This window comes from Humulus lupulus, chromosome 3 (genome assembly GCF_963169125.1).
Source record: "Humulus lupulus chromosome 3, drHumLupu1.1, whole genome shotgun sequence".
NCBI lineage: Eukaryota > Viridiplantae > Streptophyta > Magnoliopsida > Rosales > Cannabaceae > Humulus > Humulus lupulus.
The window spans coordinates 96,067,167-96,139,255 of NC_084795.1; positions in this window are offsets into that span (position 1 = coordinate 96,067,167).

Consider the following 72,089-nt stretch of genomic DNA (forward strand, 5'->3'; position numbering starts at 1 on the left):
AACAAGGGTAATAATGGATAATTACTTTCGGGTTGGCTTGAAAATCTCAAACATTCCAAGAAATTGCCTAAATCACTTTCCTAAGAATAACTCATCTAGGATTTCGTCTCAAATGGTAAATAAGCAAGTTCTAGATTCATTCATTCATCAAACCACAAGCCAACAATGCATACACTCATATTCAATTTGCAAATAATTTTTCCAATCATGGCTAAACATTAATTTTTTTTTCATGGATCGAAACAAACTACAAATGCAATCTAACCAAGAACACGAATTCAATCGATCAAAAATTTCAAAAATTTGCACAACATTTTCTCACATATCATAGGCTAGCATCGACAACTTGATTCACACAAACATAACACAACATTTAACTAAGATAAAACTCAAACAACAACAAACACAAACTAACAACACGACGAAAACAAACAAAATAGTAAGACTCCTCCCCTAAACTTGATTGACACATTGTCCCCAATGTGACATAAAAAAAAAGGAAAGAAAACTTACCAACGGTCCCGCTAAACATCATCAAAATGGAGGTGGTAGAGATGGTGATTGTAAAGTTTAGTTTGTCCCAGGTTCTGCAGCTCAAAATAAAGCTTTTTTTCCCCTTTTTTTTTTATGTATTTCATGATTCAAAAATTACAAACTAAACTTAAAATTACTTAAAATAAAATCTAAACCTAAGAAAAAAAATTAAAAAGTGTTTAATAGAAAATAAAAATTACAAACACATAAAAAGTTGGATTAAAAATAATATTTGGTTGCCTCCCAAAAGCACTTTATTTAACGTCAGAGCCTTCCACTGCTTGTGTAGCCTTCGAGCCTTCCAACTATAGAACTGTTTCAAACATTGACGAATTACTTGACTACCAATTTCAACATTGGTTTTTCTCTTGGTGGTTTCCAAATTACTACCTCCATTACATACCACATCCACTCTACAACAAGTTGGAATATCAGTTGCTTCAAAAACATTAAATGTTACCTCTTCGTTTTGCACTCGCAGCTTCAACTCCCCCTTTTCTTCATCATTTAGTGCTCTCCCTGTGCTAAGGACAGTCTTCCAAAAATAATGGGAATGTTTGCATCTTCCTCCATATATAGAATATTAAAATAAACAGGGAAGATAAATTTACCAACCTTAACTAAGGCATCCTCAACTACTCCACCAGGTTGCTTAACAGAGGGGTTTGCCATTTGAAGGACAAATTAGTGGGGTGAGCTTCTCCTGATTGCAACTTCTGAAAAATAGAAAAGGGTATTAAATTTACACTAGCCCCTAAATCACATAAGGCCTTGGTCATAACAATATCTCCTATTGAGCAAGGAATCGCGAAACTACCCGGATCTTTAAGCTTAGGAGGTAGTTTCTTATGCAAAATAGCACTGTAGTCCTCAATAAGCGTCACTATCTCATAATCTTCCAACTTCTTTTTCTTTGACAAGATTTCCTTCATAAACTTCACATAACTTGGCATTTGTTCAAGTGCCTTGGCAAAAGGTATGTTAATGTGAAGTTTTTGAAAAATTTATAGTAACTTCGAAAACTACTTGTTAAGTGTCTTATTTTGAAGTCGCTGAGGATATGGAATCTTGTTGTGGTGCTCATAACTCACTGGTGACTCCTTCTTCTCAAGGTCTTCAATAACCTCTTCTTCTACCTTACCCTCATTCTCAACATCAACTTTTAGTGCAGGCATAGACTTCTTGACTGTCACTTCCAACTTCTTCCCACTCCTCAAAGAGATTGCATTGCACTACTCTTTAGGATTCACATCTGTATTTCTTGGAAAATTTCCTTGAGGCCTCATTTGTAACATATTTGCCAATTGGCCAACTTGCATCTCAAGATTTCTGATGCATGAGCGAGTTTTTGTCATAAATTGAGATTGGGAGTTGGTCAGAGTTAACAGTGCAGCTTGTAACTCTTTTGTCTTCTCTTGAGCTACAGGTAGTACCAATGGTTGTAATGGTGCTTGAGGTTGAGCTTGAAGCATAGGCTTCTGAATTTGTTGAGGACCTTGATTATTTCTCCATGCAAAACCAGGATGATTTCTCTACCCTTGATTGAACGGGTTGGAGAATGGATTATTAGCTTGCCTATTACAATTTCCCAGCATATTCACCTGTTCCATGGGAATGGAGTTATTCATCTCAACTACCTTGCATTGCTCAAATGGGTGAGGACCACCAAAATTATGACATACCGCTTAGATTTGCATGATTTGAGTGGCCATAGAATTTTGTTGCAGATGCTTGTTCAATGATGGAACCTAAGCAGTGAGAGCGGTAATAGCATCCAACTCATGCATACCAGCTACCTTCTTATTTCTATCTCGTTCACTAGGCCACTGATAGTTATTGATGGCCATTTCTTCAAGCAATTCATAAGCCTCATTAACATTCTTGCTCATGAAAGCACCACCTGCTGTAGTGTCAATAATGGTGCAAGTCGTCCCACACAAACCATTGTAAAAATTATGGACTAGCATCCATTTTTCAATCCCATGATGAGGACACGTCCTCAAAAGCTCCTTAAGCCTCTCTTATGCATAATAAAGAGACTCTCCATCAATTTAAGAGAAGTTATTAATTTCCCCTCTTAACTTTGTAGCCTTTGATGGAGGGAAAAATTTAGCAAGAAATTTCAGAGCTAATGCCTCCCATGTAGTGATTGAATTGGCTTGAAGAAAGTTCAAGCAATTTTTAGCTCTATCTCACAGAGAGAAGGGAACAATCTTAGTCTAATAGCATCGTCGGTGACCCAATTATATTTAAAAGTTCCAAACAGCTCCAAGAAATTGGCTATGTGTGTATTGGGATCCTTAGTAGGGAGTCCACCAAACTGGACAGTAGACTGGACCATTTGTAGAATTGTCGGCTTAATTTCAAAATTATAGGCTGCAATTGTCGGCGGTTGGATGCATGATTATACTCCAGTAACAGCGGGGAGTACATTGTCTTTGAGTGTGTGAATTGTTGGCTCAGCAACGTCCCCATTCAACCCATTGCCCTAATAATGGGCCATCTCTACTAACCATTTCTGCTTTCTGTTCTGTCTGCAAGTCCTCTCAATTTTAGTATTAATGGGCTAAAGATTGTCAGTCCCTTGACGTCGCATATACCAATTGGCACCTGAAATTAAGAATCTCAAACACAACAGTTAGAGACAATTTACACAGAAAAACTAAATTAGAATAAAATTTAATTGTATTGATATTAATAAAACTAAATCCCTGCCAATGGCGCCAAAAAATTGTTCGCTAAAATTGATACGCAAGTATACGTAATCGACAAAAGTAATACAATGATGAATAAAGATCGTTCCTACGGATATTGATTTACTAATTACCAACAAATTAATTTTCTATTTCTATCTGGTCAACAATAAATTGGTTTCAGAAGTATTAAAATAACAAAAGCAATAAACATAAAATAACAATATGAAAGAAAGCAAATAATTGTAAAAACTTCAAAAATAAAGAACTAGGGATTTTAATTTCATCAACTATTCAATTTATTATTTTACTAATCAGACTTCACAACTCTTCTTCCTAAACTAATAGTGGATTAACAAAAACGATTCTTACTCTTTTTCAAGAAACAAAGAACTCAATTTACATGTGAATTTTCTACATTCCTCTGATAAACTCCAACACATAAAATGCATTGAACACAATAATCCTAAAACTACAAAATTCATATAGGTATTTTCATCCAATATGAAAATTGTGATTATTCAATCATAGCAAAATCGATTCTCACTTTTCAGATTTCGAATCAAAATCATAGATCATGAAAATTGTGATTATTCAATCATAGCAAAATTGATTCTCACTTTTTCAGATTTTGAATCAAAATCATAGATCATGCAAATGGTGATCAAGCACTCACAAGCATTAAGAACAGATCAAATAATTTAGAATAGAAGTGAAGAAAGAATCATGAAATCCCCATAAAAAATAACAAATATCCAAGTGATTACATTAAAATCCCTAGAAAATAAAACTACTTCATACCCATGGCAAGAATAACCATAGAATAAAAAATAAACATAAAGAAAAATAAAGTAGAAGAAAAAGAACTGTTGAGAACAAATGGAGATGCTCCATGGTGTTTTCTACACTTCAAAATTGATACTCTCCTTTTTTGTCTCCTTCCCTCTTTTCGAAATTAGGTTTAAAACCTAATTTTTTTCTTTTAGTAAGGAGGCGAGCCGCGGCGCTACAAAACCCATGCTGCAACGCGTGTTAAATTTCTGTGTACTTCAAGATTTCAATGTCGGAGCCCCATAAAACTATGTTGCATTCACACTAGGAAAACACCCTTTATGTAAAGGGTTTGGTTGCGGCGCCACCAATCTATGCCGCGACCCAAGTAACTTCTCCAATTTTAACCCTTTTTAACCCAAAAATTCACCAGAGCTTTAAAATTTCATGAGGAATCATCTTTTTACGGAATCAAAACCAAACAATTGATGTTTATCTATTTTCAACCAATTTCCTCCAATTTCTTATTTCCTTTATTTGAAAACTAAAACATTCAAACAAACAAAAACAAGCATAATACCACACTAAAAAAATAAAAACCATAATAAAATCTACCTAAAACACGACCTAAACACAACACAAAATTAGACTCATCATCCCCACGGAGTTAGAGATTGGCACAGTGTGAGGAGACCAAAAAGAGGCGAGGAAATGCTCCAATTTTTCCCTCAAGCAACCAGTAATTGTAGTTAAAGAGTTGGTCCATGAGCAGCCTTTTCTAGAGGAGGTGGAGGTGCAGGCTATTCAAGTTGATGAAACCAATGAATTAAAGCCACAAGTTCAGAAAGAGAGGGCTATTGAGCCCATGGAGGAAGACGAGGAAGTGTCCCTTGATGCCTCCATCCCTGAAAGGAAGACCAAGGTTGGGAAGAATCTTCAGCAGAAGTCCGAAAAGAATTGGTGAGCATTCTTTGGGAAAATGATGATGATTTTGCCTGGTCTCACTCCGACATGACGGGTACTGACTCAGGCATCATTTGTCATGACTTGAATGTCGATCACAACGTCACTTCAATTCAGTAAAAGCGGAGAATGTTTGACTAGACTAGGGTGAAAGCCTTAAAGGCAAAGTCTAACAAGCTACTCACAAATAGATTCACTCGAGATGCCCAATATCCCAAGTGGGTACCCAATCTGGTCCTCGTGCCCAAGACAAATGGCACATAGATGACCTGCATAGACTTCTCTGACGTCAATAAGGCTTTCCCTAAAGAATGTTTCCAGTCCCGAAAATATAACAGATGCTCGACGCCACCTTTGGGTACGAGCTCTTGTCATTTATGGACGTGTACTCAGGCTATAACCAGATTTCCATGCATGTCACAGTTCAAGAACACACCAGCTTCCAAACTGATAAATGAGTCTATTGCTATAAATTGATGCCCTTCAGGATGAAAAATGTTGGTGCCACCTACCAAAGGCTTGTGAACCGTATGTTCAAGGTAAAATTGGGATGAAACATGGAGGTATATGTAGACGACATGCTGGTGAAGTATAGAACATCACCCCCACCACATAAAGGACCTGGCGGAAGTGTTTTCAGTACTTCACAGGTTTGGGATGAAATTGAATCCCCAAAAGTGTACTTCGCAGGTTTTCCTCCGAGATGTTCCTAGGATTTATTGTCAGTACTCGAGGGATAGAGGAAAAACTTGAGAAGATCAAAGCCCTGGTCGATATTCCATCCCCCCAAAGCATAAGGATGTTTAGAGCCTCACCAGGAGGATAGCCGCCCTGAGTCGCTTTGTTTCCAAGGCAATTAACAAGTGCATCCTGTTCTTCAACATAGTCCGAGGAGGTCAGAGGTTTGAATGGACTGAGGAGTGCGAACAGGCATTCCAACAGCTGAAGGCGCACATGGAAAACCAACCTATCTTGTCAAAGCCTGTAGATGGAGAGCCTCTCCTACTCTACGTGGCTATCTCAGAAAATGCCATTAGTGTTACCTTAGTACCCAAGGAAGGCCACGTCGAACACCCCGTGTACTATGAGAGCAAAAGACTCCTCAATGCAGAGTCCAGATACCCGTTCATGGGGAAGCTGAACTTTTTCCTAATGGTAGCATCTCGTAAGCTAAGGCCCCATTTCCAGGCGCATCACATCAAGGTCATCACGACCCACCCCTTACAAAAAGTCCTCCAAAAGCCAGATTCATTCGGGAGATCGGTCGAACTTAGTCAGTTTGACATCACTTATCACTCGAGGAAAGCCCTAAAGGGGCAAGCACTGGCAGATTTCATCGTCGAGCGCACTAGAAACCATGAGAGACATCGAGATGCCTTGGTGGTTAGGCCCACATGGAAGCTATTCGTAGATGGATCATCAAAAGAAAATGGTTCCAGAGCATGCCTCTTTTTGGTATCCCCCGAGGGGCATAGGGTTCGCAGCACTCTGAGATTTAGGTTTGATGCCTTAAATAATGAAGCAGAGTATGAGGCGCTCATTGCCGAGCTCCGAGTAGCACTTGATCTCAAGACCAAGGGCCTCAAGATTTTTAGTGACTCTCAGCTTGTACTTAATCAGATACTCGAGGAGTACCAGACCCAGGGGACAAAAATGGCTGCTTACTTGGCAAAGACCCAAGCAATGCTACACAACATAAAAAAAGTCACCATTTGACAAGTGCCACGGGAACATAACTCTAACGTTGATTCCCTGGCTAAGCTTGCAACCACCAAGGATGTTGAGCTAATTAATGTAGTATTTAATATATATATATAGACTACTCTGGTACCAATTTTTGGTATTAAAAGAGCAAATCAAAGATACGCATTAGGGAATGTGGCCTTTTTAATAATTATTAATACCAGCCAAGATCATACACACATATATATATATATTAAATCACATACAATTAGATTAGACATTACCTCTTGTAGCCTATCATGTATCCTCGAATCGTTTTGTATAAAATCAACGATCTTCCTATCCAAGTTCTTAAAGCTCACACCTTGATCTTCCAGACCAATCCTCAAACACACAACGACATGTTTGGGCACGTAGGATTCAAACGATTGATTTACGACTCTCTAGATGTACTTAACACATGAGATCTAGAGAGGTTTGATAGAGAGAAGAGGAATTGAATAGTTTTCAGGTTTAGGAAAACTATCGCTTGTGTCTCAAAGAGAGATTCTAGCAGTCTATGAAAAACAATTGCTTGAAAAGTATCTCTTCTTTTCAAGTTTATAAAGATAATTAACTAATTTAATTATTATTTATTTTAATAAAATAAAATTGATCAATTTTAACCTTATTTAATTTAAATAATATATTAAAAAAAGAAAAATTAAATATAAACAATTAAACAAATAAATTATTTGAAATTCAAAATTCAAATGCCAAGGACAAGAAATCCATGTGTGTGGCCACACTCACTGTACAGAGAGTGTGTCGATGACACCATTAGGGTTATCCCTAATTTTCTCATTTTTTTATTTAATTAATATTAAGACAATATATTTATCCCAAAATAAATATCAGTTAATTAAAAATTAACTTAATATTAAAATATCAGTTTTAAATAAATAAATATCTTATTCTAAATAAGATAATAATTAATCTCTCTTTATATTTTAATCCAAACAAGATTAATATTTATTTTAACCTATAGTTTTTCAAAATAAAAACTATATAGTTAAATAATTGATTAATTCATAATTAATCAATTGCCCATAACTATCACATAATTATTTCCTTGCCCTAAAAAAGCAACTCATTTGCAATTAAGTCCTTCTCTCTAAAAATCTTCTTTTGACATCTTTACCCTTGATAGTGTAGGACCGAGGTGATCTGGGGACCATGGACCTATAATATGAAGCTCTGATAAACCAAATTATTAATTAAACTCTTTAATCTAATAATCATATTTATTAAGTACATGATTATTCCACTATAAATATGGAATTGCACTCTAAGTATTTATAGAATTTTATTTACACAATTCCTCTTATAGTTCATTGATATAATCAATTAATGTAGTTATGTCCTCCATTTATTGGTTCGTTAATTAGAGCTGATCAAGATTACTGTTTTACCCTTCTAATTACCTCTCGATCCTTAAGTACCATCAATTCACTAGTGAATAATTAATCTATAATCAAATTATAGATTTGAGCTCAATAACTATTCAGTTCCAGAATTAACCCTTAATGGAACCAATATTCGATCTGTTAGGAAAGTATGGATTCCATTATTGTAATTCATGTTCCAAGCCATTCATGATATTGAATCTCCAAAACAAAAGTCATTAGTCTCATTATACTAAGAAACCTTAATGAGTGAATCAAAAGATCCAATAAACACAAATAGCAGTTCATGAATACTCAAGATTTAGACTGATCTACAAATAATCATCAATTATGAGAAGAATCAAATCGTGACGTCAAACGCAAGTTTATAGAGATAATTTGTAATGTCCCAAAAATGTTATTAGGGTTTAGTGCCTTGACCAGCATGCCATAAGGGCATAATTGGATATATGTGTTATTTATTGATTAAATTCGTGACTAGCATGCCAGAAGGGCATAATTGGATATATGTGTTATTTATTGATTAAATTCGTGACTATGTGGCATGCATGATTTAAATGATAATATGAATATATTTATATGTATGTTTATGAGCATTAAATATGCACATGGACCCGTTCTTGTTTATAAGGGCATATCTGTAACTTTGGTCCGTTAAGGGCATGAATGTGATTATATGCGTTAAATGATTTAGACCACATCATTATGTGGATAAATTCACATTGTATGACTCGAGGCGATCCAAGTGAGCAAATTAGTGGAATAGTCACAATAGGACTTAATACCTGGCTCGGGGTGAGATTAGGGGTATTTTGGAAAATTTAATGTATATTTGGGACTTATCAGGTAACGAGTAAGTATTTAGGTGATTAGTTAGGCATGTCAGGGTTAATTGGCAATTTTAAGGACGACTCGAGGAATTAGCGGGAAACGGGGACAAATGACCATTGTGCCCTTAAGGGAAACTAATGGGTTGAGTTGTCTTGAGGGGTATTATGGTCTCTTGGTTAAAAGGGTATACTCAGCAAAGGTTTTAGGAAACAATCAGAATTACTAGAAATTTCTCACACTCCCAACACTCTCTCTCCCTCTCACTCACGTTCTCTCTATCTCTCCCTCTCTTGTGCCTAAGGAAGCTTGATGCTTTGGAGGAGAAAACTTTATGAATTAAGCATGAGGGTTGGGGAATTAAGGCTAGGACTTTAAGGTGTAGCTAAGGGACATCATCAGCATCATCAAGGTAAGGTTTCAGGTTTTAAACTATTGAATTTCAGATTGAGTATGATCATGTTGAGGGGTACTTGAGGGGACTTTGAATTTGGGCATTTAGGGATGATTGAACTAGTATTCTAGGCTTTAGGTGCTGTTTCTGAGGTGATATTTGGAATTCTGGATCTGACTTGGCTTGAATATGAATTTAGGTTGGATTTTAAGTTACTGAGTTTGGGAAAAAGGCAAAGAAAACTAGGGATTTATGGGTTTCACGGGGGCGCGCAACGACCCAGTTCATGGGCGTTGCGGCCCGCACGCCCCAGAAGGCCCTAAGGGGCTTGCTGACTTGTGGACGTATCACAACCCTAGGGGCAAGTCACGAACCATGCCTCCCCTAGAGCAAGAGGCTAGCACCTCTGACTTGAGGCATGCCGCAACCCTTAGGGCCAGGTCGCGGCCCACCTTGGCAGCCATAGGCTAGGTTGGTTTTTAGGCTCAGGGACTTAAACCTAAGCGCTCGACAAGAATTATACTACCCAATTTAGTAGAATTCAAGGTCCCAATAGTTAGTATTTGTTTCCAAAGCATTTAATTGGATTAGATTTTGATAGTTATCTATTGTCGCTTGTGACTAGGGTTACAGTTAAGGCTCAGGACTTAGGATCATGCTCGAGACCGCTCTGCATCCTTCGCTCGTGACTCGAGGTAAGAAAACTGCACCCAAGTTGTAAATGGGACTGAGATTCTCTGTAAATGAACATATGTGTTCTATAACTTGTTTATCTATTATGTGTGATGTTAAAATACGGCCTAAGGGAGTTGGGCTGATGTTTAGCGTACTGAACGCAGCTCGGCCTATGCGTGCCGAGACCAGCTAAATAACCAGAAGGCTTGGCCAAAGGGCGCTGACCATTATTTAACAATATTAAGGTTTATTTATATGTTTGGATTGAACTATTATCACTGCCTATTTTAGCACTTGTATTCTGTTGTTAATTGAAATTATTGATTTAAAGTTTGCTATGTATATTCTGTGTCTATGCTCGTTGATTATGGTTTTCTTGTCGAGCCTTGGTTCATGGGTGTTATATGGTGCAGGTAAAGGCAAGGTAATACTGGACCAACCATGAGTTGGAGAGCTTTGGAGGTGGAGTGTACATCGGCAGCTGCTCGACCGCCACGACCAATGGAATTAGAGGGACTAGAGCTCAAACTTGTGTTTTTCCATTTAGACTGGAACTTTTGAGGGATGTACCCGCCATGTAAATCTTATTTTTTCAATCCCATGTACCAAACTTTTATTTTAATGTAAATTAACCATTTTACAATCAAAATGTTTTAATTCTCACTTGTCACCTGACTTTAGAGGCACATTTATGTTCAAACGACTTGAATAGCAAGTCTTGCACTATTCTAAACACACAGTGTAACGGTCTTGGTTATCCAGGACGTTACATAATTAATTCTTATTGGTCATGTCATATATAATATCTATTATATACAGCACCTTTACTAAGATGTCTATCCATATCAATAATCCGAATCTAGATCACTTGCATCCCGTATTCTTAGTAAACCGCACTAGTAACCATTCATTAAAGATTCCATATTTTAATATGTTACTGACTATTTTATTCACTATATATGATCTTAAATCTCTCATACTAATACAAGATCATATTCTCATGAATGAATAAGGGATTTTCTTGACATTATCATATAATTAATTCAAACAATAATTATAACATTCAAATATAATTAAAATTTTCTTTTTATTTAATTCAATAAATGTCTTTGCATGCTTTTATTGCATTAATCCTAATAGGTGGTTGACTACTTCACAAAGTGGGTCGAGGCCAAGCCACTCGCTACAATCACTTCAAAGAAGGCACTGGACTTCGTCATTAAGAACATCGTTTGTTGCTATGGGTTCCTGAGCAAGATAGTCTTCGACAACGACCTGCAGTTTGACAACAAGGTGTTCACAGACTTCTATCACCGATGCATGGTTATGAAGAGCTTTTCCTCTATGGCCCGCTCGCAGGTGGACATGTAGGTGGAAGAAGTCAACAAGATGCTCAAAGGCACCTTGAAGAAAAGGTTGAACAGGGAAAAGGCGCTTGGCTCAAGAAGCTGCCTAAGGAATTGTAGAGTTACCGCACTACATCCAAGACCTCCAGTGGCTACTTGCCATTCTCTATGGCCTATGATTATGAGGCCATGCTCTTAGCATAGGATGCAATCTCCACGCACCGACGAGATACGTATGATTCGACCACAAATCACGCTTTACTTCGAGAGTCCCTTGACCTTGTGGAGGATTTCTGTGAAGCTTCTCAGCTTCGAGTAGTGTATTACCAGCAAAAAGCAACTTGATATTTCAACTCTAAGATGAAGGATAGAATGTCTGGGGTCGGAGATCTGGTGTTGCCAAGAGTCTTCTTAGCCACCCGAGACCCCAGTGCGGGAGTGCTGGGACCTAACTGGGAGGGCCCATACCAAGTTAAGAGTGTTGTATGTCCGAGGACATACAAATTAGCCCAACTGAATGGGGAATTCATACCCCACACCGGGAATGTTGAGCATCGTCTTGTCACAGAGAATGACCTACGAAACTAAACTTGTCAAAAGCGGAGTAAGCGTAGTATCAAAACCCCGAGAATAGAAAAACCTAGGAAACTAAGAAGCCTTGAGTATGCGACATAAGAAGCTGAACTTTTTCAGAACGGAGTAGGCTTAGCATCTAGAGACTAAAGACTAAGAATCCTAGTAGCACGAGAATGAACCTAGGTCACCTCCCATGGACATTGTTCCTGAGGAGCTCTTACCAAATCCCTAGATCTCGAGATGCGAAAAGAAGATTGATTCCTCAATACTCAGTCCTGAGGCATGGACTTAGGTCACCTCCCATGGACACTGGGCCCAAGGAGCCCTGACCAAGTCTCCAATAAGTCACAAGAAAAAATAGGATTGGAAATTCAATGACTTGGGAAGCTAAGCAAGTGGACAAGTGAAGCATCCTTAATGTCATGAGACCCCATAGCTAACTGGTCGGGAAAATACCCAATGCAAAAGTGATCCAAATAATGAGAGATTGGATTTAGCATATTCTCTTGAGGATAGTGCGCGCTCGAGCAGTAATAATCAAATCCCAATCCTCGAGATGTGAACAGAAGCCCAAGTCATTGGAACTCAGAGCTAGACCTTGAGTGCTAAAAGCTGAGTATCACATAAAACCTAGTCTAAGGGTGTGAACTCGATTTGGTCTAGAGTTCTAAGCATCGAGCAGTAAGGAAAAACCCTATAGTACAATAGACCTCCTAAAAGCCCGAGTCGTTGAAACTCGAAGGCATAGGATAGCCAAGTGCCCTCACTTGACACCGCATCAAAGTTACTCTTAGAACCATGAGCCTAAGAAGAAACTCTCAATGCACAAGTGTCAAGACACTGGCAGGAAGACCCTCAAGCTCTAAGTACCACAGGCTGGCCCCTTCCTGGGTCGTTGGAACTCGAGGACGTAGGACTGCGTCAAGTGTATCACCTTACCTGGCATTAAAGTTACTCTCGGGGACCGCGAGCCTACATAGCACACTAAATGCCTAAAAATTATCTAAGTACTATGAGAAGTCAATAAAGACTCGAGTCTTCGAGACTCGAGCAAAAGACCTAAGTAAGTCAATTGGGACTCTTGAGCATTATGTTATGTTGAGCTGAATTAACAAATTCCATGTTGCTTATTTACTAAGTGTCAATTCGATAATATTAGTGCAATCATGGCAATAAAATAGTGCAAGTTGCATAAATTTAAATGGAAAAATATTTACAACAAAGCTCATGGATTCGAGCATTAATTGTCTATACCCCAATAAACTATGGCATGTAGGCCTAAATAAGGGTTATGCCACGTACCCCTCTTGAACCTCCTCCATCAGGTCAATGATTGGCTCCACTTCTAGAGCCTTCCCGACCTTGCAGTTTGAGTTGCCCGTACACGCTCTTCGAATAGGAGTTTGTACTTCTCGGGTTCTCTTGTGAAGTCCAAGCTTATCTCCCGATTATGAAACCAGGCCACGTAAAAGGCATCCTTAGCAATTCTCTAAACTTCCTGCTTGAGTGTGTCCACTTGATGCTGAGAGGACTTGTTCATCTCCATTTCTTGGATGGCCTTCCTCTTGCCGAGCTTGGCTCTATCATTGGCTTACTAAAGCTGCTCATGCAGTTGGGAAATCTCCCGGACTCCTCGGGAAACCTCTACTGTTGTCTTCTTAGCCACCTTCTTGGACTTTCACAGCTCTTCGACGGTCTTGAGGGCGGCCTCCTGAAGGTCTTTTTGCTTGGCTTCCAAGGTGGCCTGAAGGAGAGTGAGATCTTCAGGATGGACTCGATTCTTTTCCTTGAGAATCGTTATCTTGTCGTGGGCTCGGTGGAGTTCATATGAATTCTCCATCATGATATCTCTTAATCATTGACAAGCCAAGGCAGACTGCATAAATAGAAAAATTAGTTCAAGTAGTGTGGTGGGTAAGTAAAGTACGATCCCGATAAGCGATGACTTACTCGAACAGTGGCATACCAGCATGAAGCAACGAGATTGGCCTCGTTTCTATCACCCAGCTGGGCAAAGCTGTGGGCATTCAACTCGTACATGGTGGAGCTAACCCCCTGGAGATGCTCGGCTGTGAGAGGGGCAACAACTTTGCCCTAGCTTGGCAGAGAAAAGAGTCTCCAACTCTGCCCGACCTATTGGAGGCACGTAGGTCCCTCTTTGGAAGGCTTCAGTTGGCTTAGGGCCTCCATAGTTTCATGAATTAGTCTATTACCCTCCACCATCCTCACATCAAAATGATGGAGCATCGCCTAGTATTGCTTTAGCAAGTCCCCCTCATACCTCTCATGGTATACCAAGATTCGGGGACGAGAATCCAACTCATGGTTGTCCAACCTTTGGCTCACCAGCCTTGGAGGAGGGAGAAACCTCAAATACTGGAGGAGGGGAAACCCTCTGCCACTTGGCTGGCGTAGGGGAGTCAAGATCATCCCGAGAACGCGATGGTTCTCCAGCAGCCAAGGAGCTAAGAGGCGTTCCAAGCCTTTGGGTTGATCGGGCAATATCAGCTAGCCCCATGTGATCTACAAGAATAAAGAAAATTTTAGCACAAATTCCAAAACAGTGACGTAAAACAGTGCTATAGGCTTCTCGAAAGCCAACCATAAGTTATGTCTTTGGTGCAAGTTGTAACATCCCAAAAATGCTATTAGGGTTTAGAGCCTTGATTAGCGTGCCGGGATGGCATAATTGGATATATGTGTGACTATGTGGCATGCATGATTTATATAATAATATGAATATATTTATATGCATGTTTATGCGCATTAAATATGCATGTGGGCCCGTTCTTGCTTATGAGGGCATATCTGTAATTTTGGCCTGTTGCAGGCATAAACGTGATTATATGTGTTAAATGATTAAGACCACATTATTAGGAGGATATATTTGCAATATACGGCTCGAGGCGATCCAAGTGAGCGAATTAGCGGAATAGTCACAACAAGGTATAATACCCGGCTCGGGGTGAGCTTAGGGGTATTTTGGGAAGTTTAATGTATATTTGAGATTTATTGAGTAATGAGAAAGTATTTGGTAGTTAGTTGGGCATGATAGGATTAATTCGGAATTTGTAGGATGATTCGAGGAATTAACAGGAAACAGGGAAAATGACCATTTTACCCATAAGAGCAATTAGAGGGTTGGGTTGTCTTGAGTGGTGTTTTGATCTTTTGGTTAAAAGGTATATTCAGCTAAGACTCTAGGAAACAATCAGAACTTAACAGAAACCTCTCAAGCACTCTCTCTCCCTCTCTTGTGCCTAGGGGAGTTTTGAACTTTGGAAGAGAAACATAAGGAATTAGGCTTCAGGGCTAGGGGAACTAAGGCTAGGATTTTGAGGTGCAGCTTAGGGACATCATCAGCATCATCAAGGTAAGGGTTAAATTTCAATTGTTGGGTGGAAATCTGCTGTTGTTGTGGGAGTTTATAACCTTTTAAGTTTAGTTGGGAAAAATGCTGAGAAACCAAGGGATTTCTGGGTTCACGAGGGCACGCCGCGATCTACTTCATGGGCGTCGCGACTTGCGTGCCCTAGAAGGCCCTGGGGGGCTTGCTGACTTGTGGGTGTGCCGCGACCTTAGGGGGCAAGTCGCAGTCCACCTCCCCCTAGAGAAAAAGGGTAGTATTTCTTTCCAAAGCATTTAATTGGATGTGATTTTGATAGTTATCCATTGACACTTGTGACTAGGGTTACCGTTAAGGCTCAAGATTGAGGATCGTGCTCGAGACCGCTTCATATCCTCTGCTCAGGACTCGAGGTAAGAAAACTGTACCAAGTAGTTGTGAATGGGACTAAGATTCCCTGTAAATGAACATGTGTTATGTAATTTACATATCTGTTATGTGTAATGTGAAAGTACGACGTAAGGGATTCTGGGCTGATGATAAGCGTACTGAACGCAGCTCGGCCTAGCGAGTCGGGATCAGCTTACTAACCAAAGGGCTCGGCCTAAGGGTGCTGACACATAAATATATGTATTAAAGATTGATTTATATGTTTGGAAGTATATGTTTACTGTTGCCTAATTTATTGCTTGTACTATTTTGTTTGTTGAACTAGTTGATTTAAAGTTTACTATGTACTTTCTGTGTTATCTATGCTTGTTGATTAAAGTTTTCTTGCTAAGCTTGGCTCACGGGTGCTATGTGGTGTGGGTAAAGGCAAGGGAAAGCTAGACCAACCATGAGTTAGAGAGCTTTGGGGGCAAAGTGTACATCAACTGCTGCTCGACCGCCATGGGCGAGGGAATTACAGGGACTAGAGCTCATACTTGTAATTTGCCAATTAGACTAGCTACTTTTGTGTTAACTTTTTAGGGTTATATCCACCATGTAAATTTATTTTTGGGATCCCATGTATCAAACTCTTATTTTAATAAAAATTGACCATTTTACAATCGAAATATTTTAACCCTAACCTGTCACTTGACTTTAGAAACACATTTTTGTTCAAACGACTTGATTAGCAAGCCTTGCACTATTCTAAACACACAGTGTAATGCTCTTGGTTATCCAGGGCATTACAACTTGGTATTAGTATCGTCTAGGTTTAAGGGTTCCTGAAGACTGGCTAGGCATGTACACTCGTTGCTAAAGACAAGCTCGACTCAGGGTTTGGGTAACCATATATGTTTGAATGTTTAAATGAACTATAAATGCTTTATCTAGACAATTAATAGGGATCCTGAGATATACTGATAGAGCCTGGCCCTTGACTGTTATGTCAATATGTTGAGGGGTGCTTATTATCATTGCTACTGTATGTGAATAATTGTTTAAATGCTTGATTGCATTATGATTGTGTGTTGTTGGTTGAGTTTCGGCCCTGGATCATGGAATGAGTATAAACCTGTTATTATTGCCTGACCAGCCAAGTCGTTGATTGCAAATAAACTTAGATAGTTATGCATCCAAGGCGATCAATTCGACTAGTCGGCATCGGGGTCGAGGCAAGATGATGAGTAGGGCAAGAACCCTCCGCCAGTTTCTGAGAATTGGCAACAGTTGCTTGTTGATAGCAAGCTACACTTCAGAGTCAGGAGGAAGAGATTCACCTTCTGAGGCAGCACGCTCTGACAGGGAGAGCTGCACCTAACTTTCCATCTATTGTGGCACCAGTTGTACACCCGCCTGAGATTCGAAACAGGTCGGAGCCACTTTATGAAAGATTTAGGAGACAACATCCTCCAATCTTTGAGGGAGCACCAGATCCACTTAAGGCTGAATAGTGGATGAGTATGATCACCTCCATCCTGGATTATATGAGGGTGGAAGGTAACAACACGGTGGCTTGTGCCACCTATATGCTTAGAGAGGATGCCCACATTTAGTGGGAGGTGGCATCCCAGACTCGAGACGATACTACTCTAAGTTGGAATGAGTTCAGAGATTTGTTCAACTAGAAATACTACAACATTGTCATCAAGGTGGCAAAGGTGAATGAGTTCACTGGGCTGGTGCAGGGCAGCATAAAAGTTACTGGGTATGCCCTGAAATTTGACAAGTTAGCAAAGTTTGCACCAGATCTAGTGCCTACAGATGCAGCTAGGCAAGATAGGTTTGTTCGAGGGCTTAATGCTATGATAGCCCAAGATGTGAGGATCACATTAGTGCCTGGGGAGACGACTTATGCCCAAGCTGTTGAGAAGGTCCTCGCTGCTGAGGAGGCACAGAACAAGATTTGGAGGGAGAATGCTGTGAGATGGGATGTTCGCAGGGTAGTGCCTCCATTTACATGGGTCGGTAGGGGTGGAGGACCCAATGATTAGAAGAGGAAGACCCCTGACACCTCGACCATTGTTGGTTTTGATACAAGGAGCCAGGGTGTTCAGTGTGGCCCCCAGGAAGGCGATGAGTTATGGAGGAGTTGTCCAGAGTGTGCTAGATGCAGGAAGCGCCATCTGGGCGAATGCTAAGCAAAGTTTTGTTACTTGTGCAAGGTGATTGGACACCTCAAGAAGGATTACCTGACGTTGAAGAAAAAGGAACAAGGGAAGGCAAACAGCCTGACTCCAGTTCGAGTGTTTGCCTTGACATAGGCAGAGGCTGAGGCTAGTCCCTCGATAGTGACAGGTTAACTTTCTAGCACCGGCTCTTCATATACTTTATTGATTGAATATGGTGCTACACATTCATTTGTTTCTAGTAAAGTTATTTATAGGTTGTGTAGACCTAGTGAGTATTATACTGCGGGGTTCGGGACGATATTGCCTACAGGGGAGATTGTAGTTTCTAGGAGATGGATTAGAGCACTGCCAGTGATGGTGGATAGTAGGGAACCATCAATAGATTTGATTGAGTTTGGTATGGATGATTTTGATATGATTTTGGGGATGGATTGGCTAGTCAGATACAGGGTTACTATAGATTGCAGGAAGAAGATGGTGACTTTCGAGACAGAGGGTGAGGACCCCTTTGTTTTTGTTGGTGATATGTACGAACCATGCATTCCTGTGATATTAACGTTGATGGCTAGGGACCTATTACAAGGAGGTTGTATAGGTTTTCTAGCTAGTGTGGTGGATACCACTAGAGTTACGCCAATGGGGCTGGGAGAGACTAGACTGTATGCGAGTTGTTGACCACGATTTTAGCCAACGACGAGTAGACGTCAAAACTACAGTAAGCCTTGAATAGAAAATAATGACACCAATAATTTTATAGTGGTTCAGCCCCAATTTGTTAGTAATAGCCTAATCCACTTGGAGTTTTGATATATGTGGCCTACACTTAAGATCAGATGGACCTAAGCCAACTGAGTTTCTCAAGTGTAAATAGAAAAATACAAAGTTTCTCTCTCTAAAGAATACAAGCTTTCTCTCTCTAAGCTCTCTTAGAAAATGCCCCAACAATGCCCCAAGTAATAGTCCCATGTTCTCAAAACCAGAGAGCTCTTTTTTCTTTCAAAAGACCAGCCCCCCATAATGATGCCATGAGCCATTTATTTATAGGCTCATGGATCGTACATCAGAAATATCCCTTTGACGAGAACCTTGGTTCTTCCAACCAACATTAATTAACTAAAATATAAATAAATTCAAATTACAACAATATAGCTATTATTCTGGGATATCTGAGAGATTCTCGCGGCAGTTGAGAATGATTCGAGTTGAAGCTGTTACTGAGATTTTACTGAAGAGTCACTAGATGGTAACTTCTGAGACTCTAATCCGTGGACCGACCAAATCCATTCCCGAAGTGACTGGTCGGCCAAGACAACTCACCAGTCGGCACAGGCAAGCACCTCTCGTCGGCATAGGCAAAGCACACCTCTAGCACACCTCTGGTCGGTATAGGCAAAGAATTCCTCTTGTACACCTCTGGTCGGTATAGGCAAAGCACTCCTATAGCACACCTCTGGTCGGCATAGGGAAAGCACGCATCTAGCACACATCTGGTCGGCATAGGGAAAGCACCTCTAGCACACATCTGACCGGCATGGAATACTATTGGTTCGGCATGGCACATCTCTGGTTGGGCGTGACACACCTCTGGTTGGGCATGACACATCTCTAGTCGGCTAAATTTACTTCCTGACCAGTAATATCACAACTCCACATGTCAACTCCCAACTTTTTCACTTCTTTAGTCAACACATTTACTAACTATTAATGTGTCATTTACTGACCATGTATTTCCACTTTTCCCATCCTATTCCCATGTCACTGAACTAAATTTTGGGATAACACGAGTTCTTGAATGTGTTCTTGAGGATTTACTGGGATTGTCGCCACTCTGAGAGATTCAGTTCGTCATTGAGTTAGTGTCGGGTACAGAGCCAATGTCGAGGGAACCATATTGGATGGCTTCGGTAGAGCTAAAAGAGTTGAAGATACAGTTGCAGGAACTATTGGATTTGGGATTCATCAGACCTAGGTACTCGCCATGGGGTGCTCCGGTCTTATTTGTGAAGAAGAAGGATGGGACTTTGAGAATGTGTATAGACTACAGGGAGTTGAACAAGTTGACTATGAAGAACAAGTACCCCCTACTAAGGATAGATGACCTGTTCGACTAGCTGCAGGGTAAGACGGTATTCTCGAAGATTGAACTTCGATCTGGTTATCACCAGCTGAGGATCAAGGATGAGGATATTCTGAAGACAGCCTTCCACGGGAGGTGTGGGCATTATGAGCTTTTGGTCATGTCGTTTGGATTGACCAATGCCCTGCAATATTTATGGATATAATGAACAAGGTGTTCAAGGATTTCTTAGATTAGTTTGTGATTGTCTTCATCGATGACATCCTGGTTTACTCTCTTTTAGAGGCAGAGGATGAGCAGAGTCTCTGACTGGTATTGTAGAGGTTGAGGGAGCATTGACTATATGCTAAATTTAAGAAGTGTGAGTTCTAGCTGCCGGAAGTGACATTCCTTGGACACATTGTTAGTGGGGATGGGATTAAGGTGGATCTGGCCAAGGTAGAAGCAATTATGGATTGGCCAAGGCCAAGGAATGCCTCGGAGGTTAAGAGTTTCCTTGGATTAGTGAGATATTACAAACAATTCATGGAAGGGTTTTCAAGGATTGCCACACCATTGACTGAGTTGACACAGAAGATAGAGTCGGCTATGCGAGATCAGTATCCTGAGTTATTCACATAAATTTCGAGGTTGAAATTCTCAGTAGGAGGGGATAGTTGTAATGTCCCAAAAATACTATTAGTGTTTAGTGCCTTGATTAGCGTGCTGGGAGGTCATAATTTGATATATGTGTGATTTATTGATTAAATGTGTGACTATGTGTCATGCATGGTTTATATGATAATATGAATATATTTATATGCATGTTTATGAATATAAAATATGCATGTGGGCCCATTCTTGTTTATAAGGGCATAAATGTGATTATATGTGTTAAATGATTGAGACCACATCATTATGTGGATAAATTCACAGTATACGGCTCGAGTCGATTCAAGTGAGTGGGTAAGTTGAATAGTCACAGCAAGGTTTAATACCCGGCTCGGGGTGAGCTTGGGGGTAGTTTGGGAACTTTAATGTATATTTGAGATTTATTGAGTAATGGGTATGTATTTGGTAGTTAGTTGGGCATGACAAGATTAATTGGGAATTCATAGGACGATTTGAGGAACTAACGGGAAACGGGGAAAATGATTGTTTTACCGGTAATAGCAAATAGAGGGTTGGGTTGTCTTGAGGGGTTTTTTGGTCTTTTGGTTAAATGGTATATTTAACTATGACTCTAGGAAACAATCAGAACTTAGCAAAAACCTTTCAAGCACTCTCTCTACCTCTCACTCACGTTCTCTCTCTCTCCCTCTCTTGTGCCTACGGGAGTTTTGAACTTTATAAGAGAAACTTAAGGAATTAGGCTTGAGGTCTGGGGAACTAAGGCTAGGATTTTTAGGTGCAGCTGAAGGACATCATCAACATCATCAAGGTAAGCGTTAAATTTCAGTTGTTGGGTGGAATTTTGTTGTAGTTGTGGGAGTTTATAAGCTTTCAAGTTCCAAAGGGGTTTTAATGAATTCTAGGTTTTGACAAGGATTTGGGTTAGAATTTTAGGGGATTAGGGTGATTTAAGTAGGCTATTGTGATATAATGGTCGAATTCTAGTTCTGGTGTAAGTTATGATAAATTTTTGATTAATTAAGTTGGGAAAAATGTTGAGAAACCCAAGGATTTCTGGGTTTATGGGGCGCACTGCGATCCAGTTCATGGGGGTCGCAGCCCGCGTGTCCCAGAAGGCCCTGGGGGCTTGCTAACTTGTAGGTGTGTTGTGACCTTAGGGGGCAAGTCGCGGCTCGCCTCCCCTCTGGAGCAAAAGGCTGGCGCCTCTGACTTGAGGTGGGCCATGACCCTTAGGGCTAGGTCACGGCCCCCCTAGGCAGCCATAGCCTAGGTTGGTTTTTTGGCTCGGGGATTTTAACCTAAGCGCTCGGGACAAATTCTACTACCTGATTTAGTAGAATTCGAGGTCTCGGAGGCTAGTATTTGTTTCCAAAGAATTTATTTAGATTAGATTTTGATAGTTATCCATTGACGCTTGTGACTAGGGTTACTGTTAAGGCATAAGATTGAGGATCGTGCTTGGGACCGCTTCATATCCTCCACTTAGGACTCTAGGTAACAAAACTACACCCAAGTAGTTGTGAATGGGACTGAGATTCTCTGTAAATGAACATATGTGTTCAATAATTTATATATCTGTTATGTGTAATGTAAGAGTACAGCCTAAGGGATCCGGGGCTGATGAAAAGCGTATTGAATGCATCTCGGCCTAAGCGAGCAGGGATCAACTTAATAACCAGAGGGCTCGGCCTAAGGGCACAGACGCCTAAATATTTGTGTTAAAGATTGATTTATGTGTTTGGAAGTATATGTTTACTGTTGCCTAATTTATCGCTTGTACTTTGTTGTTGGTTGAACTAGTTGATTTAAAGTTTACTATGCACTTTCTGTGTTATATATGCTTGTTGATTAAGATTTTCTTGCTTACCCTTGGCTAACAGGTGCTACGTGGTGTAGGTAAAGGCAAGGGAAAGCTGGACCAACCATGAGTTAGAGAGCTTTGGGGGTTGAGTGTACATCAGCAGCTTCTCGACTGCCACGGCTAAGGGAATTACTGGGAGTAGAGCTCAAACTTATATTTTTCCATTTAGACTGGTTATTGTTGTGTTAACTTTTGAGGGCTGTATTCTCCATGTAAATCTTATCTTTTGGATCCCATGTATCAAATTCTTATTTTAATGAAAATCGACCATCTTACGATCAAAATCTTTTAACCTTAACCTATCACTTGACTTTAGAAACACATTTATGTTCAAACGACTTGATTAGCAAGCCTTGCAATATTCTAAACACACAATGTAACTGTCTTGGTTATCCATGGAGTTACACAAGAATTGGAGGTGTCTAACTTTGTCTCCCATCTCACAGCTCAAGTTGGTGCCATATTGGCAAAACATGTTGGAGTTGAAGGATGTCACACGGTCTATGGGTATAAAACCCAGAGGAGGTAACTATCTCCTCAAGCAGTGAAAATAGACGTGTATTATATCTAAGTAATCCTAAAACTCTTCCCTAGTCCATTGTCAGTGCCCAATCTGGCCACAATGGAGAAGGGCCTGAGAAGCCCAGACATGCTCGGGACTTACCATATCCCCTACGTGTGACACATGGTATAGAGTAAAGAGAGAATTACCTGGGGGAAGATGAGAAACCTCCATCCTCGCCTGGAGCTCCTCCTCGAGCTCTGGTCTTCTTATGCTTCTCAAGCTGCTTCTACGGCCCGGATATTCTCCACCCGCTCCTCCGACAGCTACTAATTCAACATTGCGAAGGTGCGCCCATCAATATAATTTATGTGTCGGGATGCCATCTCCCAGAATTTCCTGGATTGACAGTACTTGGTCAGCTCCAGATTGCTGATTTTCTGCCTCGCCTGAAGAAGTCTTGACCTGATGAGGATTTCCTCTGTCACCAAAAATTTGAGCTCCAAGTCTTACACATGAAGGGATTTCATCTACTGGAGATGGTCCTAAAAAATTTGGACATATGGAGTCTGGCAGAAGGGACCTATTAAAATGAATGACTAAGTATAGAGCACAAAGTGATCAAGAAAACACAGAAAAAGGAGAATGGTCATGAAGATACTCTTCAACCTTAGAGAAGTCGAGGATCAGGTAAGGTTATTACGGGTCAAGAACCCATTCGTGAAAAAGAAGGCATCCTTGTAGTCTCAAGAATTGTTCTCGTTGTTGTGGGGAGCCTTGCAGTCGAAGGATGATGCGACATACTTTATCAAGGCATAGTACCCATCCTAGTTGGTCTTCTTCCTCAGGGTGGTACGGAAGCTGTAGAAGTACAGGATCTCAGTCGAGGAAGGTGCAGGCCAATTCCTCTTCCAATACAAAATGTACATCCCTTCGAGCACCCAATAGGCGTTGGGGAAGAGTTTAAAAGGAGCTGTCCCTATGAACTTCAGGAAGTGAACAAAATATTAATGCAGGGGCAGGGTGGCCCCAGCCAACAGGTGGCCTTGGTGCCAAGCGCCAAATCCATTCATGCGGCAATGCACCCTCTTGGATTCCTCACAAAGGTGCACTAGACATTTTTCCCCGATAACGTAATGCCTCATGATGGGCTCCAAGGCCTCGGGGTGTCAGAGTAAGGTGTGATACTCCTTCGCTTCAAACCCATCAGTCACATACAGTTGAGTGGGGTGTTGAACAGGGCCTCGATTGACTTCATCCATGGTCAACCCCATTTGGACCGACATCATTGTCCTCTCTACTATCGGGCCATCAGTACAGACAACTAGTTCCCTAACTGGTTCTCGGGTTTCCGCCCTCATGTCATCTTGTTGTACGTAGTGTTCTTGGGCCATGTCAAGGATCTCCTAATCAAAGTGGTAAAAACCTTGTTCGTGTAGCAGTCATAGCTCCTCAAACATTTGAGAAGAAAGCCAAGCAGTTAGTATTTTGACAGAAGAAAAGAGGGCCAAACCATGAGAAACCCCTAAGACTACTACTCAGGGAGAAGAGAAGGGAATTTATAAAGACTTGGGATGTCCTCAAGACCAATGAATCAGCGCCGGAGAACACCACTGAAGATTACGAACATCGTTGGAGTCTGGGAATTTTCTAGATTCTGGTCAAATGCTTAGATAGGAAAAAAGCGCATAAGGTGTCCAGCATGCCATTTTGGCTACTTCTAACGTCAAAGTATGGCTAAGAAGACCTATAGGAGGTCGAAATAGCCTCTCCAGTGCTACAAAAAACTTGTTCCTAAGCATGCACCTAAATCTCAAATGAAACTCGACTCAAACGAAAAGCCAAACAAAACCAGTAAAAACTTACTCGAAATAAGAGGATTCTCACCAATCGTCTGCAATTGCAGAGAAATCCCACGAATGGTTTAAGGTTTAGGAAGCTTAAGAAAGAAGAGAGGTTTTTTGAATTTGGAAATTTTAAATTTCGAATGGGTAAGGCTAGTACAGAGTCGGTTCTCGAGTTTTTATACTCATAGAACTTAGGGGGGAGCAACCCCACCCCGACCGTCACATTTCTTACAATGTAGGTACTCGAGAACGATCCAATGGTCAGGATTCAAAAGGCATGCATCATGATCATTAGCATTGGAAAATGACGCCTCGGGTACAGGGTGAAAGGACACATAGAGTATGGAGTGGATGTTTTGGGTCGTGGATTTGACCCCTAATTAATTGAACAGATTGACGGGCTCAGCAATAGGGAGTCAACCCATGGCATGAATTACTCCTCATTCTAAGTCTCCACTGTCCAAGGTTGAGTGAAGACTTGGGGGGCAAATGTTGTCCGTATTTTCATCACTCGACATGTGGCAATTAGGATTAATTAACAATAAGACAAGTCATGAAGTTCTTGGAGTGTGAACTCCTTGAGGAAACCCAATCCGGCCAAGTCGTGGATATCCCCAGGTGAGGCCACGTCCCAAGGCCTGTCCTCGTGGCGAGGATGTCTCCAGGTGATGCCACGTCCTGAGAAGCTCTCTTCACTCGCCCATCTCCCAGGTCTAGGATGTCTCCAGAGATATGTTCCCCATAAAGTTGGTACATGACTTTCTTTAATGTGCCACGTGCAATCCTCCTGTGTCGTAGTCTCTATTTAGTGCAGCCTATTTGGTATTAATTCAGCATTAACACCCGAGAATGGGGGGAAATTTTATTAATGATTGTTGATTAACATTAATGACCCCAACCTCTATAAATAGGACTAGGGTATCTCCTTGTAAAGAGTTGAGACTTTTAGAGAGAGAAACTCTGTAACTCAGCGCAATATATACTCCACTTGAGAACAACCATTGAAACTTGCTCAAACAAGCCTCAAGCTCACTAAATATCAGAGACTCGTGGACTAGGGCTCTATTAAATCCTGAACCACATAAAATCCTTGTGTTCTTGTCTATTATTTTCTTTAAACTCTCAGATTAGGTTGATAGCGAAAAATGCAGTCAACACTCCTATAGGGGCTTCAAAAATAGCCCCACTGGTGGGGCTCTTGTGTATTCCCAACCCGTGAATAATTTTCAGTGCGATTTTTTATGACCGTGTGTTTTGTAGTTATTTAGAGCATCTGCGAATTTTTCAGAAAACTCCGAATAATTTACAGTGTCAAAAACTAAGTTCAAAACAGGTTGTTGCACACGTGACTAATTTTTTTTATGCTCGTGGAAAACAACATGTTTGAATCTAGTTTTCGGCACTATAAATTATTTAGAATTTTCTGAAAATTTGCAGGATGCACTAAACAAGTACAAAATACATGATCATACAAGAAAATCGCGCCAAAACTGTTCACAGTCGATAATACTGGAATTCTATAATAGGGGCATACCTTTGTCCCGATTAGTAGGGGAATTTCTATTGTTAGTGCGTCAAGAAATTATAACAAATTTGTTTTATATGGCGGTGTACACTGTAGTTATAGTAGGCATCCTATCAATTTTCCTGAAATTCTGAATAATTTACAGTACCAAAAAAGACTTTAAAATAATTTATTTCATGGGTGTATAAAACAGGCTTAAAACAACCTGTTTTCGTGTTTTCAGTAAATGGATAGATTACAATTCAAATTTTTTTATATGACGGTGTACAATGTAGTTATTTAGAATTCTTCATAAATTTTTTTGAAAATTCTAAATAATTTATAGTGTTGAAAATAAGAAATAGATTGTTTTCAAGCTTATAAGAAATAAGAAATATGGGCGTGAAACAATTTATTTTGTCCCGAGTGTAGTGGTCATTATATATATATATATATTGATGTGGAAATATTAGTTTAGTATAATTTAAAAAAAAAATACTTTTGGATGTTGTGTGAATATGCAGCCTTCGAGTTTGGTCCTTGTTAATCCTTTTTATCAAGTTTAATATCCTAATGATCTATATGAAAAGTTGAAGACTAATTCACAAAGTAAATGGTTTAAAAAGTTTAGAGATCAAGATGATCATAATTAATCATATTAGAAGACTAATCTCCAATAAAAAAAATAATTTAAATATCATTAGGAGTCAACCTACTTCACTTACCGAATTTCGACATGATAACACGTTATGGCTACTATGAATTGCAATACTAACCTCCTTTTACTTTCTCAGATCAACTCTTGAGATTTTAGGTTTGGCATGAACAAAGGCCAAAGAAAAATAATCAATTAGCTTTAACCTTTCATGTTTGGTTTTGGCCCTTTTGGGGGGTCCAAAATGGAAGTTGGTAAGTCATTTTCTGCTTGCAAAGTGCCCAAAATGTATCCCTTCTTATATTGTTTTTCCCCCCTTGAAATTTATATGGATTATTTGCGTCATCAACATAGTTTATTCTTACAAAAGATTTACCCCTGGTTGGTGAGTTTACCTGGAGTCTAATCACGAGTTTATCTATTTACCTCAATTTGTAATATCACCATTAATGTCAAATATCACCAATGCTTCTTTAATTCCCTTTTTGGTATGCTTTTGGCCCTTGATTTAGTTAAATATATTATAAAGTTACCCTATATTAAAATATTTATAGAAAAGAAAAAAGCTGATGTCCTACATTAGGTGTTAATTATTGTTAAATCAATCATTCTTTTTTTTTAAGCTCACATATTAGCCACTAGAAGAAGAATATACTATTAATTTTAATCAAAGATCATTTTTTTTAATAGAAATTAAAATAATAATAATAATAAATATGTAAATTGAAAAATATTTTTGTCAAGGCAATGTAAAACTCCAAAAGAGCAGAACATTTATTTTTAATTAAATAACGTATTTAGTTTTATCTTTAATCTTTTTAACAACTACTTATTGTACAATAAACTTTTCCATATAACTATTTTATATTATACTTAAAAAAATATATGTATGAAAAACTATAAGATATATATACCATTTTAGTCTTTCAATTTCGATTTCAGTTACTTATTACATTTTTTTAATAATTGTCATTTGTCTTAAAAATACAATATCTCAAACTTTTTTTATTGGACTGGCCAATCATTATTTTTCAACTTATAATAATCCTTTAATTTATTTTAAAATAAGAATAAAATGTTATACAAAAAATGATTATCACTATTAAGTGTAAAAATAATTTCAATAAATTTTTTAAAGTAAATAGGAATTATAACATTTTTTAATAAAAATAAATGATTAAATTTCATTAAAAAAATTATAGTCAGACTAAATTTTGATTTACCTCCATTGTTTGTAATTATACTCCATAATATTATGATTTCAATGTAGTGACAAACCCAATAATTTTGTTCAGCGGAGGCATAAAATAAAAATTGTATGTATTAGCTGAAATTAATAAACATAAAAATTATAATTGTCTACTTCGAATAAAAATTATAGTTATTTTCAGAAATTCTTCGTATATAGTAGGAGCTTAATTGTTGTAAAAAATATATTTGTTGGGGTACTTTTGGCACTTAGACGCAACTAGGTCCTCCCTGTTTCAATGTAGAGAATAATATACAACAAACATGTGATACTATTATGAAAATACTATTTTATACCAATTAGGACTTTAATTATAAAGCAAAAAAATAGTGGTGAAAGTATAATTGTATTTTTTGTAAGGAATAATGGTGACAAAGCTACTTAAGTAGAAATAAATATTGCTGTTAAATATCTATGTAAAAAATTTGACGGTAAAATTATATTAATTGTTAAAATTCTTGCAGTTAAATATTCATGTAAAAAATTTGACAACAAAACTATTTAAGTAATTGATTTTCTTGCACTTAACTGTCTGTCGTTAAGTCAACTGTTAAAACTAATCATATGGGAACATGACAGCCTCAAATTCGTCCAAAATATTTTAAAAATAAATAAAAATATAAAAAAATTCTGGAAAAAATAAAAAATATATATTTTAATTACTAAAAGTTGAATTTTCAAATATTTTTAAAATAATTAAAAATTCAGAAATAATAATATAAAGTATTTTAAATTCCAAAATATTAACATAAGTATTTTTTAAAAAAAAAATTAATTTAATGAAAAATCTAAATAAATTCATAAAAATTTCATTTTGATTTTGATTAATATCTAAATAGATTCTAATTTCATGATGATTAAAAATAAAAATTTTATGATTTTTATTTAGATTTTTCATTAAATAATGTTATTTTTTTAGTTTTTAAAATACATGTACTTAATTTTTGTATGAATTTAAAATAAGGTATTTATTTTTTTAGGAGTTAAATATTTTATTTTTTTCATAAATTTTTAATTAATTTTAAAATATTTAAAAATTAAAAATAAAAGGAAAGAATAGAGGTTATCACGTGTCTCGTAGGATTAGTTTTAATAATTGACTTAATGACAATGAGTTAAGTGCAAGAAAATTCACTACTTAAGTAGTTTTGCCGTCAAGATTTTTACATAGTATTTAAGCGCAAGAATTGTAACTACTTGTGTAGTTTTGCCACCAAATTTTTATATAGGTATTTAACTGCAAGAATTCTAACTACTTGAGTAGTTTTGCCGCCATTATCCCTTTATATTTTTAATTTTTAATTCTTCAAAGAATTTAGATTTTTTTTATTCATCAAATTAATTAATGTTACACCCAGATTTCGAGCCATGAGAATTGTGACCTCGAAAGCTGGATTCGTAATGAATGGACTCGTAATATCTGGAACACGTTCGAAATCTAGGCATCGAGCCTTCGAAGCAGAGACGACTTCGAAGATGGTAGCCTCGAGATCCTCACAAGCTCGAAAGACAGACCCCGAAGTACGTCTGTTCTCGGAATGGCCTCGGATTAGGGCTCCGAGCCTGACACCCGTATGAGCTCGAAGTCATGTGGTCTCGGGAAGATGCTATAGCTTGAAAGTCAACAAGAGACCTGGGTGAATAGGGCCTTGGCGATATAAGATAACAATTTTATATATCTTCGTGAATCATTAATGACAGACGCGGTCTACATTGTTTGCTATAAATCCCCTATAATCAAGTGATATTAATTCTTCAGTTATACGCCCCCTGATCTTCAGGGGACGTTTCCTTGTATATAGGATTACAGGCTTTGAATGCCATTAAATTTATTTGCATATCAAGAATAACTTCCCGAAATATGTGGGATAGTATTCTGAAACTTCCTCTATAAATAGAGAGGTCATGTATCATTGTAAAGGAGCGAACTTTTGTAATCTTGAGAGAAAACTCTAGAAAATTCATCCTTGAATTTTCAGAGATCATCTTAAGTTTAATAACAAGGACTCGTGGACTAGGCAGAGTCAACTGCTGAACCACGTAAAAAATCCCATTTGTGTTATCATATTTTTATTGGCCATAACTGATTATTGTTTTCATGCTCTTATTTCACTGTTGACGAAAAATGGCGTCAACAATTAATTTAATAAGATTTTTAACGTTTGATAAATTAGTTTTGTTCATTAATGATATATTTTTAAAAGAGTTTCTTCCAAAAAAAATTATTATTTTAATAAATTGAATTTATTTTATTTGTTAAAAAATTATATAATATTTGAACCAAATAAATGTTGACACATAGCCAATATTGGTATTTATGTTTGTATTTAACAAAGTGATACCAATTTATTAAGTCCATTTTTGGCATATTTAATTTGACAAAAATATGTTGTATTTTCTTAATATATTCGGCTGTATATAAATATATATTGTTGATATATATTTTATTTGTTTTAAATAATAAATGTATAATTGATGAAAAAAATTTCTACATTAGGAAAGTTTGCCAAAATAGTGTGTCTTTATTATGATAAAATCAACACTTTTTGAGCTGTCTTTTTCCAACCGATTACCTCATTGTATCTGACCATATAATTGAGTTTTATTGCATGATCAGATTATAAAAGGGAAGCCTTGATTCCTACATCAAATGATGGATCGTTACCATATATAGCTCACGATTCTATAGCTACAGAATTAGGAATTCCTGTCAAATTGAAGAATTCTTCCAGGAAAGTTTCCTTGTGGGCTTAGGTCGGTTTAGACCGTGTATCAGCTGCCCAATATGAGTATAATGACTATAAATACTCATATTGGCTGCCAGGTTTTAGTTACCTCTTTTTGTATTTCATTCTTATTGTAAAAGAGAGTCTTTGTTTTGTAGAGGGAAGTGAGTTCAACTCTACCTCTGTTTTTCAGTGTCCTTGTAATTATTTTGAGTCTTCAAACAATTCTGCAAATGAGGAGAACAAAGTGAAAACCTTCGGGAGACAATTCTTCAAGCCTTTGGGAGAAGGTGGTTCAAGTCTTGCTTCGGGAGGAAGCTAGCACACTTCAAGTAGAACGAAGGGAGTTCGTATTCTTGAAGGTCTAGCAAGGTTCATTTGTCAAGGTGGAATACATCAAGCTTGCGGCATATAATAAGAGGGAGTCTATTTATGCATTAGTCAAAAACTTTGTATTTTTGAGATCTTACTAATTAATCATATCTCTGGGTGTGGCCATGTGGACAATAGCAATCTGCAACGATTGTTGATACCACGTGTAAAAACCTTGTGTGTGTTTTATTTTCCCCACTTTAGTTCTTTTCTGGTTTTCTGGTATGTAGTTACAGAACCTTTGTCTGTAGCTACATAATATCTGTTTCAGTACCAACTTAATTATTCTGCATTTAATTAATTTATCAATTAAATAATAAGTTGGTAATTATAAAATACAGAATTTCACATGTTGTGAATTTGAGTTGTGTTCAAAAAATTCTTAAATTATATTTTTGACAAAAGAACTTGACAAATTGAAAAGAAATGTTAAAATGCTAAATCCAGGTTCTTACATTTTTTAGGCCCAGATTTCGAGACTTGAGGTTGTGACCTCGAAAGCTGGATCCGTCAGGGGTGAGTTCACAATAGTTAAAATACATGCTCGTAATCTAGACGCCGAATCTTTAAAGCAGGTGGCAACCTCAAAGATGGGCAGCCTCGAAGTCCTTACAAGTTCGAAAGACAGAACATCGGAGTAGTCCATTGTCGAGTGACCTCGGATCAAGTGGCCCGAGCTTGGCATGAGTGTGAGTTTGGGATAAGGCGACCTCAGGGGTATTTACCCTTTCCAAGTTGATCTTGGGAAAATAAGGCAACTTGTATTTTACTCAGAGACTTAGTCGGGCATGATGTTGATTGCTGATCTCGAACGGCTTAATAGGTCACTTGAGGAGACGCAGTCTATGCATTCAAGAGATATTTATTGTTGTAACTTCCCTACAATAAAGGGATATTAACTAGTCGGTTATACGCCCCCTGGTCTTCAGGGGACGTTTCCTTGTATATAGGAGTTACAAGCTTTAAAGCCATTAAATTTATTAATATACAGAATAACTTCCCGAAACGTGTGGGATAGTATTCTGAGCCCTCCTCTATAAATAGAGAAGTCATGTAGCGTTGTAAAGGGCCGAAATTTTGTGATCTTGAGAGAACCTCTGGAGAATTCATCCCTGAAGAATCTCCAGAGATTTCCTAAGTTCTAATAACAAAGACTCGTGGACTAGGCAGAGTTAACTGCTGAACCACGTATAAAACTCTTCTTGTTTTATTGTGTTATTCTTGCCATAGTTCTTTAATGTTTACGTGCTCTACATTTTAAGTTGAGGAAAAACGGCGTCAACAGTTTGGTGCTTTCATTGACAGCCTTAAGCAGTACGATCCCTGAACAGTTATGGCCGCAAATGATCAAAACATTCCTGAAGAAAACTATCTAAGATGCCCTGGGAAGCAGCCAATGGTAAATCCAGATATTGAAGAGAGAAGCGAGTCCTCCGATTCTCGGGGACCTCCAGCACCTCCAGCCCCAAGGGATGAGGACATGTACTATAATCCTGAACGGTACGTCCCCATTGTGGAACTTGAAAACCGACAGCTGAAAAAACAGTTGGCCGATGCCAATAAGCGGAATGAGGAGTTGCCTAGGTTAGCCGCAGAAGCCCAGGCAGCTCAGCCCCCACCTCCGCATAAGAACCAAGCCCCACCTCCGAGGGACGTGCATGTTCCTCCTTGCAAGCCTCATGGACGGCCTCGAAAAAATGTTGTCACAAGGAGACCAGACCAACCTTCGGCACCAGTAGAGCAATCCGCTCCCTCGAGACCCCGAAGAAGTACCCGAGCTAGGGCTCTGGTTAATTCAACTGCAGAGGTACCAGCGGGAACTGGGAATAACCGAGCCCCTACAAAGGCTCGGACTCAAATCCTTGGTAACACACAGAATGTTACCGACCCAACACGGGCGAATTCCGAACCATCTAGGCCTCGAAATGGGTGCCAGCCACTGTCACCCATACGATTCCCTCCATCACCTATAAGATACCCTTCACCGCCTCGCAGGAATGCTCAACCAGTTCGAGATGATGAGGAAAGGCATGCGGGAAGGAGACAAGGTAGCAGAGAAGCCTTCAGGGAGCGGAGAGGCGCTAAGTGTACAAGAAGTCAAATGTCCCGGTCTCGCACTGCAGAGACAAGGCAGCATGAAAGGGATCCATTTCGGAATAATCATGCGACAAGCCTTGCCAGTGATGACTCAGGAGATACTAGATCAGTTAGTATGCATGATCGAGGTCGAAAAAATACTGGGAACCACAGGAACCGCTCCGACATGCGGGAACACTTGAACCAGAATCGGGGTAATGGTAACCCATCGAACCCAGACCTAATAGATCGTCTAAATGGGTGTAAAGATCCCCTGCGAAGAAGTGAGCCTAGAATTGTGATCGATGATAGCCAATTCCAGGCAAGACCCCTTGCGAACCCGGTTCAAGAAAGAATTGATCAGTTAGAAAAAGCCTTTAGGCTTTTGCAAAATGAGCGAGGTCGAAGTCGGGATGAGGATTCTGACGAGGAACTCGAACCATTCGCTCCCCATATTTCCAACACTCCGTTTCCTCAAGGGTTTCGGATCCCTCATGTCCCACCTTTTGAGGGGAAGTCCGACCCATACAACAATCTGAGTACATTCAATACCATAATGAGAGCAAGTAACGTGGGTTACGAGCTCAGATGCATGTTATTTCCAGCATCGCTTACGAGACCATCCAAAAGCTGGTTCAAGAAATATAAAAGACATTTGATCACTTCTTGGGATCAGCTATCAAAGGATATCAAGAAGCAGTTCAGAGCCATGATCGGGGTGAGACCCGAGGCATTAACTCTGACCAACGTTCGGCAACAGCCAGGCGAGACGTTGAAAAGCTACCTTATGAGGTTTAATTTGGAAGTTGCCCGAGCTCGAAATGTGGATGACAGCGGTCATCTAATGGCTGTCCAAGCTGGAGTAATGCCAGGAAGTCCTCTCTGGGACGATATGCACAAAAAAACTGGTGAGGTCCTTAACCGAGTTTAATAAGCGAGCTTAGAGGTTTGTCAATGTAGAGGAGGCAAGGTCGACAGTGAATATGACTTCTTAGCCCATAACTACAATGATAAACGTAAACTCTGCCTCAACCTCGGCAGACCCACCAGTTTCAAAGCCTACTGGGGAAAACCCTTCCAAAAGAAAAAAGAACGAAGGGAGTAACCCCGAGGCGAAAGGGAGAAAGAAGAAGAAGGGGGAAAGGTATTTCTCCGTGTACAAAGTGTACACTGAGCTCAACGAGTCTCGGGAGAATATATACCTGGCTAATGAAAACCAGGTCTCTTTCAGGCGTCCAGACCCCATGAGAAATCAGAAGTCCAAGAGGGACTCCAGCAAGTACTGTCGTTTTCACCGAGACACTGGGCACACTACTGATGAGTGCCGGCAGTTGAAGGACGAGATCGAAGGATTGATCTCGAGAGGTTATTTCAGACAGTATGTCAAAAACCAGAATAATAATCAGGCGTCTACTAGCCAGAGGGCACCTGCACCACAACTAGCCCAAAACAATAATTCCCGAGCAAGGGAAGAAGATAGGCCCCCTCCAATTGATGGAGAAGACGTGACAACCTTCTCAGGCGGGCCTCATCTCGCAGGAATGCCCAAAAATGATATGTGAATGAGCTAAAAACTGGGGACGGGTTTCCTTATGAACCCGAGCTTAGAGCTCCAAAATGCCAGAAGATTGAATCTCAGCCAATAACCTTTACAGAGGACGATGCGTCCCATGTTCAGTTTCCCACAATGACCCACTGGTCATCACTCTCCAGCTCGCGAATAACAGAGTTCACCGAGTTCTCATTGATAATGGGAGCTCCGTGAACATCCTCTATAAGGCAACCCTAGAAAAGATGGGACTCGCGCTTCAAGACCTAAAAGCATGTGCAATGACCTTGTACGGTTTTTCAGGAGAAGGGATTGCCTGTATGGGGTCCATCGAACTCCCGGTAACCTTGGGAGACTACCCAGTCTCAGTAACCAAGATGATGGAGTTTGTAGTAGTGGCCCTGCCATCGGCCTACAACGTGCTGCTCGGGAGACCCACCCTAGTAGGGCTGGGGGCAGTCTCATCTGTAAGGCATCTGGCCATCAAGTTCCTGACTTCTAGTGGCATCAGGACGCTGAAGGGAGACCAGTTAGCCGGAAGGGAATGCTATAGCATTTCTGTAAGAGGAAAGAAATAGGTGAGCGAACAGGCACTCGTCGTTATCCAGAATAAGGACGGGACGGTCTTGGAGATAGATGAAGAGATCGACCCAAGAGTAGATGAAAGAACTGACCTCGAACCATTAGAAGAGCTCGAGGATGTCAGGCTCGAAGAGTCAGATCCCTCGAGAACGGTAAATGTCGGGAAACATCTACGAGAAGAAACTAAATAGCAATTAATTTTCTTTTTGAAGAGAAACCAGGATGTATTCGTGTGGTCACATTCAGACATGGTAGGGATAAGTCCAAATATTGTGAGCCACGCGCTAAATATCGATAAAAGCTTCCCACCGAATCAACAAAAGTGAAGACAACTGGACGACGATAGAAAAAAGACACTGAAAGAGGAAGTCGACAGGTTAAAGGCAAACCGATTCATTAGGGATGCTTTTTACCCCGATTGGGTAGCCAATCTAGTACTGGTCCTGAAGCCTAATGGGACGTGGAGAACCTGCATTGACTATTCGGACCTCAACAAGGCCTTTCCAAAGGACTGCTTTCCTTTACCGAGGATTGACCAGCTCGTGGATGCCGCGGCAGGGCATGGACTGATGTCATTCATGGATGCCTATTCTGGATATAACCAGATTTCCATGCATGCCCCTGACCAGGAACAAACGAGCTTCATAATAGACAAAGGGCTATATTGTTATAACGTCATGCCATTCGGCCTCAAAAACGATGGGGCAACATACCAGCGGCTCGTGAACATGATGTTTTCAGTGCAAATAGCGAACAACATGGAAGTTTATGTTGACGACATGTTAGTCAAGTCCCAACTTAACGATAACCATGTCGATGATCTCAAAGAATTCTTTGTCGTGCTCCAGAAATATAACATGAAGCTTAACCCTCAGAAATGCTCCTTTGGGGTATCTTCAGGAAAATTCCTGGGTTTCATTGTAAATGCTCGAGGAATAGAAGCTAACCCCGATAAGATCCAGGCCCTGATCGATATGCCCTCACCACGAAAACACAAAGATGTCCAGAGTTTGACCGGCAGGATGGCGGAACTAAGTAGGTTTATTTCAAAATCTACAGACCGTTGTCTTCCATTTTTCAACCTATTGAGGGGAGGCAAGAAATTTGAATGGACGGAAGAATGCGAGTTGGCCTTCCAAGAGCTTAAAAAACACCTCGCAGAACTACCTATCTTATCAAAACCTATTATGGGAGAAGTGCTATATTTATATCTTGCCACTACCGAGCACGCCATAAGTGCAGTGCTCATGCGAGAGGAAGAAAAGGTGCAAAGGCCCGTATACTACGTTAGTAAAAGGTTACTGGGGGAAGAATTGAGATACCCCTTGATGGAAAAGCTAGCTCCCAGCTTAATTCATTCATCTCGGAAACTTCGACCCTATTTTCAAGCGCACCCCATCCATGTATTAACTGATCAACCACTAAGACAAGTCTTATCCAAGCCAGAAGCTTCAGGTCGACTTCTTAAATGGGCAGTTGAACTCGGGCAATTCGAGATCACCTATCATCCAAGGATGACCATTAGGGCACAATCCTTGGCAGGCTTTATAGTGGAATTAATGGCATGACCAACGATGAAGTTATAACCCCGGCCCACGAGCTGTGGAAACTTTACGTTGATGGGTCATCTAATGAAAATGGATCGGGGGTAGGAGTAATTTTGATCACTCCTGCAGGAAGTAGATTTCATTCTGCCTTAAGATTTGACTTCAATGCATCAAATAACGAGGCCGAATACAAGGCTTTACTGGCGGGACTTCGTATAGCCAAGGAGCTCAATGCTAAAGCAATACATTGTTACAGCGACTCCCAGCTAGTGGTTAACCAAATTTTGGGAGAATACCAAGCTCGTGGCATGAAAATGGCAGCTTACTTAGAAAAGGCAAGGTCACCATTGGAGCATTTCGATTTTTACGCGATCGAAGAGGTCCCCCGAGAACAAAAATCGAATGCAGATGCCTTAGCTCAGCTCGCTACTTCCATCGAGAATGATGAGCTAAATGTCGTACCAATTGAACATCTCTCGGCACCTAGTATTAACGAGCCAGAGTAGGAAGACGTGTGTATGATTGATTCCGAGCCTACTTGGATGACTCCGATAGTCGAATATCTTGAGACCGGCGTCCTTCCGAAAGATCGGAACCAGGCTCAAAAATTGATGTATCAAGTCCCCCGTTACACCATTATGGATGGAAGACTGTATAGAAGAGGATATTCCATGTCGGTACTTCGGTGTGTGACTCCACCCGAAGCCAAGAAAATCATTGAAGAAATTCACGAAGGGTTCTGTGGAGACCATACTGGGGGACATAGCCTGTCCAAGAAAATCATACGCCAAGTTTATTTTGGCCTACAATCAAGTCGGATTCTTTCGAGTACGTAAAGAAGTGTGATAAGTGCCAGCAATTCGCCATGATTCCTCGAGCTCCACCATCCGAGCTGACTATGATGACCTCCCCATGGCCATTTGCGGTATGGGGAATCGACCTCATAGGTTCTCTCCCAATTGGCAAGGGCGGAGTGAAGTACGCGGTAGTTGCCGTAGACTACTTCATGAAGTGGACAGAAGCAAAACCGTTAGCAACTATAACCTCCAAAAAATTCCTTGACTTTGTAGTGAAGAACATCATATGTCGATATGGGATGCCAAGGAAAATTGTATCCGACAACGGAACCCAGTTCGATAGCGATCTGTTCACCAACTTTTGCAAAAAAGATGGAATAATAAAGTTCGCTGAAGAAAAAGTTGGAAGAAGAAAAAGGACGATGGACCGAAGAATTGCCCCAAGTCCTATGGGGATATAGAACTACGGCTCGAACATCGACGGGACATACCCCGTTCTCTCTGGCGTACGGTTGCGAGGCTATGTTGCCAGTTGAGGTCGAAATTCCCACAATTCGAACCCTAGCTTACGATCAAGCCTCGAACCACACCCTGCTCAAAGAGACTCTTGACCTGATCGAAGAGCAAAGGAATGAAGCCCAGCTGAAAAATGCTGCATACCAACAGCGAGCTGCCAGGTACTTCAACAAGAGGGTTCAGGATCAAAAATTCGGTGTGGGAGATTTAGTGCTAAGGCGTGTATTCTTGGCAACGCGAGATCCAGCAGCTGGAGTGCTCGGGCCAAATTGGGAAGGACCCTACCAGATAGAGTCAGTCATCCGACCCGGTGTTTACAAGTTGGCGAGATTGGATGGGAGCCTAGTACCGCGAGCATGGAATAGCGAACACCTACGACCTTACTATCAATAGTGTAGGAAGGATGTTGCCTGTAACCATGCTTGTTTATTTGTTTTGTTTTGTGTACTTTTGGATTTTGTCAAATAAAGATTTATTTCGTCTAATATGGTTTATTTTTGCAATCTCTCTTAATCTAATAACCTATGGTCACATTCATAGGATATTAAGGGGGCATCATTTGTATATATAAATACCATCAGCTTGAAAAATAAAATAACATATACGAAATACATGCAAGTGTTACCAAATGTGCGAGCTAAGAAAGTTTGGATATAACCAAACTATCAAAAAACATACAAGTGTTTGGATGTAACCAAATGTGCGAGCTAAGAAAGTTTGGACATAACCAAATTATCAAAAGATAAAAATGTTTGGATGTAACCAACCAAATATGCGAACTGAATTAAAAATATAAGTGTTTGGATTACAAACCAAACACGACCTTAATAGGTTTGGAACAAACCAACTAAAACTAATCGACAGTAAGTTGGAACATAAACCCACTTCGAGTTTAGTCGAGATCGAGGCTGGAGTATCTTATAAAACAAAAGTTTCGAACTCATAACCTCAAAGATGTAACCGAGGATGAGAAAAAGTAACTAAAAAATAAGATATAACTAAACCGTTTGCATTACACACCATACAAGTACTTTCGGGTGCATGGTTAAAGTAATTTCCGACCTTGACAAATAATGAGATCGGAAGCGGATAATTCGAGCAAACTGTGCATGAATGCATTGAACCTCGAGCCTAAATCCAAACTATGTTTGTGCGAATAGACAAGCATATACGACCCTTTAATATAAAAATGTGCAAAATATTTCAACCTAAGAAATGTAAAGCATATATATTAAAAGAAAGTAAAAAAGAAAGAGAAATTGTATCAGCCCTACGGGCATAAATTACAAAAATAAAGGGACGCAGCCCCGAGGTGAAATTTATGAAGGAGCAGTCTCCTTAGCCTTCTCAGCACCAGCAACACTAGATCCTCCAGGACGAATAGCATGACTATCCTTCCGAGCAGCCTCCCGAGCAGCCTCCTCCGCATCAAGGCGAGCTTGCCATTTGGCCACAAATCCTGCCTTGAAAGAGCCCAGGAAGCTGGTGTCGAGGTCGGCGTTGCTGGCCCAGATCCTGTACATGGCTTGATCAACCGCCTTGTCCTTCTTCTCTTTGTACTCGGCAAGGAGATGAGCTTTTTCACTCTCGATTATCTCGAAAGTGGCGGCCTTCTCTTCCTCAAGCTTGGCATTGGTCTTCTCCAGCTCCGCAAGCCGAGCATTCGCCTTTTCAAGCTCGGTTGTCTTATCCTTGACCTCTGTCTTCGCAGCCTTGAGGTCATTAGCCATCTTAAGCTGAAGATCCTTCGACTCTTGGGCAAAAGACATGCTCGAGTGCACTTCATTGGTTAGCTTATAATTAAGCTGAGCTGAGACAACAAGAGCCTTGTAATGACCCAACTACTCTAAACCTTGGACCATTAACGAAAACTATACATAGACACTAATCTTTATCAAAACTTAAAAGTGAAAAGATAATAACTTTATTAAAAACTTGTAAAAACAAATGTTAGACTTACATAAAATCTCAAGTAGGATATGGGATCCCATTGTTTTAAACACAAAACATAACATAATGGTAATTAAAAGGAGATTACATAATAAAATGTGGAAAGATACATATAAAAACAATAAGAAAGCAAAAACTACATCCTCGAAACCGAAACTCTCGACTCCTTGAATCCATTCCGCCTCAATACACATTCCCCAAGCTTCCAAGAATCTTTCCTGCCACTAAGACTATTTTCCTGCACATATAAACAAAAAGGAGTGAGCCTAATGCCCAGTAAGGAAAATCTAACATATAACCATACACATAAAATTCATAAGGTAATATAAAACATACTATAACACTTATGTCACATACATACTATAATGATCATTATTACTTGGGGTCCCATAAACTAAACAAGTCATATGCCCAATAGATTAGTGGGGTCTTGCTAGCTAAGCAAGTCATATGCCCATAATCTATTTGGGGCTTGTTAGTCATATAGGTCATATGCCTAAGTCTACAATCATACTTAACATAACATATTTCATAACATAAAATCATAAGATAACATATAAAAGCACATAACATATAAATTCTATCCTATTTTCCTTACCAAAATACCGGGATATGAGGACAGAGTTGGGACTTTGGAACACTCCTAAAAACCAGTTATAACAGGGTGAGTAAATTGAAGAAAAGGGATGAAAAGAATGAAAGGACTATACCATTGAGAATATACTTACCAAAAACTTATGTGCAAGTTCTTAGATTTCCTAACTAAAATAAAGAATAAGGTTAGAAGGCTGAGTAGAAGACTATGAGAACTTAAATAAAATAATATCAATTGAACTAGAGTGTGGAAATACCTTGAAGACTTATAAGACCAATCTAAGCCTTGAACCGAAATGCTATAAAACCTTACTTCCCAAGTGTTTGATAAGCTTATGATGATCAAGCTTATAATTCCCAACCCAAGTGTTTACACTCTCACACTCACCTAGCAACTTGCAGCCTCTGAACTTAGAGTAATAGATGAATAATGGCTGGGTACTAGGTCCTATTTATAGAATTTAGGAATGAAGAGATCTTCATTTAACTTTAATAAAAATAATGGCTTTTTAAGTGAAAATAATTTGAATTATCGTTCAGCAGAGGCTGAAGACTCGTTCAAAAAGATGCTGGAATTATCAAGAGTTTGAAGGTTTGAATGGAGAGCAATTTCAAAAACTTTCAAATTATGCTGAGAGGGGCGATATATCGCCCCCTGTAGGCGATATATCGCCTGGGCCAGTATGCCCGAGGCAATCGTGCAACGTTTCGTGTTTTTCGTATCTTCGTATTGCGATATATCGGCATATGCTGATTATTTAAACACGAAATTACACATTTTTAGCTTAATTTAAATTGAGTAAACAGCCTTGACTAAGCCCTCTAACGTTTTCAAAGCTGCTGACTGACCTTAGAGTATTCAAATTTTAACCTTAATAAATTTAATCCTCAAAATACTTAATCATGAATAAACCCATACATAACATGTGCTATTATCCTATTGGTTCTTATTTAAACCTTATAGTATACTAAATATTATCCTCAATATCAGTCATATTAATCAAACCTTAGGTTAAAATTAATATTCCTAAAATATAGGTTAAACTTAGAAAATCTACAAGTACTACTATGAGTGTCCAAATAAATCCCGGTTTGAACCAAAAATCCACAGTTATAAAGATAATACTATTATTACTATTATACTACTATCTACTAAGCTAAGTAAAGTTCTTGGACTCTACAAGCCTGAAACACAAAGAGATTGAATTAGAACATGAGCCAAGGCACATAAGCAATTAAAAGTAAATTGTGAAAATTACTGCGGTAGTAAGTTCAATACTCTTATCATAAAGAGTATTGCAGTCTTGAGCTTTGTTCACAAACTCCCAGTGCTCAGTGTCGAATCCCGTAAGGCTCTCACCTACCCGAGTCAGGATATTCGAGCCAATTACAGCTTCGTGGGCCCCAGCGGCATTGTCAATCACGAACTCATCAACATGAGTTCGGACCGACAGCAACTGTGACTTGGAGGTTGAGGGTTTTTTCAGAGGTGGGCCGAGGACTGGATGAATTGTGGCCGGAGGAAGTGCGGCAGAAGCAGCCGAGATGGACGCGTCGACCTGGGCAGTCGGGTCCTCGGCTGTGCTCATAGTAGTCGGAGCTGGTGGAGTTTTCTCAGTTCACTTAAGGACCTTGGAGGGTCGGTCCGACCTCCGCGAGCCTCGCGAGCGCTTGCTTTTTTTAGCCCCCTCGCCACTAGCGAGCACGGCGTCAAGGTCGGAAACCATGGCACCTGCATAATAGCAATTAAAGATTTAGCATGGCGCTAACAGACAAAGAATAAAAAGACAAGTGGAGAAAAACCTAACTGGAACTCTCCCCTGAGCTTGAGCTCGGAGACCACGAAATTCCCCCATATTCAGAAGAGGCGGGGGGAGTACCTTCCCTATAGGTGGACATCAACCTTGATAGGTCCCTATAGTCCTTGGTCCTGTATTGGACGGCTATTTCGTTCCATACCTCTTTCAGGCTATACATGGTGTCGTATTTCCCGAGCCAGCTATCGAAGCTATGAACCCGTTCATCTACCCAAGACCATACATAAAAATGGTTTCTATCATCCTCACACAGAACTAGCCTATCGGGATTGTGCTTTAATAGGGAGGGGGACCATATTTTCGAGCTTAGGATGATTGTACCTTGCTCATCCGAGCCCGAGCTCGAGGCCTCGTCTTTAGCCTCGTTTCTTGATTGTCGGCTCCTTCAGCAAACTGGAGGCGGAGGCCTCACCTCTCTCCTTGGGGGGAGGATGCCCGTTGGCAGAGGCACGAGATCCCAGTGGTCATATTTTTTATTGGACCAATCCAAGGTGGACTAATCCTTTCCCAAGAGCCCACAAGCTCGGAGCTTGTCTTCGTGCAAAAGATATGAGAGGGATCTCCTGCCGTAAGGGAGTTAAAGCAGAGTCTCTCTATGCTCCTTCATCTCATCAGTGGGAGTAGGGCAATCATAGTTGGCTGGAAAACCAAACGCATTTCAACTAATTACGGGCCTATAAACAAAAGTCTAAGCACAGAAAAGAAGGAGGTTGAGATACTTACGAATTCGTCTGAACAAGTAGTATCGAGACGGAGCTAGGCCATCTATCCAGAAGAAGGCCTTCTTGAAGTTAGGAGGATGGTTGGGAAGATCCTCAAACATCTTTTTCTCCTTGGGGTAGCTGGAGAGATAATAGAAGCCATCTCCTCCCCGAGCTCGGGGTATAGCGACCTCAGGGCAAACAGAACCCTGTAAGAATTGGTGTTGAGCTGGAAGGGGGCAAACCCAACAAAGTTTGTGAAGACTTTGAAGAAAGACTTCAAAGGCAGTAGCGCTCCTGCCTTCATGTGCTCCTGGCTCCAAGCCGCGTATCTCAGCTTGCTGTTAGGATGTCCATCTCCTAGAGCGCGGCAGCTTCGCTCGTGGGAGATCGGGGCTCGACACCTTAGCGAGCCTGATAGTCCTATACCATGAAAGGCCAAGATATCGGTTATCTGGCCTAGTGATGTAACTGAGCTCCAATAATGCTCAGCCTCAAAAAATTCCCTCCTCGGCTGTGAGGTAGAGGGCTCCCCCATCAGTGAAAACTGAAGGTCACCTGGTTTGAAGGCAATAGTCACTCTAAGTTTAGGGTCAAGGGGAATCGGTCTAGGCTCGGTGTCAGGGTCTGGATGAAGCGCGACCCTTAGTCTCTTCCTTTTTCCTTCCTCAACCACGTTGTTGACGGTCAGAACTCGTCAACGATTGATGGTTAGAAAACTTCAATCTCAATGCTACAGGAAGCTTTGAATCAGATAGAAAGAACTCTAATCAACAGAAGAAAACTCAGGCAACCATGAAAACCAGAAACATATATTTCTTAAGTCTTTTCATACATTTAGTTTTCCAACCCCTTAGCCTGAGGGGTCGGAGTCTATTTATAGGAGGGGGGCTCTATTGGCCCTGGATACAAACAAGTCCCGGACCACAGGGACGTACATAGGTACTCTGATAATGTAGTGGTTCAGGGCGTAGTGGTGTCTACCCTGATGGTGTCAGAGTCGTGGCCTAGGACATAGTACTGTCGGCTCTGGCGTATGGTCGGGGGTGTCCAAGTGGTACCACCACTCTTCGTATAGGTCCGTACCGCCACTACTCCTCAGACGCAGATCATAGGGTCGTGCCTCTGTTCTTTCCATAACTGTACACCCCGTGTCAGCGCACGTGTTCCGTACTCGGTTGTCCTTATCAATTCCCGTTCAATGCTCCATGTTCGTTTGGCATATCAACAAGGTTCCCCCAAGTGATCTCGTGCCTATGCCAAGGAGGCTTCAACCTATGCATGTCCTGAGAAGTCAAGGTGCCAAGGGTCAGGGCTGGCCTATGCGGATCGCATAGACACGAGGCTAGCAACAAGAGCACCGTGGCAAGGCCACACCCTCGCATAGCGAGGCTGGCCCTTTTCCCTCAGGTATGGGCATGGCACGGGTGTCGCAACAAGGTAGCACCCTCACATAGCGAGGGTCCCTCGCATAGCGAGGTTGCCTCTCCTCCTTCCGGGTGCAGCGTCACGAGGCTAGGAGCACGGATGCCACAACAAAGCCCCCACCCTCACATAACGAGGCTGACATTCTTCCTCCGAGTGTAGGCGAGGCTTGATGTCTGATGGAACGGGGCGCATGCGGACGACCAGTTGGGGACCCTCGCATAGCGAGGGTGAAGTTTGGATGGGCAAGTGGCCGAGGGCCCTCGCCTAGTGAAGGTGTCTCGTAGTATAGAGCTTCACCCGTGAATAGAATTCTCAAGGAGAAATTTCCACATTTACACTTCCCCCCGAGTCTATAATTACACTTTTAAGTGTGTTTGTAGACTCTCTCCAGTTCTCTTGCTTGACATGCACGACCAGCCTTGGGGGACTTAGTCTTGGAAATTTTTCCAACGTCGCTCGAAGAAGCACGAAGTGTGGCTTGGAGTTGTGTTTCTTTTAAGTGTTCAAAGAAACACAATAGTCACTCAACATTTGGGGGATCCATGAAAGTTCCTAAGATTGCATAAGGACCAATCATCCTCCATCGTGGATCCCAAGATTACTCATACTCTTGATCTCCACCATTTATAGGGAAACAGATCCAATGGCTAGGGAGCATTGACCTCCCCTATAAATACTCCAAGGTTTGAAACTATTTCTCTACACCAAGACTTGCCTAGCCTAGTGGCATGCCCTCCAACTTACTTTCAAGAGTTCAGGGGTTCTACTCTCCTTCAAAGCATTCTTGAGGTAATTTTTCTTTTATTTTAGTTATTCATTTTCTTCCCCCCCCCCCCCCCTTTTTTTTTTGTCTCCTTTTCTTCTTTAGCCTTGTGGTGACGCTGAGCATTCCCTTGTTCCTGCGGCCTTGCTCCTGTTCTTTCGCAAGTCTATCCTCGTGCCCTCTCTGCTTCGTATTCCCACAGGTAGGTTTCCATCATCTCTTCTCCCTTCTGTTTTGCATTGATTACGCGAGGGTAGAATTGTTGGGTGCACGACACTCATCTCTCAGAGTTTAACATTTTCTTCGCATAGCCTCTCCGGTACCCATACACAGGCCCTTTTCTTATACCCTCACACTCGTGTTGTAGATATTGAGTCGCCCTTATGCGTACACGCCCTTGAGTCTTAGCTTGTCCATGGCGTCTAGGCGATGTCCCGAAGGTCCGTCTAATGTTGAATTTATTGAGTTGTCCTCCTCCGACTCGGGGGGCGACGCACGTAAACCCTCTAACCACGGGGGTGTGCGGGCGCTATACCTCAGGAGACTATCTTACCTTAGACATAAGGCGTACTGTCTGGAGAGGGAGCTAGAATCCTATCCCAGGGACGCGGGTTCTGATCTCTTCTCCCATCAAGCGACATACATTTCCCAACTACAAACAATCCTCCAGGATTACCTTTCCGAAATTGCTTGCCTAGAGGAAAACTTGCCCCCTGAGCCTTTTTCCTTTTATCGTGACGAGTCTCCCGATTATGTGGATGCCTCCTTTGAAGGCGGTAGACATGAGTTGGTTGAACCGGAGTTTCTTTCCATGGTGCCACCCGTGTTCCCTCTCCTACCCCATGTCTTTCGCCCTAGGGTCAAGCAAAGAGCCGGTAGACATAAGACATGTGGGGAAACTTCTAGGACCCTAAGGAAGTCTGTCGCTCACAAATTGCCTTACTCTGTCCAGGTACCCGAGATGCCGAAGAGAACCTTGGACACTTCTGATGAAGCCGGAAGGTCTACCGTTACTCTGAAGAAATTGGGAAACATGTTGAAAGCCCATAAGTTACCCTTGAACCTCAAGTTTGTCATACCAGAACGCAAGGAACGAGCGTCCGCATCACAAAAGGGGTTCGTGGCATTTAGCGATGCCATAATCTGATCTGGTGGAGCTCTGCCACTCCACTCTTTCTTCATCAAAGTACTGGACTACTTTGAATTGGCGCCACTACAATTGTCCCCCAACTCTTGGGTGATGCTCAGCTGTTTGTATGTGTTGTACCATCAGGTGTACTCTAGGGGGCCTTCAACAAGTGAGGTTCATTACTTCTTTACCCTGAGGGAGAATACGTCGGCCCCCGGGTTCTACCAACTCCAGAAAGCCGCGGCCCTTAAAGGGAGTTCCCTCTTGGAGGGATCTATTTCCAATAGGGGGGCGTGGAAGTCAGACTACTTCTATACTTACAGTGGGCAGACCCGATATTCTAGCTTCAACACCCCACGTAAGGCTATCCTCACCTTGATCCCATATACCAGGAATTTCTCTTATTATTCGACTTCTCTTTTTCTTTTTTTATAGTCCTTGTAACTGTGGTTATTTTCTTTCATTTGATGGCAGGTCTCTTGGGGGTCGTTGGTCCCAACTTGAAACGGGCGGCTCATGACCGGGTAATACAAATCCTGGCTATGCCGAAGGCATGCAAACAAGCCAGCGCCCTTTTCACAGAGAGCAATCTCCACTTGTGTGGACTCTTGACCCCGGACCAGAAAGTTACCTTATGCTCCATCTCCCCTAAATCTGAGGATCCGCGCCCCGCGTCACCCGACTCTTTTGATTTACCCCCAGCGGCACCCATACTTGAGAGTCCGTGGGTATATGGTTATGATGAAAGGAATTATGATGAAGCGGCTGATAGGGACTATGTCTACTCCCCGGGTGACCATATGGACGTTGAGGAGACTGTGGTGTCTGAGAACTACTCCTGCTTGTACTCTGTTGCTGGCAGGGCTAAGGGTATAGCCGATGACGGTCACATTGGCGGTGCTACCTCTCGGATGTCGCCTTTAACTCCTGGCGGCGAGTTTGCCTTCGATGCCCCTGCCCCTTGCCCCTCTGTGCCTAGAAGGAATTTTGTCATTCCTTCTTTTGATGGGGTTCCTTCACCCCCGAGGGGGCCTCCTAGTTGGGCCTCCACAGGCGTCTCTTTACCCCAGGAAGCGACTCCACACTCTTCTGCCCCCCGCACTACTGCAGATGGGTCGAGGCCTTCCCGGTCCCCCTCCTTGCCAAAGCGGGCCTCGGCAGGTACTCACGCCTCTCCCGGCCCAGCTCATGTTTCTATTCTTGGAGATCATCCTCTGGCGAGCCAGTATGGGGAAGCCATGAGCCATCACTTAGGAAACTTTCCCAAAGGTGAATGGGGGATGCTACACGATGTCCCTGAGGCTCAGCTAGAGAGCGCCTACATGCGAGCCTCCCTGCAGGTAATTGTCGCAATAATTGGTTTATTCATTTGTGCTGGCCATATATATACTTTTTATATTATTTATGGCATATCGTCTAACCCTTGAGGCTTTGCTTTATATTCTCGCCCTCACACAGGCTTCCATTTTGAACCATCGACTGCTTGCCTCCCACTCTTCATCAACCCAACGGTTGCAACACGAGCTTGAGGAGGCACTGGGGAACCTATCGGTGGCTCAGACTGCAAAGGATACCTTGTCAAGTCAATTGGCCGAGGTGGTATACCAGAGGGATACCGCCTTGGCTCGGGCTGCATCAACCTCTCATGCCAACATTCAGCTGGAGGCTACCGTCCAAACTCTGAACGGGAGGATCGCTGTGCTCAAAGCTGAGCTTATGACCGTTGAGGATCGCATAATCGATAAAACGTTGCATGCTGTCTGGAGGACTAATCCTACTGTTGACTTATCTTCTTTTGGGGACTATGCCGTCGAGAGGATTTCTGAGTGGCAGGGTCGAGGTGGAGATTTGTAGGTCCCCTTGTACTCAGTCTATGTATTCTTTGGGTGTGTAATCCCTTGCACCACTTCTTCTCTTTTTGTTTTTTGTTTTTATCAAATTTAAGGGGCTCTGGCAAGTCCCTCTTATTACTGTTGTTCGTGGGCTATATGTTTTTCTTTGATTTGATGAAGATAATCTTTCTGGTGCACCTTGATTATACTTGTAAGGACACGTTAACCCATTGGGCTGTTGTGGTCCTTTTATGTTCTTTGCGCGCGCTTATTACTTTTTTGCGAGAAGCGTCCTTCTCGTCCTTATACATAGTACTATTTTTTTCCAAGGGTCCCTTGTAAGACCCTTTTTGGGCTAGCCGGCAAAATGGCCGATCTAGACTTATCGGGTGATTCCCTCCTTACAGCCTCACCTCTTGGGGTGTCGGCCTTTCATTGGAGGTTATTCTTTTTTAACTGCTCCCTTGATATTCATAAGGGTATCTAATCCTTTTGAATATAAGAGATTTTTTTTTTTTGTTTACTTTTGTCGTCCTACCCCCCAAGTACTTGGTGAGATTTATCTTGGCGGGGACTTTAGTTGATGCTTGCACAAAGAAGTAAGTAACATACGAAGCGGAAAATAGTTTCATTCATAGTAGTCAGATTACAACGATATATAAATAGATAAAAGGCTTACATCTACTTGGGAGGTTATCTAGGTAACCTCTTTGATTCTCGTCTACTAAAATAGCATACCCTGCAACAAACTAAACATAGCTACTACCTGCATCAGGCGTGGGAGCCTTACTGCTACCCGGTTGGGTCCTTCACGATTCTCGGATCTAGTTCCTGTGGGCCTGTGCCCCCATGCACCACCATCGTCATCGGTTCTCGCAGTTTCGCAGAAGTGTGAAGGGTGGTGTTATAACACTCTCTAGCCTCTCTTTGTTCTCCCTTCATGCCTGCTACCCCACCAGGAGTTGGGAACTTGACGGTGAGGTGATATATTGAAGTGATTGCTTTCAATTCTTTTAGGGATGGCCTCCCCAATACCGCATTGAAAGCCGAAGCACAGTCTACTACGACGAAGTTTGCCATGATCGTGGTCTGTCGGGGTTGTTCTCCCATGGTGAGTGCTAATTCGATCACCCCTAAGGGTTGCATCGAGTTCCCCGCGAACCCGTATAAGGTGGATTGACAAGGCTTCAAGTGCCTGATGCCCAAGCCCATCTTCTCCAAGGCGGGGCGATATAAGATATCTACAGAACTTCCATTGTCTACGAGGACCCGATGCACCCGCAGGTTGGCCAACTGGATTGTCAACACCAGAGGATCGTTATGGGGGAAGTGCACCCCTCGTGCATCCTCCTCTGTAAAGGTGATCGAGTCATTTTCTCCTTTAAAGCTTTTCGGGGGGCGCTGTTCCAGACTCATGACACAAGGTGGTGGACTTCGCCTGGCTTCTCTAGCGTACCTATCTCGTCCTTTCCGGGAGTTTCCCCCAAGCCCCGGACCTCCAAAAATAGTTCTTACTTCTCCCTGGATCTCTGGAGCTTCTCTTTGCGTCTTAGATATTACTGGTTCATCCTCCGACTTCGGCCTTTCTTTCCTAACATATCGGCCTAGGTGCCCCCTGCGGATGAGCTCCTCAATTTCTTCTTTCAAATGAATACACTCTGCTGTGGTGTGACCAATATCCTTGTGGTATTGACAGTATCTATTTGGATCCCTCTGGGACCGATCCTCCCTCACTGGTGGGGGCTTCTTGAAGGGAACCCGCCTCTCGTTGGTGAGGTACTTATGCTCCCTTGTATCCGTCAGGTCTGTATAAAAGGTATAAGCCGTTTGCCTAGGGTCGCTTCCCCGCTTGGGCTTTCTATGTTGATCATCCCTCGGCCCTTCATACGCCCTCTTCTTCTTTGCACCATTCGACCCTTCGTTAGTCGGGGGCTTTGCAGGGGACTCACACTTTCCCGCCTTTAAGTTCGCATGGCAATCCTCTACACGAATATACTTCTGCGCTCTCTCGTAGAAGTCATCTAGGTCTGTGACTTCCCTTTTGAGCATATTATCCCACAATTTGCTTCTCGGAAGCACCCCAGCAGTGATAGCCATTTTTAACTCTCTGCGGGTCAAGTTCCCCACTTTGGCTGCTTCCATGTTGAACCTGTGAATGTAGCTTTTTAGACTCTCATTTTTGCCCTGTTTTACATTGGCGAGGCTGGTTCCCGGCATAGTATAATCACGCACGGCATGATGTTGTTGGAGAAACTCATTTGAAAACTGTTGCCAAGACCTGACGGATCCCGGCCGAAGTCTCTTAAACCATTTGTATGCGGGTCCTTTCAGCGTGATTGCGAAACAGTGGCATCTAGCCCCGCTACTTATCCCTCTTAATTTCATCAAGTCATTGAATGCGTCTAGGTGGTACTTGGGGTCGGTGCTTCCTTCATACGGGGTCATATGAGGCTCCTTGAAGTTGGCTGGGAGTCGGATGGCTTGGATCTCTTTGGTGAAGGGTGATTCATAGTCGAACTCCTCCTCAAGGCTTTGCCCTCCAGACGCGGTAACAATCTTACTCTGCAGGCTCTTCATCTCTGTATCGAGGTCTTGCCTCTTCTTCCTCAGGGAGTCTCTCAACATGGACGGGTCGACACCTTCCTTTCCTTCGCCGTCCCGGGGGACAGTAGGAGGGGTAGTCCTCTTATCCGCCCTCTTCTTGTTGAGCTCCTCTCGTAGATCCGCGGGCGTCCTCTTTGAGGTGACCTCGATGTCGTTGCGAGAGCCACCATCGTTCCCTTGCCTTGGCCCCTGGGGTGGCCTCGACGGTCCGGGACGCTCCTGCGGCTTCTCCCTGGGGGTGTTGCTGGTGGAGTGTCTAGTCCTCCCGTCGTCTACTGGGACAGTGGTTTCCCAACCCTTCTCTTTCCTCTTGGGCAGGGTCATGTTCGACTTACCTTGCAACAGGCCATTTAGCATCTCCTGCATGTTCTCTAGGGTAGTCTCTAGTCTTTGGTTTTTACGGTGCAGTTCACGAATTTCCTCTTCATAGAAACGAGATTTGGAACTCGAGCTCACGGAATGGACCCGGGGTTGCTTATCGTGTCTACGCGTCGAGGGGCCCGGGTCTTGCCGGCCGGAGTTCGGTACTTGTGGTGGTTTGGGAGGAGGGAACTCGTTGGCATTCCCGGGTGGTGCAGTAGTTGTCCTTGGAGGACTTTCACCGTGTGGGATGGCCGGTGACGAGGCCTCCTTGTCATTCTCGTGAACCTCAGGGTCCCTTGGGGGCTCTACGTCCCGGGGTGGAGGTGGATCCTTCATGGAGGCCTTCAGCTGGACTCCGATAAGGTGGACCTCTACCTCTTGAGGCTCCCTGAGTCGCTTCGAACGTCTTGGCATTTCTCCTTGCCGGAAGTAATGGCAGAAAAGTAGCTTGGTGCTTACGTTCCCACAGACGGCGCCAAACTGTTGACGGTCAGAACTCGTCAACGATTGATGGTTAGAAAACTTCAATCTCAATGCTACAGGAAGCTTTGAATCAGATAGAAAGAACTCTAATCAACAGAAGAAAACTCAGGCAACCATGAAAACCAGAAACATATATTTCTTAAGTCTTTTCAGACATTTAGTTTTCCAACCCCTTAGCCTGAGGGGTCGGAGTCTATTTATAGGAGGGGGGCTCTATTGGCCCTGGATACAAACAAGTCCCGGACCACAGGGACGTACATAGGTACTCTGATAATGTAGTGGCTCAGGGCGTAGTGGTGTCTACCCTGATGGTGTCAGAGTCGTGGCCTAGGACATAGTACTGTCGGCTCTGGCGTATGGTCGGGGGTGTCCAAGTGGTACCACCACTCTTCGTACAGGTCCGTACCGCCACTACTCCTCAGACGCAGATCATAGGGTCGTGCCTCTGTTCTTTCCATAACCGTACACCCCGTGTCAGCGCACGTGTTCCGTACTCGGTTGTCCTCATCAATTCCCGTTCAATGCTCCATGTTCGTTTGGCATATCAACAAGGTTCCCCCAAGTGATCTCGTGCCTATGCCAAGGAGGCTTCAACCTATGCATGTCCTGAGAAGTCAAGGTGCCAAGGGTCAGGGCCGGGCTATGCAGATCGCATAGACGCGAGGCTAGCAGCAAGAGTGTCGTGGCAAGGCCACACCCTCACATAGCGAGGCTGGCCTTTTCCCTCAGGTATGGGCATGGCACGGGCGTCGCAACAAGGTAGCACCCTCGCATAGCGAGGCTGCCTCTCCTCCTTCTGGGTGCAGCGTCGCGAGGCTAGGAGCACGGATGCCACAACAAAGCCCCCACCCTCGCATAGCGAGGCTGACATTCTTCCTCCGAGTGTAGGCGAGGCTTGATGTCTGATGGAACGGGGCGCATGCGGACGACCAGTTGGGGACCCTCGCATAGCGAGGGTGAAGTTCGGATGGGCAAGTGGCCGAGGGCCCTCGCCTAGTGAAGGTGTCTCGTAGTATAGAGCTTCACCCGTGAATAGAATTCTCAAGGAGAAATTTCCACATTTACACTCGTCTATCTGACGTCGGAAGTGATCTCGAGTGTCCTCTTGCTCACACCTCAGCTCGTGTTCGCAAATCAGACGCTGGTTCCGGGCAAACAACGACTCCAGGCTCGGAGTTTTTGGCGAATACAGAATGGCAAGCAACAACCCCCACCGTCTTTCTAGATTCTGTGACATCTAGCAAGAAAGAAAAAATGGTGAGGGCCATGCATGCAAGGAATCAAGAATAACGATCTTGGTGGATCAAGCTCGAAAATGCTTGGATACGAGATAAGTTCAATCCTGGGGACCCGATTAGTGTTACGACATGTATTTCACGAAAAAGGGAGGGAAGTGGATTTAATTTTTGAAAATCCTGAAATATCAGGGGAAAAAGGTGGCGGTTATTCAAAAATGGTATCTTTGAGTATTGTTCATTCTTTGAGACCAAGATTTTGTACCCGATATCTTGGTGTGCAAGATACGCCTTCCGAAATTTGAAAACCCAGAAAAAAGACCATATTTGGGTCTTCCTACATATGAACTGGATTTAGAAATAGTAATGAGGGAACCTAAACCTAATATCTATTGATCAAAGCATCCTAGTACGTCAAATTAAAGACTGAACCAGCACATTCCCAGAAATTAAAAAGCAACAAACGCAGAAACTGACGTAAAGAAAAAAGAAAATGTACATAAAGCCAAGATCAGATACTTACGCACTGAAGATGGTGGTTGCAGCGAAATAGATGATTGAAGAAGAGGCTGCAGGTATAGTCTCATGGTCTCGAACAAGGTGATGGTCGTTTGTTTCTTTGGCTGAGAAAACATGTAACAACAAACACTTTCTGGGCATGCCTATGGTTTTCTCTCCTTTTTTCCTCTGATAAGCGTGACAATGAAAGGAAGAAGGCGACTGGAGTCTTATATATAGGCTATCAGAAATTGTAAAAGAGGGATTAATCTGAGCCATTGGCCAGATTCCATATCAAATCCGACGGTCAGGGATAAGAGACAAGATGGTGCCGTGAAGGTGGTAGGCGAACGATCGTGGGTAGATTTCCAAGGCACTCGAGTACCTTGAATAAGCAATACTCAACTGATGCGTGTCCATACTTGAGTATGTGTGGCGGTGCGGTTCCCGAAGAAAGTAGTTCAAAAGTTTCCTTCTCATAGGATTCAGACAAATACTTTTGAGGGGGCAAAATGTTACACCCAAATTTTGAGACTTGAGGTTGTGACCTCGAAAGCTAGAACCGTTAGGGGTGAGTTCACGATAGTTAAAATACATGCTCATAATCTAGACGTCAAATCTTCAAAGCAGGTGGCAACCTCGAAGATGGGCAGCCTTGAAGTCCTTACAAGTTCGAAAGACAGAACATCAGAGTCGTCCATTTTCAGGTGAAATAATCATAAATTATAAACGTAAAATAAAAAATGAGAAAAATTGGCATTTATTATTATATTTATAATTTAATTAAACAATTGTCGTAATTAAATATCTAATCAAATTTAAATTCAAATTATATATCGTTTAAATAAATCAAATTTAAATTTAAATTATATATAAAAATATTTATGTTTAAATAAAAAGCGTAAATAATTTGAATAAACATTTATTATATTGATTATTACTATTATTATATTATCAACCATAAAATAGAAAAATTAGAATAAAAAAATTAGATTTTTTGTCAATATTTTAAGCACGTGAATATATAAAATTTGAAAATGATTTGTTCGATTTTAAAATTTATTTATTTATTTTTATTATAGATATAGAAGGTTGCTTAAAAAAATGAAAAAATGTTAGAATATAAATACACAAAATAAGGGATTTAGTTTTAATTGGCTTAAATTAATTAAATTATATAAATTGATGATGATAAGTTATGTTTTCCAAAATTTATTGTGTAACTATTTTTATAGAATGATCTAAAATTATAAATGTATATTAAATAAATTTTCAAAATAAAAAAAAATTCTCTTTTCTATAGATATATTTGTTTTTTTCTTTTAATTATTAATTAATATTAATAAATTAAAAATTAAAAAAATGTTAAATAATAATCATATATTTTTAAAAGAAAAATAAATAAAATGCTCTTCAAAGAATAGATAGACATATATAGATATAAATTATGATATGATTTTTGTTTAAATAAATAAATTATTATTACATAGTTATTACTATTGATATTATTGAGGCTTTTTTTTAAATAATTATCATCATTAGTAATTAATGTTACACTCAAATTTTAGGAATGAATTAGGAGTCTCGAAATATATGCTTGCAAGTGTAATCATCAACAAGTTCTAAGGTACCATATCATTGCCACTCGAGCATGAAATGTGAGCTCGAAAGCAGAGGTTTCCTCCGAAATGTAGTTCCGAAAGACTTATCAGATAAGGAGGCGACATTGCTAGAATACTGAGCTCGAAGCAATATGCAAGCTCAAAAGCTCGTTAAAGCAACACACATGAATGTAGTTGTAAATTTGTTGATGTGTGTTGTATGACGTACAAAATTTAATTATATTTATTATTTATTGTTGACGGTGAGAACTCGTCAGCTAAGTTAAATTAGAAAAAGTGCAAAGTAAAGATTATCAAAAGAAAAGCTTTCGAAATCTAAGTATAAACTCCAAGAACAATTGCCGAAGAACAATGGTGAAATCAGTTTGTATTCACTATGGTGCACTTGCTACAGTAAATTTTCCAACCCCTTTCCCTGTGGAATTGGGGTTCATTATATAGTGGGGTCTCATGGCCCTAGATACACTGTGGTCCAGGGGACCAGGTGGTACATAAGTACACTGTCAGGAGAGTGGTTTCAGAGGTAGTGGTCTTGTAACCAGTACAGGGACAGGTGCCAGGAGGATGTCTCCACTACTTGACCGTACGAATGTCAGAGGAGTGGCTCTAGGCGTAGTGGCGCTGGTGGTCCTGATGCATGGTCAGAGACATGCAGTGAGTGCCTCCACCATCGGTGCTACCTTGTACCATCACGGCCTGTCTAGTACGGATGTTCTGAGTTACGCCCCTAAGCTCCTCACCCTCACATAACCGGTTTCCATATGCGTGCCTTGTCTCTAAAGGTGGCTCTCGTGTAGTCATGAGCGAGATAAGTGCGTGGGAGCTAGGCATGGCCGAGACCTGGCCTCGCAGATCATAAGGTCGCCTTGTGAGATCGGGCCCTGTACCTGGACCTGGACCTGGTGGAGGTATGGCCTCGCGGGACCTAATGGCACCAAGAGGAGGCCTGGTGCAAGATCCCATGAGACGCCTCCAATGAGGTGCAGAGGCTAGGCACAAGGCCCTCGTGAGACGCCCCTCGCGAGGCGAAGCACCCTCTCGGCATGCCCTTCGCGAGGCACCCTTACGAGTCGTGGGCGAGGCGCTCCCGCGGGCCGTGGGCGAGGCGCTTCTGCGAGCTGCCTCCAGCTAGGCGTGTGCTAGACACCGCGCGAGGCGGGCGAGGCGGGCGAGGCGCTGGGCATCATGCGAGGCGGGCGAGGCGCTCCTGCGAGCTGCCTCTAGCGAGGTGCGCGCTGGACACCACGCAAGGCGGGCGAGGCGCTGGACACCACACGAGGCGGGCGAGGCGCTCCTGCGAGCCGCCTCCAGCGAGGTGTGCGCTGGACACCGGGCGAGGCGCTGGACACCACACGAGGCGCAAGGCCATGCCACGCGAGGCGCGAGGCGTTGGACACCACGTGAGGCGAAATGCCATGCCACGCGAGGTGCGAGGCGCTTAGGTGCGCTGGGTGCCACGCGAGGCGCGAGGCCAGGGTGGTCCGAGGGCGTCGTGGCTCAATCACTTAATTAGCCGTTTATGGGACCTTGGCACTTGTTTTGGGCCTTCTCCAGGCATGAGATTTTGAGCATCCACACTTGCCCCCCAGTCTAGGAGAGGACCTTTAGGTGCTCTTGTAGACTATTCTCCTTGATTCTTATAAATAGGCCTTCATGCAAGGCTTATTATTTTCACCTTATATCCTTAGCTTAGTGGTTTTGAGAATCCTTCCTCTTTCAAGAGGTAGGGGGTTCAAGCCCCCACATTCTCATTTTTGCCATAGTTTCCTTCATTTTATTTTTTCATTTCATTTTTTCTTTATACATATGAGCTAAATTTTTTTTTTGGTATGTCTATTTAGAGGCTAACACATCCTTTTTGTCTATTTTTGCAGACGCGTATTTTCAACCATCTGGTGCTTTTGTCCCTCAACCTCTTTTTTGGCCTCGACAACCTCTAATTTCTACATCTTGAGGTATATTCTCTTTTTCCCTTGTTTTCATTGGGTCCAAATTAGCATTACTCGGGATGGGGTACCATGGCCTGAGCTTGAAATGAGTTTGCCCAGTTGCATGCCCTCTTTTTTATACCCTGTAGGGGGTCATTTAGGGTGTTTGCATCTAGAGGTTTTAAGCCCATTCCTTTGTGTTTTGTATCCACCCCCTCATTTATACGTGAACCCCTTTTTGCTTTCGGGACGAGGTCTCATGGCCAGTGATGGTCCGTTCGACATACCTCCGGGAGTTGAGTTTGTTGACCTGTCCTCAGACTCAGAGTCCCCTGAGGAAAACCATTACCAAGACTATGACTCCTTAAGGCAGGCTCGTATCCGTCACCTTGAGCACATGGCTGAACTTAGGCATAAAATGTGGGTGGTGGAGAGTGAAATTGACTCGGCGTTAAGAGGAGACGGAACACCTTTCTCCCTAGACCTTAGTGACCATGTAGCGAGCCTTAGGGTGACCCTTTTAGAGTTGCAGAGGGAGTTAGAGTTTATGGAGGGACACCTTCCGCCTGAGCCCTCCAGCCCATCCTCGCCTGATGACTGTCATGGGACCATTTCTGCTTCTCCTCAGCCCTTAGTCTCGATTTTCCCTAGCTTAGCGCTTCCGCAGTCGCTCCCCCGATGGAAGACTCCTGCTAGGAAGAAAAAATGGAGGGTCAAGTGTTCCATCTCTTTCTCACCTTTTTCTTTTGGTTTTGCAGATATGCCGAGGGCATGACGACAGGTAGCCTCCAATGAACCGGACGATGCTCCTTTACTAGCATCCGAACTGGTGTCACATGTGTCCGAAAACAAACTGAGGGAAATTGTGAATCACTATCGCATTCCCCCGGAGTACGCTTTATACACTCCTTTGGAGACATGCCGAGCTGACTGCCCTAAGATCAGTTTTGTCGTCATTAGTGAGCACATCCTGAAAGCGGGTGGTACCATCCCATTACACCCGTTCTTTGTTGCAGTCCTCAACTACTTTGAGCTAGCACCGCTTTAGCTGGCACCCAATGGCTGGCTGACTTTGAGCTGCCTTTTCGTTGCGTTTATGAAACTGGTGAAGCGCGCTCCTACGGCGCAAGAGGTGCATTTCCTCTACAACCTCATGCCCACTCCCAAGTCAAGGGGCTTCTATTATTTACAGAAAGCCAACAGCGGGGCCTCTTTGATAGAGGGCTCGGTGTCCAACATGGGGTCCTGGAAGCAGGACTTTTTCTTCGTGCAAGGCCCCCTCTCTGTCCGCGAGCACTTCCGAGCAACTCCCAGTAAGTACCCTAAGCATCACTTTCTCTCTTTTACTTTTTTGCAACTTATTGTTTCATGACTTACGTTTATATTGACCATGGCGTGTATTACACAGAGCAATTCGCCGAACCCACAGTCGTCGGGCCGGAAGTGAGAGATATGAGGAAGTTCCTCAATGCTGACCCTGCTATGAAAAAGGCAGTGTACTTATTCACCGTGAAAAATCTGAACCTCCATAAACTGTCCCTTGTCTCAAACCCCAAGTTGCTGTGGACCATCTCTGGGTCGAAGAAGATGAAGGGAGTATCGGTCGAGCCTTGCCCAGACAACGATGAGGCTGAGGAAGAGCCGGAGGAAGCCCCCCTTGAACGCGAGGGACCTCACCAGCTGCCTTCATCTCCTGGGGGATGCCCTCCGTGTGCCCCTTATGATCCGGACATAGCCTCTCATTCTCAAGACCAGCAGGCTGTTCCGGGGTGTTTTGTCTGCCCCGACCCTGAGGGCTATGCCGCTTTCACTCAAGCTCCCCTCGACCCTGGACCATCGGGAACTTATTTTGCCGATCTTCCGGAGCCTCCCTCTGATCTATCGAGGCCTCACTTTTCAACTTTCCCCGCGCCCCCTCCCGTTTCAGCGAGCGGGTCATTTGTCCTCATCCAGCCAGGTGCCCCTGGTGTGGATGGGGAGCCCTGGGTGACTCGGATGGCGACGTCTTATGGGCAGCGATATGTCCAACTTGCCTCGGGCCTCCCCGTATCTGACTGGAACGATCTTGGGAATGTTGCTCTGTTGGAGCTTAGGGAAAACCTAAGGCGCACCATGGTTTGGGTGAGTTCCTGCACCTCGCGTCGGCCCTATTATGTATTGATGTACATGCATATATTTTTTTTTTTGTTACTTATTGTTGCTGTTGTTAACTTTCTTGTGCAGGCCTATACTGTGGCTCTGCGGTTTGCCGACTCGGCTGGCAACCTCTCTGCATCTAGTACTGAGAGGGACTGTCTCATGACCCGGGTGCAGGAGCTTGAGAAAGAGCTTGAGGAAACCCAGACTAAGCTAAAGAAGGTTCGGACCAAACTTGCTGCCTCGTCAAAAAGGAAGCTGAAGGTCGTTGCCAAAGAGATGAAGCTGCAGGGCCAAGTTACCAGCCTGGAGAGCAAACTCCAGGCGACCAAGGCTATCGCGACAGCGTCGCAGGAGAGGGTAACTTATTTAGAGGCCGAAGTTGAGGCTACCAGGTCCAAACTCCAGGCTGCTAGGGCCGATGTCGCCTCGTTGCAGGAGAGAAATGCTTCCTTGGAGGCGGAGAAGACTACCATTTAGTATAGGTCCATAGACCGCGCCCTTTATAGCGTGTGGAGGCAGGATCCCAATTTTGATTTTTCTTCTTTCGGTGAGCACGCCGTTGCTCGAGCGGCCGTGGCAGGGAGGCCATGAAGTTGTTATTTCATAACTTTTGTCAACTTGCCCGCTATGGGTGTATGTTCTTTTTTTTTTTGTTTGAGCCTTCGTAATATCATTATCATTACTATTTTTCTTTTGTAAATCTTGTCATGTCCTCAAGAATCCATTTTTTAATGTATATATGCATGTGTGGTTATTTATCTCTTATTCCACTGCATTTGAGGCCCCTTTGAGCCTGTGTGATGGGGTTTGGCAGGTTCCCCTCTTTTATTTACCAGACTGGCGGTCCTTCGGAGCCCATGTGAAAGGGTTCAATGGGACCTCTTTTGGTGCCTCTTGATTACTTTTATAAGGATATTTATACCCCTTGGGTCCTAGCTATCCTTTTATATATTCTTGTGCGCGCTTATTATTGTTTTACGAGAAGCGTCCTTCTCGTCGTTATTCATAGTACTATTTTTGCAAGGGTCTCTTTTAGGACCCTTTTTGGCTAGACGGCTTGGTGGCCTCTCTAGGCTTATTGGTGGGTGCTCTCTCTAAGGTCTTTCCTCTTGTGGGAGCATCTGCCTTTATTTGGAAGTGTGTTGTTGTTGTTGTTTTTTTTTTGTAAGACTCTTTGGCCTCCTTGATGTTCACAAGGGTAACTAATCCTTGTGAACCCAAGGGATGCCTTGTAAGGTCCAAGGGATGCCTTCGCTTAAGGCCCTGATACAAGGGGTCCTTTTGGGATCATGGTCCCTTTTAAGGTCCTCCTGATAGAGGGTCCTTTTTTTTGGATCCTTCCGTCTGCTATATGCTTTATCTTCACGGGCCACCATTGCTGTAACGCCCCAAACTCCAGGGACCGTTACGGTGTGCCTTGTAAACAGTGCTAAACTCGCTAATCGAGTCATTTGGCCAAAATCGTGCAACTAAGTGTGATTAGCGGTTTAGGGATTAAACATTTTGGTTAAGATGTAACGTTTCACTAGAACGTTTAATATATACATTGGGATCCCGAAAATATAAATTTCAGAGTTTACTACAGAAAATATTTACAACAGGCCGTTCCAGGCGGCAAAATAGGGTTCAACCCTAGTTCCACTTTAAACCTCGGCCGTGACAGACGAGCAGCTGCATATGTACACGTCATCACCTAAGCCCTCCAACTCAAGGATGGTCTAGCTTCCTCTTGCCTTTACCTGCACCACACAGCACCCGTGAGCCGAAGTCCAGCAAGAAAACATAACACTATACATAAGCATTATCAAATGATTATCATTATAATCACACGGAGCATAAAGCTTCCAAACCAATGAGTGAACATCATATGATTCAAGAGGGAGAGTGGCTACTAGGTAAGCCACTAGCCTCCAAGCACTTATTTCATTCATCGACCCTCGAGGCCGGTTGGGCATTAATGCTCTTTGAGTCATTCAATGCTGATGGTCGATTAGATCTAATCCCCGTTGGCTTGCGTGAACCACGCTAAGACCGTTCTGACTAATCAGTCAGCGCTATGTGACCAGTGTCCAGTATCACTGCCGAACTTGACTAATAAGTCACAGCTTCACAGCTGATACCAACACCTTTGCCAATTCTAACTAACGAGTCAGTGCAACGTGACCAGTGCCCAGTACCACTGCCGAACCTGACTAATAAGTCACAGTTTCACAGCAGATGCTAGGCCCTTTTCCAAATCTGACTAATTAGTCAGTACCATGCACAAGTAAGCAATGCTATCAATACGTATCATATGCCAGTTATCCAAAAATAGGGCATTCAGCATGCTTACTAAACAGTTGCTAGCATAATAATGATCATGCACAAACTCAGAGACTCAAGCTCTGGCCAATCTCATATTCATCACTCATGGCATGCCCTAATCATATGTTTCTCGTGCATCACATGCATCACACTTAATCATCCAGCATGCCTCAATAACAATCATATGCAAATGGTCAAGATCGCCAAGCATTCACTATGCTATCAATGTTTACATTTAAACATCCAACATGCATCAATCATAGCCATGCATGTCACATACGGGGTGCAGTTTTCTTACCTCGGGTTCGAGCATGAATTAGTAAAAGAACGACCCTTGAGAACGATCAATCCTTTGGTCCTTTAGCGGTCACCTAGTCATAACCAAATATGGAATCCCATCAATAAAATAAATCATAGAAAGGTTTATAATCTAAAACCTCACTCCCGGGATCCATCCCACACTCTCGGGACTCCCAATCTACTCAAACGGGGTAAAGGAACCAACCCCCGAGCCTTAAAAGTCCTCCCGAGCCCTAAAATATGCTTGCTGGAAAGTGCACTAGCGCTGGGGCGCTGCCTAATGGCGCTGGGGCGCTGCCCCAAAGTCAGAGAGCTCCAGAAACAGCTCTGCCTAGTGCTGGGGCGCCAGGAATAGCGCTGGGGCGCCATCAGCAGACCAGAAACTCTTCTGGTCTTCTCCTCTGCGATTTCCCTTGAAAAACAAACCTCCAAATCAATCCCAAACATCATCAAAACATCAAACTCAACCCCCAAACCTCATCTACATCACACCCTCATCAAAACCCAAGCAACCAAACTCAAGAACTTCCATTAATTCTCAACTAACACATCAAAATCATCAACTGAAAACTTAATAGAAAAACAGGGTATAGCTTAAGTTCTTGGATGAAACCTTACCTCAAGTTGGATTTAGAACCCCTTCAATGATTGAATCAAAATCCCACCTTTGATCTCCTAACTTGGTTCTTCAAGTTGGCTCTCAAAAATTGAAAGGAAGAAAGAGGGAAGAACATGTACGGGAAGGAGAGAAGAACTGAAGATGAGGATGCTCTGTTATGGTCTAAAGGTTTCTACAGCCATCCAATTGATATACATCTTAGGGGTGAAAAGACCATTTTGCCCCTAGGTCAAATAAAGCTTCTAAACACTCCCAAGGGTAAAACCGTCCTTTCCCGCCTATCTCGTTAATTATAATTAACACCCTCCATTTCCCGTTATTCTCAAAATTATCAAATACCAAAATAAATCATATCCCATTACCCTTTAATTCCCGGTAATGTTCTAATCATCAAAATGACCCTGAGACTCACCCCGAGCCTCGAACTTAATCCCGTTATGACTAGACCGAAAACTTGCATCTCATGATCGTCTCATGTCGAAAAGCGCGAACCAATCAACCCTATAACGTGGCTATATTAATTAATCTCAACCATGCACCCAAAATATACATTTACGCCCACTGTGGCCAAATTACCAAAATGCCCTTGCATTATAAATATGAGCCCATATGCATGCATTCACCATCATATAATAATATAATTCTCATAAACATGCATATAATCATTAAATACCATAATAAATTAATTATGGCCCTCCCGGCCTCCTAATCAAGGTCCTAAACCTTATTAGGAAATTTGGGGCATTACAATTGCCCCCCAAGTGTCTGGTGAAGTTTACTTCGGTAGGCACTTTGATTGATGCCCTTATAAAGTTGAAAAAATAGCGTGCGAAGATGTGACCAATTTCATTCATAGAATTCAGGTTACAACGACACATATAAGTCTTACATAAAAAAGAAACTCACACCTACTTGGGAGGTTATCTAAGTAACCTCTTTGATTTTTGTCTACCAAACTAAGATAACATGCAACACGTTGAAAACCTATCCTTCTAGCATTGGGTGTGGGCGCCTCACTGGTAGTACTTCCTAAGGTGCTCCGCATTCCATGCTCGAGGTATGACGGTGTCGTCCATGCGCGCCAGCTTATAAGTGTTTGGGGGTATGCAGTGAGCGACTTGGTAGGGCCTCTCCCAGTTCGCCCCCTGCAACCCCCGCCCCTGGGTCTCGCGTGTTGGGGAGTACCTTCCTCAGCACCAGGTCACCAACTCTGAAAGTCCTCTCTCGCACCCTCGAGTTGTAGTACCTTGCTGCGCGCTGCTGGTATACTGCTATTCTCATTTGTGCCTTCTTCGTTTTTTCTTCTAGCAGGTCCAAGCTCTCTGCCAGAGCTACGCGATTGGCCTCGTCCCCATATGTCTGTATCCTAAGGGACTTAACCTGCATCTCAACCAGGAGTACGACCTCGCATCCGTATGCCAAGGAGAATGGGGACTCCCTAGTGGTCGTGCGCGGGGTGGTTCTGTAGGCCCATAGCACATTTGGTAGCTCCTTTACCCAGGCTCCCTTCATCTTTTCTAGCTTTGTCTTCAAGTTCTTTTTAAGAACTCTGTTAATGGCCTCCACCTGTCCATTGGCCTGTGGGTGTACAAATGCAAAGAAGCTTGTCCTTATCCCTCTTCCCCTTTAATATTCCTCGAAAGCTCCCCCCTCAAACTGGGTGCCGTTGTCAGAAACAATTTTGTAGGGTACTCCGTATCTACAGACAATGAATTTGTTGACGAAAGAGGTGATATGCTTGGCTGTTATCTTCACGAGAGGTTTCGCTTCAACCCACTTAGTGAAGTAGTCCACAGCTACCACCGCGTACTTCGCTCCACCCCTGCCTGCACGAAGAGCGCCGATCAAGTCTATCCCCGAGATAGCGAAGGGCCAGGGGCTGGTCATGCTAGTTAGCTCATTTGGGGGCTTCCGAGTGTAGTTGGCGTGCCTCTGACATTTGCCGCATTTCTTGGCAAAGTCATGTGCATCTCTCTCCATGGAGGGCCAGTAGTACCCTTGTCTCATGGCCTTCCTAGCTGTGGAGGGTCCACTCTCATGGTTGCCACACTCACCCTCATGTAACTCATGCAGTACTTTCAATGCCTCCTCCTCTTCCACACATCGCAGGAGTGGCATCGAGAACCCTCTCTTGTATAGAACCCCTTCTACCAAGGTGTACCTAGTGGCCTTATACACCAACCTCCGGGACTCTTTTTTGTCCGCGGGCAAGGTTCCTTCCTCCAGGTATCTCTTAATCGGTTCAGTCCACGACTCCTTTAGGGCGCTGACCATGTGCACGTCTGTATAGACGATGTTGGGCCTAGGTAAGTATTCCACAGGTATCGACTCCAGGATATCCCCATCCTTGGTGGAAGCCAGTTTTGCGAGGGCATCGACATGGGTTTTCCTCTCTCTTGGGATTTGCTCTATGCTGTAGGCGTGTCACCTTTAGCTCTAGGGATAACCGCAAGCCTGCCAAGAGTGCTTCGTACTCCGCCTCATTGTTGGAGGCCTCAAACCCAAACCGGATCGCACAATACATCTTGTGTCCTTCGGGCCCCGTCATCATTATACCAGCTCCAGATCCTCCTTCATTGGATGCCCTGTCCACATGCAGGCTCCATTCCTCTAGACCCCCTTGCTCCTTTTCCATGACTGTCCGCCCCCCTTCTTCACTCCTTCCTTCACTCGGCTGATTGGTGAACTCCACTATGAAGTCTGCCAGCACTTGCCCATTGATGGAAACTCTCGGGGTATAAACAATTTCGAATTGGCTCAACTCGATCGACCACTTCATCAGCCTTCCTAAGGTCTCAGGTTTATGCAGGACCTATCTTAAAGGGCTATCAGTAAGAACTTCGATTGCATGAGCATGGAAGTAGGGTCTCAGCTTCCTCGAAGCCACAACTAATGCATATGCCAACTTTTCAATTTCAGGGTACCGGTTCTCCGCATCCACCAACCGTTTGCTGATATAATAGATGGGTTGTTGATCCTTCTTCTCCCCTCTAACCAAGGCCGCGCTTATGGCATGTTCAGACACTACCAAGTATAAGTATAGCTTTTCCCCTTTTTCAGGTTTTGCCAAAAGGGGTGGCTTCCCCAAGTGCTCCTTCAGCTTAATAAATGCCTCTTCACATTCCTCATCCCAAGAGAACTTTTTTCTCCCTTTTAGGATGTTAAAGAAGGGGAGGCACTTATCAGTTGACCTCGAAATGAATCTATTAAGGGCAGCCACCCTTCCCGTTAGACATTGCACTTCCTTCTTGTTCTTTGGTGGGCTCATTTCTATCAGGGCTTTTATCTTATCAGGATTAGCCTCGATGCCCTTAGAGTTGACCATGAGGCCAAGGAATTTCCCAGAGGATACACCGAAAGTGCACTTGATGGGATTCAACTTCATTCTATACTTCCTGAGCGTGTCGAACATCTCATCTAGGTCCTTCGTGAGCTCTGCGACATTCTTGGTCTTCACCAGCATATCATCAACATATACCTCCATGTTTCTCCCTATCTGGTTGGCGAACATCTTATTTACCAACCTTTGATAGGTGGCACCCGCGTTTTTCAACCCGAAGGGCGTCACCTTATAGCAATAGAGTCCTTTATCCGTTATAAATGACGTGTGCTCTTCATCAAGAGTAGGCGTCCATGAAGCTAAGTAATTCATGCCCAGCCGTTGTATCCACCAACTGATCTATTCTCGGGAGCAGGAAACTATCCTTAGGACAAGCTTTATTCAGGTTTGAAAAATCGACGCAAGTCCTCCATTTTCCATTCGGCTTTGGGACTAGCACTGGATTCGACACCCATATAGGGTAAAATGACTCGCGGATAAACCCATTGGTCTTCAGCTTGTGAACCTCCTCCTTTAAGGCTGTGTACTTCTCTGGGTCCATCGCCCGCCTCTTCTGCCTGACGGGCCTCGCCTCAGGAGAGAGATTCAAGTGGTGGCACATGACGCTGGGATCTATACCCACCATATCTTCGTGACTCTACGCGAATACATCCAGATTATATTTCAAAACCCTTATCAACTCCTCCTTCACGTCACCCTGCAAGCATTTTCCTACCTTCAGCTTTCTCAACGGTTCCTCCACTGCTACAACCTCCTCTACTTCTTCCACAGGTTCTGCTCCTGACTCCTCCATGGTTCGAGGGTCTAGCTCCTGTGGGCTTCCCGTGGGCACCCGTGGCACCTCAAGTATCACCATGGTCATTGGTTCCTGCGGTTTCACGGACGCGTGGAGGGAGGTGTTTTAGCACTCCCTCGCCTCTCTCTGTTCTCCTTTCATACTAGCTACTCCTCCTGGAGTTGGGAACTTGATGACCAAGTGATATATAGAAGTTATGGCTTTCAATTCTCTTAGGGATGGTCTCCCCAATACCGCATTGAAAGCCAAGACACAATCTACTACGAAGAAATTAGCCATGACTGTAGTCTGCCAGGGTTGCTCCCCCATGGTAAGTGCCAATTCAATCATCCTTAGGGGTCGCGCCGAGTCCCCCGTGAAACCATATAGGGAGGATTGGCAGGGTTTCAGGTGGCGGATACCCAGTCCCATCTTTTCCAAGGCTGGGCGATACAGGATATCCACTGAGCTTCCATTGTCCACTAGGAACCGATGCACACGCATATTGGTCAACTGAACTATCAGCATAAGTGGGTCGTTGTGGGGGTAATGCACACCTCGCGCATCCTCCTCGGTAAACGTGATCGAGTCATTTTCCCCCTTGAAGGTTTTTGGGGGTCACTGCTCCAAGCTCATGACAGAGGGTGGCGGACTTCGCCTGGGTTCCCTTACATATCTGTCTCGTCCCTTCCGAGAATCTCCCCCAAACCCAAGACCTCTGAAGATGGTTCAGACTTCCCCCTGTATCTCTGGGGCTCGCCCTTGCGTCTGGGGTATCGCAGGCCCGTCCTCTGGCTTCGACCTCTCTCTCCTGACATAACGACCTAGATGCCCCCTGCGGATGAGTTCCTCGATTTCTTCCTTCAGATGGATACACTCTGCTGTGGTGTGACCGATATCCTTGTGGTACTGGCAGTATCTACTGGGATCTCTTTTGGACCGGTCCTTCCTCATCGGTGGGAGCTTCTTGAAGGGAACCCGATCTTCGTTGGTGAGGTAAATATGCTCCCTGGTGTCTGTAAGGTTCGTATAGAAAGTGTAAGCCGTTTGCTTATGATCACTCCCCCGTTTGGTCTTTCTCTGTTGATCATCCCTTAACCAATCATATGCCCTCCTCTTCTTTGCTCCATTCGACCCTTCGTTGGCTGGGGGCTTCGCGTGGGGCTCCTCTTTTCCTGCCTTTAAGTTTGCGTGGCTATTGTAACGCCCTACTCCCTTAGAGCCGTTACCAAGTGAGTTTTTTTAAAAGAAACTTAGTGCAAAGAACTCGTTACCGAGGTTTTTAAAACCAAAGTGTGACTAAGCAAAAGTTAATGCTGTAATCTTTTGAAAATGCTTTACTTTATTGAAAAATTCAAGTATATAACATCTGGGATCCCAAAATAAGGTTTGAAAACTATTTACAACTTAAAATAAGTTTACAGTTGATTAGTTATTAAAATCACAGATTATTACAGCCATTTTTCGTAAATACCCCCAACCAAAGCAGTCGGGCATGCCAAACATGTACGCGTCGCTTCATGCTCTCCGTACTCATGGCTGATTGACTCATTCTTTGCCCTTACCTGCAACACAGAGCACCCGTGAGGCGAAGCCCAGCAAGAAAACTCATATAGTTCATAACATGTGCAAATTATACAGTTAACATATCCGGTAATCCATAGATAAACAGGTCAGCCATCAGCTAAGCAAACACGGCCATGCCGCCCCAGAAGCATTAACAAAGCCTGGGGTTTCGGTCCTCACCGTAAGAATATCCCATTTATCCACTGGGTCCTACCCTGACTATAAGCATCCCATGTGCTAAGTGTTACTTCCGGCCCCGCTGCCGCTCTCGGCTTCCTTGCCGTTCTCGGCACCTTTTTCGTTCTCGCTACTATAATCACATATAGTATAATTCAAATAACATTCAAACATATAACAATTCAATAAAAACTATACCATAATCATGTAATACCATTTAGGGTCGTGCCCTGCATTAACACTATGGGTCCATGCCCTATCCTACGGGTGCTACAGTTTTCCTTACCTGTATCCCGAGCTTTCCGATGTACCAAGGCCACAAGCACAGTCCTCTAGCACGAGCCTCTCCGAAATCCTAGTCACAACACACATAAAACACTTTTTAATAATAACCAACCCAAAACCACTTCCCGGGGCCAATCCCGCACTCTCGGGACCTCTAATTCCTTAAAGCAATACATTGGAACCAACCCCCGAGTCCCCGGGCAAAAGCCCTAAAAACCCAAATTTTTGCCTGTCAAAATGGCCTAGGGCCGCGACACTCCCCTCAAGGGCCGCGGTGCCCAGCGGCTAGCCCCAAATCCTGATGCAACCTCGCGCCGCAGCGCTCCTTCGCGAACCCAGATTTCTGGGTTTTCTCTTGCATTTTTTTCTGAGCTAAAACCCCTCCAAATCATCCCAAACAATTACCTAAACCCCAAGATCAATTTAAAACTTCAAATGAACCATCTAACAACCCATAAACACTATTATCAAGATCAAAAAATACAATCACACCCAAAAATCCACACCTTTAATTTCAACTTCAGAAAATTTAAAACCCATAGCTCAAAACTTAAACCATTCTTCAATTTCTTAAACCAAAACAGAAACAAGCCTTAAATTTACATAGAATCCCTACCTTGAATGAAGAATCCGACCCTAAGCTTCCTTGATTCATCTCCTAAGTCTCCAATTTCAGCTCCTTCAACTCCTCTTCTTCTTCTTCTTGCCCTAGCTTTTCCCTCTAGCTTTTCTTCTCTCTATTTTTAACAAAACAAAAATATGACCAAGCCTAAACCGTGTACCCCTTTAACCCAGCTGAACATTGACTAAACCCTCTACCAAATGACCATATTACCCCTCCTAATAATCATTTCCTAACTAACCCTTCAAGGGCACTCTAGTCCTTTCACTTCTATTTCAATTCTACCATTTTCCACCTAAACTTGTTACTCACAACAGTTACAAATGGTTACTCAGGTTACTCAATCACCAATAACTATAACCACTAGTTCTCACTCAACTCACAAAATTCCCCCCAAGATACCCCTAGGCTCCTCCCGAACCGGGTATAAAATCCCGTTGTGACTTTTGAGTTAACTAGCTCTCTGGGACCGTCTCGGCACGTGCATCACAATAATAACACCACCCTCACGTGGAACAAATCACATATATGCCCACAGCGGGCTAAAATTACCAATTTACCCCTATCATACAAACGGGGTCCACATGCATATTTATTTCACCTAAACATGCATACAAACCACATAGTCATGCATCTCGATTGTTCAATTAGTCATATAACCTCCTTTAAATCATAATTATGCATTTACTCATGAAAATCAAACATAAGTCCCATTATGCCCTCCAGGCACACTAATCAAGGCCCTTAAGCCTTATTAGCGATTTTGGGTCGTTACAGCCATCCTCCAACTGAATGTACTTCTGCGCCCTCTCGTAGAAGTCATCTAGGTCGGTGACTTCCCTCTTCAGCATGTTGGCCCACAGTTTGCTTCCCGGGCACATCCCGGCTGTAATGGCCATTTTTAACTCCCGGCCCACTTTAGTGGCCTCCATGTTGAACCTGTGAATGTAGCTCTTTAGACTCTCCTTTTCTCCTTGCTTCACATTGGCAAGGCTGGTGCCTGACATCGTGTAGTCCTGCACGGCGTGGTGCTGTTGGAGGAATTCATCACAAAACTGCTGTCAGGATCTGATGGACCCCGCCCTTAGTCTTTTGAACCATTTGTATGTGGGTCCTTTTAATGTGACAGCAAAGCAGTGGCATCTGGCTCCGCTACCAATTCCCCTCAGCTTAATCAGGTCATTAAACGCGTCTAGGTGGTACTTTGGGTCGGTGCTTCCTTTGTTGGGGGTAATATTAGGTTCCTTAAAGTTGGCAGGGAGCCGGATGGGTTGGATCTCCCTTTCGAAGGGTGACTCATGGTCAAACTCTTCCTCAACAGGCTGACCGCCAGAGGCGGTGACGATCTTGCTTCGCAGGCTCCTCATTTCTGTGTCCAAGTCCTGCCTCCTCATGCTTAGGGAGTCCCTTAAAGCGGATGGGTTAAGATCCCCCTTTCCTTTGCCCTCTCGAGGCGCCATAGGGGGCGTGGTCCCTTTACCCACCCTCTTTTTGTTGAGCTCCTCCCGTAAATATGAGGGTGCTTTCTTAGAGGTAACCTCGTCCTCGTTGCGAGGGGCAGTGTTGGTCCTCGGCTCTGGTTTCTGGGCCTGCTTCGGTGGTTCAGGATGTTCGCATTGCTTCGTTCGGGGGGTGTACTGGTGGAGTGTCGAGTCCTCCCATTGTCCACCGGTACGGTGGTCTCTACCCCCTCCCGGCCTTTCTCTTTTCTCTTGGGCAAGGTCACGCTCGACTTACCTTGCAATAGGTCATTCAGCACCTCTTGCATATTCTCTAGGGCGGTCACCAACCTTTGGTTCTTATGGTGGAGCTCACGTATTTCTTCTTCGTAGAATTGAGATTTAGAACTCGATCTCACGGAATGGACCCGGGGATGTTTATCATGTCTACGCGTCGAGGGGCCTGGGTCCTGCCGGCCGGAGTTTAGTACTTGTGGCGGTTTAGGGAGCGGGAATTCATTGGCATTCCCCAGTGGTGCCCTTGGAGGACGACCGGTGACGAGGCCTCTCTATCACCCTCGTGAACCTCAGGGACCCTTGGGGGCTCCACATCTCTGGGTGGAGGAGGATCCTTCATGGAGGCCTTCAGCTGGACTCCGTTAAGGTGGACCTCCACCTCTCGTGGCTCCCTGAGTCACTTTGAATGTCTCGGAATTTCTTCTTGTCGGAAGTAATGGTAGAACAGTAGCTTGGTACTTAGTTTCCCATAGACGGCGCCAAACTATTGACGGTGAGAACTCGTCAACTAAGTTAAATTAGAAAAAGTGCAATGTAAAGATTATCAAAAGAAAAGCTTTCGAAATCTAAGTATAAACTCCAAGAACAATTGCCAAAGAACAATTGTGAAATAAGTTTGTATTCACTATGGTGCACTTGCTACAGTAAATTTTCCAACCCCCTTCCCTGTGGAATTGGGGTTCATTATATAGTGGGCCCTAATGGCCCTAGATACACTGTGGTCCAAGGGACCAGGTAGTACATAAGTAAACTGTCAGGAGAGTGGTTTTCAGAGGTAGTGGTCTTGCAACCAGTACAAGGACAGGTGCCAGCAGGATGTCTCCACTACTTGACCGTACGAATGTCAGAGGAGTGGCTCCAGGCGTAGTGGCGCTGGTGGTCCTGATGCATGGTCAGAGACATGCAGTGAGTGCCTCCACCATCGGTGCTACCTTGTACCATCACGGCCTGTCTAGTACGGATGTTCTGAGTTACGCCCCTAAGCTCCTCAC